The 69,188-nt window shown below is 46.5% G+C and overlaps 5 protein-coding genes across 11 annotated transcripts in view; 1 reads left to right on the top strand and 4 right to left on the bottom strand.

Annotated features, from left to right (window-relative positions):
• CCKBR (cholecystokinin B receptor) overlaps positions 1–3,981 on the bottom strand; it is a 9,701-nt gene extending 5,720 nt beyond the window's left edge. For both annotated transcript variants that reach the window (XM_047072316.1, XM_047072317.1), the window contains exon 1: positions 3,831–3,981. In XM_047072316.1, coding sequence (XP_046928272.1) covers positions 3,831–3,981 — 151 coding nt within the window. The remainder of the gene's footprint in view (positions 1–3,830) is intronic.
• Positions 3,982–18,332: 14,351 nt separating this feature from the next.
• On the bottom strand, positions 18,333–23,204 carry CNGA4 (cyclic nucleotide gated channel subunit alpha 4). Its single transcript, XM_047070208.1, has 6 exons — positions 23,143–23,204; positions 22,907–23,008; positions 22,598–22,704; positions 21,631–22,276; positions 20,506–20,855; positions 18,333–18,793 (listed from the first exon to the last, which is right to left on the bottom strand). The coding sequence occupies exons 1-6, from the start codon at positions 23,202–23,204 to the stop codon at positions 18,333–18,335; spliced, it is 1,728 nt and encodes a 575-aa protein (XP_046926164.1).
• Positions 23,205–28,080: 4,876 nt separating this feature from the next.
• On the top strand, positions 28,081–58,483 carry FHIP1B (FHF complex subunit HOOK interacting protein 1B). 5 transcript variants are annotated; one of them, XM_047070991.1, is made up of 13 exons: positions 28,081–28,156; positions 38,350–38,678; positions 38,806–39,444; positions 39,813–39,971; positions 40,160–40,246; positions 40,437–40,604; positions 44,138–44,217; positions 44,482–44,687; positions 45,070–45,849; positions 48,313–48,491; positions 48,649–48,811; positions 51,241–51,429; positions 57,822–58,483. In XM_047070991.1, exons 2-13 carry the CDS (start codon positions 38,541–38,543, stop codon positions 57,896–57,898), a joined length of 2,865 nt encoding a protein of 954 aa, XP_046926947.1. In that variant the 5' UTR covers positions 28,081–28,156; positions 38,350–38,540; the 3' UTR covers positions 57,899–58,483. The 5 variants fall into 5 exon arrangements, with proteins under 5 accessions (XP_046926947.1, XP_046926946.1, XP_046926949.1 ...); XM_047070990.1 differs by lacking the exon at positions 57,822–58,483 and having other exon boundaries at positions 44,482–44,645; positions 51,241–51,763; XM_047070993.1 differs by lacking the exon at positions 57,822–58,483 and having other exon boundaries at positions 45,070–45,267; positions 51,241–51,763.
• CUNH11orf42 (chromosome unknown C11orf42 homolog) lies at positions 51,902–56,926 on the bottom strand. Of its 2 annotated transcripts, none has more exons than XM_047070994.1 (3): positions 56,828–56,926; positions 52,485–53,283; positions 51,902–52,116 (listed from the first exon to the last, which is right to left on the bottom strand). In XM_047070994.1, exons 1-3 carry the CDS (start codon positions 56,897–56,899, stop codon positions 51,902–51,904), a joined length of 1,086 nt encoding a protein of 361 aa, XP_046926950.1. In that variant the 5' UTR covers positions 56,900–56,926. The 2 variants fall into 2 exon arrangements, with proteins under 2 accessions (XP_046926950.1, XP_046926951.1); XM_047070995.1 differs by having other exon boundaries at positions 52,084–52,214.
• A 3,660-nt stretch (positions 58,484–62,143) lies between the features above and the next one.
• Positions 62,144–63,136, bottom strand: LOC124505763 (olfactory receptor 52W1). The gene has a single exon (XM_047071798.1). The coding sequence runs from the start codon at positions 63,104–63,106 to the stop codon at positions 62,144–62,146; it is 963 nt and encodes a 320-aa protein (XP_046927754.1). The 5' UTR covers positions 63,107–63,136.
• Positions 63,137–69,188: the final 6,052 nt, after the last annotated feature.

The following is a 69,188-nucleotide window of genomic DNA, read 5'->3' as shown; positions in this document are numbered from 1 at the left end:
GGGGATATCCAAATGTCAATGGGTACTCACTGAAGGAGCAGAAATAATATGGAAGGATGTACAGGTAATATCAGAGTGAACATTGGATAATAATTTAGTTTTTGAGATAATATCTAGGTGGGTGAGAGTAATACATATTTTTGTGGACAAGGTCTGAGAAGGGTTTAACTACGTGTCTGTAGATAATGCCTGACTGAGAGTGGGCAAATTTAGACTGTGCAGAGGTAATATGTCTGCAGATAACATCTCGTTTGGTAGATAACATCTTCAGAAAACGTGGATTATATTCAGAGGTCTGAACTGAATGGGGGAATATCCAAATGATGATGGTAGTAGCTGAGTAAGCAGAAAGTAATATTCAAGTATGTGTAGGCAATATTTAGGTGAGCATGGATGTGAGATGTTAACATGTTAAGATGTGAAGTGAGAGATCAATCTGAGTAAAATAACTCAGTGCCTGAGTGAACACACGTGATATCTGAGTCTTTGTGGTTAATATCTGAATGTGTGAGACTAACAACCATGATTTTATGGGTGATATCTGGAAAAGGTTAGTTAAGTGAGCATGGGTGATATCTATGTGTGGATGATAAAATGAAAGCAAGTGTGTCTGATGGGTGAGTGACATCTAAATGACTATGGGCATTGTTAAAGTAACTGTGGGTGATACCTGGTTTTCAGTGGTGGCATCTGAGTGAACATTAGCACTCTGGTCTATGTGGGTAACATATAAGAATAATGTGGGTAACATCCACATTTCTACTGGTAACACTGGAGTGAGCCTGGCTAACATGTAGTATCTGAGTGAGTGGCAAACAGTCTTTGTGGGTAACTTCTGACTGCCTGGGTAACATCCACTCTGTGTAGGTAGCAACATCCAGATAAGCAAGGCCAATTCTTGCACCTGTGCTCTAAATCACTTCATGTTCTGCTTTCTCAGGGTCCCCTGCTCTGTGGACTGTCCCTGCTCTCTGCTGAGCCTTTGACCTTCCTTTCCTCTGTCTTGGCCCATGCTGCATCAACATTTTAAAAAGACTCTTGCCTCTACTGCACACACATATACCCAAAGACAACCCCCACCACATACCATTCCTCAATCCCATGCTCTTTCTGGCACTATCCTATTTTTTCTTTGCTTCTCTCTCCCTCCCAAATTTCTGGAAAGTTTCATCTACACACCCTGGTTCACTTCTCATAACCTCCTCATGCACCCTCCCAAACCTCAACCAACTGTAGTCAGGCCTTAATACCCACAACTCCTCTTAAGGACTTCTTTGTTACTGGATCTGAAGGATGCTGTTTTGTCCTTATTCGACTTATATCAGCACCATATGACATCACTTATCCCACCCTGCTTGAAATCTTTCCCTTCCCTCTGATGGTTTCATCATGGGCTCTCCATCTTTTGCCTGGCTTTTAAATCTCAGTCTTTTTCAGGGTCCTGCCCTGGGACCTGTTTTCTTTTCATCTTGTCATCTTTGTATGATTTTAGCTATTCCTGTGGCTTCCATTACCTTCTGTAGGCAAAGACCTTTTAAGTCTGTATTCCCAGCTTGCACCCCTCCCCTAAGTTCCTGACCACCAGATTCAACAGCTTACTGGCTACCCCACCTGGGTATCTCAACAGCACTTAAACTCAGTGGGTTCCAATGTGAATTTACAGTTCTTCTCTTTCAAATTTGTTTCTGTTCCTTTGTTATCTTTCTCATGATATAGCACCAACATCCATCTAATTGTCCAAGCTAGACACCTGGATGTCATCCTTTGACCTCTTCCTCCCTCTCCATTTCTAATGAATCCCTACCAAGTTCTGTTGATTCCACTTCCAGAAGTGCCTCTCGAATCCATCCACTTCTCTCCATACCCACTGCCAAAACCTTAGTCCAAGCCCATATCATCTTTTATCAGAGAAACAGAATAGCCTTCTAAAGTGTCCACCCCATCCCCCACCCTTTCATGTCTTGTCCTCCAATCCATCTTCTACACTATAGAACTAATCCTGGCTGTACTACAGAGTCTTTCAGTAGTTCCCATCATCCTCAGGATAAAAATCTACACTCCTTAGCCAGGTCTGTGAGGCTCTTTGTAAACCCTCTAGGTTGGTGCTCATCCTGAGTGTTCATTTTTCCTCTCTTTTGATGTATGTTTCAGGCACTCAGAAACTGACACACTGAACGAAAGTACCATGGATTTTAACTTTGGGCGTTTACACATATTGTTCCTCTGCTTAGAATGCTTCTTGCCTTTCCTGCCCCTTCGCTTGTCTGGCTTTCCCTTGTCTTTTTAAATTTTTCTTCAATTACCTTCTCAGGAGGCCCACTTTGACCCCCAAGGCTAAGCTAGACTAAAGCTCCTCTTCTGTGTTCCCACAGCCTTAATCTAAGGCACATCCCACTTTGTGCTGCAATTCCCTGCTTACTTGTCTGGCTCTCCCACTAAACTGTGAACTCCATGAAATAGGAACTGTGTTCATTTTTTCTCTGGTTCAATAAATATTTGTAGAATGAAGCAATCTAAGTGAGAGTGTGTAAAAACTGGTCTGAGAAAGCATATACATTATTTTGTGGGATAAATACTCAAATTAAAATTTATTGCCATTTTCCCTTCTTGAACGTGGAATAATTTCCTTCTGCTCAGCAGTGCTCCCTCTCTTAGAATCCCCCTGCTTCCTTTTTCTGCCTACTGAACTCCAACTTCAAGACCCAGCTCCTGGGTTCCCTTGTCTATGAAGTTCTTGGATCCCATCTCCTTTGGATGCCCACAATTCAGACCCTCTCCTGGGACTTCTCAGAGGGACTGTGATTTTCCAACTGGTTTGTCTCCCTTCTGCACTTGACTATGGACCGATGAGGGTCCAGACTGGGTCTGTTTCATCCCTGTGTCCCCAGCACCTAGCTCAGTGACAACAGCAGGTGTCCAGAAGACATTTAAGGAAAGAAAAGGTGCAGGAAGGGAAAACATATATCATGAGCTGGGTTGTGGAGAAAATGCGGCTCTTGGCCCGTGGGAGGAGTGAAAGTCATTTTGGGGACTGAGTGAGTGGAAGCAGTGGGGGTGGGGGAGATGGTGGCACAAGAGATAGGAGATGAAGGGGGCAGCCAGGCTCTAGGAGGAGGAAACCTAAGGAAAGGCAGGTTGGAGAGGGTGCTTGGAGGGGACTTGGAGACAGAAAAAGAGAGGGGACAGAGCTTTGATTAGAGTTCCCCTTTGGGAGGCAGGAGGATTTGAGGAGGAATGAAATGGAGACTGGCATCTCTAGGGTGCAGCCCCCAATGTCCAGCCTAATTCCGGTTTGAGGATCTCTTTTGGGAAGGCTAGGGGTGGGGCAGAGGACACAGGAGATTATATAGCTCTAACTTCCCATTCAAGCCTTCCATAGTGCTCCCTCCCTCAACCAGCCCTCTTCTTTTTCCCAGTCTTGCCTTCTTTTCTTCCTTTCCTTCCCCGCTGTGGCTCTGTGAACTGGATTTAAAAGGAAGAGACCTGGAAGGATAGGCAAGAGGAGGTCCTCGCTTCCTGGCCGTCTGTGTCTAGGAGGGGGCTCTGTGTTGGGCAGGAGGCTGTGTTTGAGGATGACCAGTGGCTCTGGGTACGACCAGGAGACCAGGGTGTGAAGGGGCTCTGATCAGGTGGTGTGAAGCTGTGATGGAGTTTTTATGAGCCGTGGAGGGGGTGGGGGGGGCAGAAGTGTCAGGGGAGCTGTTTAGGGACTGAGGGAGTACTATGAGGGGATGGTGTAGGCGTTTGAGGAGGCAGTGGGGGCCTTTATCTCTATCAGTGTGGGGTGCAGCGAGAAGGAGCTGGTGGAGGGGGCTTAGGGAGGCACCCACCTCGTGTCCCGGCTCCGCGGATGCGAGGGGGCTCGCAGCTGAGGTTGCCCGCACCGCTGCTGTTGAGGAGGGCCCCCCCGGGGCGGCAAAGGGAAGCCCCCGGCCCGGGTCCGGACCCCTGCGCGCTCCGGTTCAGCTTTAGCAGCTCCATGGCCCCGGCCCAGCCGCTGCCTCCCCGAGCTCGGCCCGGCGGGCTCCCGCTGCGGCTCCACCTGCTCGCGCCGCGGTTCGGGCGGAGGCTCCCGCCCCGCCTGGTCCCCGCCCCCAACCTTGGCCCCTGCCCCGCCGCTCCTCCTCTGCTCGCCCCGCCTAGGCTCGCCTCCCTCCAGGCTCGTCCGCCTCGGTCCCGCCAGGTGACTCTCCGCCCCCCTCCCACGCTCAGGACTTCTGCGCTCCCCTCACCCACAGGGACAGTCCTCCAGGCTCGCCCCCTCCCTAGCCTCTCCGGTCTTCTCTTAGAGATTTCCTTCCCACCCACTCCCCTTCACCACCGTCCTGGTTCGGCAGAATTCTTGGGAGTGTGAGCGTGTGCGTCCGTGTGTGTGTGTGTGTGTGTGTGTGTGTGTGTGTGTGCTGGTGAGGGTAGCAGTACGGGTGGATGGAGGGGTGGCGGAGAGGGAGATGCTGGGTGGGGGAAGGAGGGTCAGAGGGAGCGGCCGCCGTGGGATCTAGCATCTTTCCCTGGTGGGTCAGGGGATGTGGGGGTGGCATCTAACACGGTGGCATCACCCACGGTTACTATACTATGCCTCAGTGGCCCCAGTGACCTGGACACCATCGCTACCGTAGTGCTTGCATCTCCTCTCCAAAGGGCTGGGGTCGCCCCTGCATCTGCCCGCGCACCCTTCACCTCCTACCTCAGGGCCCAACACCCAGGTTTCTACCCAAAGCTTCCAAAGAACCGTCCTCAGCGGGCAAGGATGTGGGGGCAGCATTTGTTCTCGGGGGAACCTTCACAGGCAAAAGGGCTGCCCAGAGGAAGAGTCTGACTTTGGTGTGAGGGCAGCCTGGGTAGCAGTGAGAACTGCTTAGAATAAACCAGTGAGGGGTGGGGTGATGGTGGGGTTTGGTTCTAATTCTGGCCCAGCACTGGCACAAGAGGGGAGGAGGCCCTGGCTTTCGTGGTCTCCAGGCAGCGCCCACCCTCACCGACACAATGACACTCCCTGTTTGCTCTTAGTGCAGGTGGAGCAGCCTGTGTGGGGCGTCAGGTTCCCATGGGAGGGGACCAGAAGGGGAGCAGATCACTGGGGTGCAGCCGGTGCAAAGCTTAAGGGGACATGCACAGAACTGAGGTGTGTTCGGTTCCTTGGGCAGGACTTGCCTCCACTAAGATTTCTGCCCTGCTGGCTATCCATTCTCCTCCCTTCCAAGGAAACTCCAATATGACCCTGAAATTCCACTCTGCGGCCCCCAGCAGTAGCTGTTGGAGGTGGGAGCATCAGTCAAAGACCAGATTAGACTGTGGATGAGGTCTGAGTTTACGGGGAATTCAGAGAGCCCTATGCAAGCTGTCTTTCAGAGAGGACCTGTTCCAGCTAGCACTGAGTTTACAGGGGCTGGGACATTGAAGGAGGATTTAGTCTTGAGGTGGGTGGGGATGTCGTCACCTGTCTCCCCTAACTCCCCTCCTCCTGGCACTGCCTGCCTTCCCCATCAGAGTGCCCTGGACCAGAAGAGCCTGATTTGCTGTTTGTTCAGCTCCAGCACAGGTGGCACCTCAGATAACCTGCTGGACTTTTCCCACATTGGATGGCGGTAGGGTGTGGGGGTGGGGAGCAAAGGAAATGTAGGAGAGAGAGGAGTGGAAATAGGAGTAGACGGACATTCACTTATTCAGCAAAGTATGTGCCAGCCATAGGGCTGTGTACTTGCTGTTTGATACGGTCTGTGCCCGAGTAGCTCCCACCCTCCTGGGGGAAAATGACAGGTAAGCCAATGATTACAATATATGGTTGTATATCTGCTAAGATGCAGAAATCAGAAATTTAGGAATCAGCCTGGCTGCCTTACTCCCTTATGCTCTTTTACCTGTAGTAGAGGCTGTGACAAAAAGTCCAAACTCCTCTCCAAAAATGAGGGATTTATTCTGCACTGCACTGCCAGCTGCTTTGGGAGTTGGCTGAGCTCAGGAAAGCCTGCTCAGGCAAGGTCATGTTCCCTTCCTGAGGCATCCTACATCCAGTGACTGCTCAGCACAGAGGTACAAAGGTTCAGCCTCCTCACCCCAACAGAGGACAACTCTGAGAGACATGCACAGCTCCTCGTGGGGTTGACCAAAGCCTTTGTGGGGACTGAATTGCTGCTCAGCTTCTCCCTTCACCCAGTCCTTCTTTCCTTGCTCTTGCATACGTGTAGACTCCAAGAGCACTCCTTAGTAAACATCCTCCACAGTAATCTCTGTCTTAGTCTCTGCTTCCTGGGGAACATAACTGCCTCCCTCCCATAGTCAATCAATCATGAAGTCCTGTTGATTTTAGCCACTGAGCGTTCCTTGACTCGGTCTGCTTCTATCTGCATGAACATTATGGCACTGTTTCTGCACTGCTCTTCTGGCTTCTTCAGTGGTCCACCACATTTTACAGATGCCCCCTTACCTCCATCCTCCACCTTAGAGTCAGAGTGATATGTGCGGAACACAAATCTGATTGTGCCACTCTAGTGACCTCTGCTCTGGGGATGGAGAAAGCCTTTTCACAGAGTCTCTGAAACCTGCATGGTCTGGCTCCTAGTGGCATCTGTAACTACCTCATTTTAAGTCACTGTCCTCCTTGTTCTCTCCCCTGTAGACACACTGGCCTTTCTTTAGTTCATTTTTTTGGGGGATATGTGTCCTCCGGTTACATGACTTTTGCACATGCTCTCTGCAAACTTTTCCTTCCTTATCTAATTAACTCCTGATCATCCTTCTCATCTCAGCTCAAGGCATTGGCATTTCTCAGGGATGTTTTTCTGGTTTCTCCTCCTGTGGTAGGCGGAATTACAAAATGGCACTCAGGATTCTCACTTGTGGGTAGAACCTATAAATATGACAAGATGCTACTTCCATGATTATGCTATATGACAAAAGAGATTTTGCAGATGTAGTTAATGTTACTAATCAGTTGACCTCAAGATAAAGAGATTATCCAACTGGTCCTAGCCAAATCACAAGAATTTACTCTGGTTGGCAGCAGAAGAGGAAGTCAGAGAGATTTGAAAAAAGAGAAGGACTTGACACACTATTGCTGGCTTGAAGATGGAGGGGGTCACATGGCAAGGAATGCAAGGGGCTGTGGCTGGCTTGAGGAAGGAGCTGGGATTGCTCCTCAGGAGCAGGTGCCTGAGATTGGCCTCTAGCTGAGAGCAGTCTCTGGCTGAGAGCCAGCCAGAAAATAGGGACTATAGTCCTACAACCACAAGGAACTAGATTCTGTTAATGACAAGAATGAGCTTGGAAATGGATGTTCACCCCAGAGCCTCCAGAAAAGAATTTCACTTGCTTGACATCTTGACCTCAGCCTGGTGACACCCTAAGCAGAGGACCAAGCCATACTGTACCAGACTTCTGGCCCACATGCTTGCGACCTGATAAAAAGATGTTGTTTTAAGCTTCCAAATTCATGGTAATTTGTTATAGTAGCAACAGAAAACTAACACACCTCTCAGGAAGAAAGTAGCAAATACAGACCTTGCAAGCCACCCAAGGATGAAAGGACGAATTGGAAGCACTGGAAATTTGTTAACCTTTAGAAAGATTTGGGGTAATTGTTATGGCAGCTGGTGTGGAGAGCAACTTAAGGGGTAGGACCCATTGGGAGTCTATGACAGTAACTCAGATGACAGATGATAGCATAGCGCCTTGACCTAAGTCATAGAGGCAGTGGAGAAGATGGATCCAAGAGATATTTAGGAGGCAAACAGAATCTAGAGGATGCTTCCATGTTGAGGGTGAGGGAGAAGGATGAGATTAAAATGAATAAGGTTTCTGGTAACTGGATAGGGACTGTTTGGTGATTACCTACTCTGTTCAAAGCACATTCATTACTTTTAATCCTCACAAAGAACTCTGCATTTAAGTCCGATACGATTGATTACTATTTTAGATAAAAAAAAAAAACTGTGACTCAGACAGAATTTAAGTAACTTGCCCAAAGCCACAAAACTACTAGGTGAAAAAGCTACAATTCAAAGCCAGGGATTTTGGACATCAGAATTCAGGTGCTCATACTATGATGCTTTCCAGAATGATCAGAAGTTTTACTAAGTTTCTCTGATCACCTTCTTTCTCTCATTTTACATAATATTTTTTTCAAATTTTCTTTGGACTTGTAAAATCTCTCATTTCATGTCACACACACACACACACACACACACACACACCCCACATGCACACATGCACATACACCATCATTCACTCACAATAAATAACCCGCCCTCCCACTTCATAGAGAAAATAGTAACCATCAGATAGCAACTCCCACCAGTGAATCTGTTCCCTTTTGGACATGGTAAGTTTCAGATGCTTTATTAGACATCTAAGTAGGAATTCCAGTAGGAAGTTGAATGCAAAGTTTGCATAAGAAGTAATGCAAACCATAGAATTAATGAGAGTGTGTTAAATAAGAATAAATGAGGAACCAGATCAGAAATCTGAAAAAGACCATATTTAAAGTCTGGATAGGGAAAGGCCAGCCTGCAAAAGACAGGTGGGAGGAAAACAAGGGGAGCAAGCATCATGATCGAGAAAGGGAAAACAAATAAAAGAGAAATGAGAGGGGGAGGAAGAAGGAGAGAAATTAATTAATTTTGAATGCAAGATTCCTGAGAAGGCAGGAAAGTGTGTAATCCAGAGCCCATGTGGAAGGTTCTAGGTTTTGATAAAAGTAGAGCCTCAATTGTAAGAGGAAGATAGAAGGAAATAGTTATAGATTAAAATAAGTCATGGCCAACCAGCTAACAACTATTATTTTCTAGATGCCTTGGCAGCTAAGCATGGCTTTATGACCATATTATGGACAGGGTTGTGGGTAGCAGTGATAAGTGCAGCTTCCAGATCAAGCTCTTATAGGAGAGGAGTGGACTGTTTCTTCCTCATTGTCCTTTCCTGCAAGTTGAATGTGAATGTGAGGGTAAGCCGTCTCCAGTCATGTCATGAAGGTAACACACCAGGGATGGTGGAGTGATAAGATGGTAGGAGCCTGGATATTTCATACTCCAGCTGTTTTACTACCCCAAGTTCTTTCATATGACAAAGAAACTACACTCTTAAGGCCCTACATTTTTTTCTCTTCTTGTTATAGCAACTTTTTCTGTATCTTAATTAACACAGTAGGTGCATAGATTTAATGGCAGCTGCTATCTTGTATTTTCTATTTTCTCTGTGAAGTTGGAGATCTGGTTATCAGTGAGTGGGGTGTGTGTGTGTGTGTGTGTGTGTGTATGAGTAGATAGGATTGAAATTTTAGAAGTCAGGATGGCTTAAGAAAACTGTATAAAATGGGAAAGAGGGAGGGGGCACTAGAGGCATGTAGTAAGATAACTGGGACCCACTTAGGAGTTGGTGACCATGAATTCCCAGTGGTATCAGTTTCTCCAGCAGCACTCAGATAGTCAGATGTAAGCATGGAGAATACTGATTGTTCAATTCGCCCAAAGTTGAGATTTTGCCAGTTGGGTGGGACGGAAAAACAAAGGGACAAGGGCACAATAATGGGCAGGACAATGAAGTAGGTAACACGGTCTAAAGTGAGTAATAAGTAGGCTTCAAAAGGTTGCAGCGGTCAGAAATGAGAAAGGGAAGAGAGTAGTGCAAAGAACATATCAAGGAGTGTCAAGGAGCAAAGGGGTATTGAGAGTGAAGAAGCAGCATTGGTGAGTGCAGAGGACCCCAAATCTGTGTACTGAGTTGTGAAACCAAGAGTTGTTACCCCTTTTTGCAGAGGGTGTACCATCCTCACAGACTGCTGGTTTTAGTCAACACTGGAGTTGGAGGAGTGTTCAAAGAAGCTGATGTTGGAAAAGGGGTTACGGAAGATGAAACTCCTCTGAGAAGCTTTCCTGAGTTAGGTGCCTCTCCTATGTACTTCTGTAACACCTTGTACCTCTCATTATGGTAATGTTTACAATTACATGTTAATAGTTGTCCTCTTGCTTACGTATATTCCAAAGGTCTGGCTCCTGTCATTTTCTCCAACAAGTTCTCAAAGCACTCTCCACACTACTCTCATTACTTATTTGCAGTCTTTGTGCTCAAGGAACCTTGAGTTGTTCAGAGTTTCATGGTGCAGTCCATGCTGTTCATCACGCTTGCTCATACTGTCCGAACTAAATGCAGTTGGGCGATGGGGAGGTGAGGGCCAGGAGATGGTGGCTAGAGATTGTTTCAAGAAGATGGTTTATAAGAGGAAAACAACTCCAAATAATAGTTGGAATGGAGAAGGGGGAATACTATGAGCATAGGAGGGGATGAAAATGCAATGCTAAGAGGGTGGAAGTTCGTTTCTCAAATCAGGAAATTCCATCAATGCCAGGTATTGAACCAGCATTCAGGGAGAGTGGGATTGCTCAGGACCAGGAAACGGGACTTTAGACCAGAGCAAGGAGGGAACTGCAAAGTCAGTATGGGTAACCAGAGGAAAAAGATGTTGACCCTTGTCCCAGAACAAGTCAGAGACCAAAGAGGTCAAGGAAACAAGTGCAAGATGTCCTGATATAGGGCCAGCCTCAGTTCTGAGGGAAGCTACTTTTTTGATTCAAGCCTTGACCTGCCAAGGTTGTCATGCTTTTGCTTCCCCTCTGTGTGTGGGTGTGTGCGCGCGCACGTGTGTGTGTGTGTGTGTGCGTGTGTGTGTTGTGAAGGGGAGTGCTGGCCCACCCAGCTTGACACCTATAGCTAGAATAATTTGCTTTTCCCTTGGGGAAGTCTCAATCACCTAGCTACTGCCACACTGGCTCAAGTGTGGGCACATGATCCTTCTTTCAATATTCTATATCACAATTGAGATAAGAGGAGAACGTTTAAACAACACTTCAGTAAATGTTCTGGGGAAACAACTAAAGAGAGGAGAATATAGCGTGTAATGTACAGTCAGATAGCCTACCTTATAAGTTACTGCTTATTCTAGGAATCTTTCAGGTCCACAAAATATCAGCGCTTTACCCAGGAAACCTAGTATTCACACACAGCGGTGTCAGGGTGGTGGGATAGGTTCTGGCTCCTGCACCCCTGGCGCTCTCTCTCTCTCTCTCTCTCTCACACACACACACACACACACACACACACACACACACACAGCTGGGATCCAGTGCTAGGAGAGGAACCAGTCACAGTTTAATCCTTGAGGTGCCCGCTCACCCACTGGCTCAGCCCTTCCCTCTGTGGCTCATTAGGCTGCCTTCTCTCCACATCTTTCAAGGCCTTCTCTTGTCTGCATTTCTGTGATGTGCAGATATGCTTCTGTGCTGAGCTCCTGCCCACACTCCCTGCCCACGTAGGAGGCCCTTCTCTTGGGATAATTAAACAAAGAGGGAGCAGGCTGAAAAGACAGACCGGCTGGAGCCAGAGCAGGCAGGGATGTTGGTCAGAGGAAAGAAACCAGGGAAAGGACTACCTTCCGGAGTCTGGGGCTTGTGCTAGGGAGAACAGAGCGCGCGCGCGCGCACACACACACACACACACACACACACACACACACAGGGGCTTGCTCTCACTCATGGTTACACTTGGCTTCGGACATGGGCTTTCACAGGTAGGTCAAGAGGGGCCTGGATCTCCCATGTCAGGGACTCATTTGAAAGTTAAAAAAGCCACAGGAAGGCTCACTCAGGGAATCACCAGGGAGAGGGCTTACATGAACACACCCGACTTATTAGCCTGTGGTGCCCTATGGCACCTGTTGGTGAACAGCAAGGCTGAGGACAAGCCAAGATACTGAAACTGGAAGGGCACTGCCAGACACAGAGAAAGCCCACGCGTGTTCGATGAAAAGCACAAGGATTTTTCCTGTAGGGAGGGCAGTCCTGAATCCTCCCAGCCAATCAGTAGGGCGACCCCAACAGGGCTGCCTCCGGCTCTGACTTGGCACAACTTCCTCTGTAATGGCTTTCAGCATCATCACTGCTGCGTTTTAGTCTTTGCTAAAAAATCAAGTGTTTTTACAAACCAGTTGAGACCACTATTCTGTCTGTAAGATTCCATTTCTCCCTGTCCCTAAGATTCTAGCTCTTCCAGCTTTACAAGACAATGCAATTCTGAGGCCAGGGCAGGAGGTAGAAAGAGGGGAGGAAAGGGGAACCCTGCGCCCTCTGCTGGCCAGACCTGGCATCGACAGTCCAGTCCAGAGGCCCAGGGCTGAGTAGGGCGGGACAACGTGTGCCCCACTGCCTCAAAGGCGCAATCTCGGCTACAGGGACAGGGATAACCGTCATAGCTACCATTCATTATTAAGCAGTTGCTGCTTGTCAGGCACCAGCAGCCAGTTTACAATCATTATCTCATTTACATTTTAATTCTCCAAGCATTTCTTTCAACAACGCTGAAAGTTTGTGTAGGAGGCTGAGAGTCCCTCAGCTAGCAAGTGATAGTTCAGAACTAAAATCGGACTCAAATTGGCTCCAAGCTCTTTCCTATCTGTTGTGCTTTTAGGCCAACCTAATACTTGCCCTGACTTGGGCCTTGACTCTGACCCCAGCTCTAACGTGGCTTAACCATCCTCCCCTGATCTGAGCCTCAAGCCAAACCTTAGCTTCAGCTTCAATCTAGAATCCACCCACCTTGTCTCCTGCTCCTGGCATCTAGCATTTGCACGGCATCTTTCCTTGGGTTGGATGGCCCTTCTCCCTATGAATCTGATTTCCTCCTGAGCTTGATACTTTATTTCCATCTGCCTCTTGGGCAAGCAGCCAAACTCTCAGAAAGAAAAAGATGAAGTGGGGAGGCCAAAGGAACATTGAGGAGGAGGGTACATCTCAAACCTTAGCCAGGCCAAGGTGTCCTGAGGTTAGTGATCCCAGGACAATGAGTGAGGCCCTAGGTCCTGTGGGAGGGAGAAGAGCTAAGCTGGAAGCAGCTGGGCTCTCAGCAGCAGGGCCCTTGGACAGTTCTTATAGGAGAACTACAGCTCACCCCTGTAGGAATCTCGCAGCAACTCCAAAACTCCTGCCTCCCTCTCAAGCTGTATGTGTGTGGATGGGAGAGCTGGAATTTGCAGCTCTTCTCCAGAGCACTGGGTGGTCCTTTGTCTTTGGCTGCAGCCCTGAGATCAATGCTTCAACACATTGGGCAGGCTTGCTGGTGATTCACAAACTTTGCACTACTGGCTTCTTCTCCCCTGGTTAGCCCCCCTGCCCCCAACCTCCTTACTGCTGGCAACAGTCATTCTTTTTTATATTTGTTTTTTTTTTTCAACATTTCTTTATTTTTGGGACAGAGAGAGACAGAGCATGAACGGGGGAGGGGCAGAGAGAGAGGGAGACACAGAATCGGAAACAGGCTCCAGGCTCTGAGCCATCAGCCCAGAGCCCGACACGGGGCTCGAACTCCCGGACCGCAAGATCGTGACCTGGCTGAAGTCGGACGCTTAACCGACTGCGCCACCCAGGCGCCCCAACAGTCATTCTTAAGAAAGGAAGGAGCGTGTCTGGCCTCAGCCTCAGAGGAGGCAGTCCCTTACTTATCTCCCTAAAAGAAACAGTAAGGCAGACCTAGGTTTTATTCCATGTGACTTAGGAGCCCTGTGATATTGGGCAAATTATCTAGTCTCCCAGAGCCTTGGATTCCTCATTTTGTTTATTTATTTTTAACATTTATTTATTTATTTTGAGGTAGGGAGGGGCAGAAAAAGAGGGAGAGAGAGAGAATCCCAAGCAGGCTCCAAGCTGTTAGAGCAGAGCACAACATGGGGATTGATCTCATGAATCATGAGATCACGGCCTGAGCCAAGATGAAGAGTTGGACACTTAACCAACTGAGCCACCCAGGCACCCTTTGTATTCCTTATTTTAAAATGGGGGTAATAATGACCTCTTTCTCATGTAGTTGTGAGGATTAATTGAGATAATGCACTTAACTCAGGACCTGGCATAAAATAGCTTCTCAATAAATCACATCTAATATATTTTTAATTGCTCTATGCATTTCAGTTTCCTGATCTGGAAAAATAAGCACAATAATAATTTAAGCTTCCTAATGTTATTATAAGAGATAATGCGGTAATTTATGAGATAGTAGTTGTGTGTGTGTGTGTGTTACATAACAGTATTTTTAAAAATTGGAACTTTCCTTGATTCTCTAAATCAGACAAGTCTCATGTAAGCTTTTAGCCACTTACCTTATGGAAGACTTAATTTCCCTTTATGTTTGCTGGATTTCTTTCCACTCTCTTTTCCCACAATTTAGCACCTTGCAAAAAGTTTCTGGGGGATTTATGTTGGATAGAATATGTGGGTAAGAGGAAGAAGGCCTGGGTTTAGAGGTCATGCTGGTTACATGGGTACGCACCTTGTTCAAGCCTGTGCTCCCACTAGGTGGCGCTGCTCTGAGGCTCCTGTGCTGTTTTGGGCCAGGATCATCTTTCTCCTGTTTCCAAAGGCCCAATTCATAGTGTTCCCTATTCTGGGCCCCCTGTGAAAGTGGGGTCCAGGCTGTTTTCCTCCCCAGAAACCCTGTGATAGGTAGAATTTTGGCTCCCATTACCTTGCCCTCTGGTGTTACTCCTGTGATTATGGAAAAAAAGAACTTTGTGGATGTAATTAAGATTAATAATCAGCTGACCTTAAAGTAGAGCCATTATCCTGGATTATCTAGGTGGGCCTAGTCTAACTACATGAGCTCTAAAAAGCAGAGATCTTTCTCAGCCTTGAAATAAGTGGGAAGTAAGAGATTTGAAGAATGAGAAAGATTTCACAACAACTTTGTTGGCTTGAAGATGAAGGGGCCATGTGTCAAGGAAACAAGGACATCAGTTTCACAACCAAACGGAATTGAATTCTTCAATCCACCTCAATGATCCTGGAAGCAGGTTCTTCCCCAGAAAAGAGGCCAACTTGCACAACACCTTGATTTTGGCCTTGGAAGCCCTGAATAGAGGGCCCAGTTGAGCCACAATGTGCCAGGATTTCTGACTCACAGAATTGTGATATTATAAATGGGTGCTATTGTTTTTTAAGAATTTGACTTAATTAACTTATTTTAAATGTTTTATTTATTTTTGAGAAAATAAAAGTGGAGGAGGGGCAGAGAGAGGAGGACAGAGGATCTGAAGCAAGCTCTGCGCTGACAGCTCTCTCAGCAGTGAGACTGATGTGGGACTTGAACTCACAAACTGTGAGATCATGACCTGAGCCAAAGTCAGATTCTCAACTGACTGAGCCACCCAGGTACCCCTAAATCCATGCTGTTAAGACAGCTTAAAAGCTCTTAAATTTGTGGTAACATTATTGCAGTAAAAGAAACCTAATATTCAAGAATCCCATTCCTTTTCAGTCTTGGGGAATCTCCTTTCCTCAGGCTCAGAAACTCCTGCTTCTTCAACTCTAACCCCTCACAGACAGTTGGACACGGTTCACCTAGGACCCTGGTCATCACAAACTAAAGTTAAAGCGGAGAGTTTTTAAAAATTTCTGTTTTTGACTCTGTCATTCAAAAAGTTTTAGGTCTAGGGGATACAGAGACTTAGGTTCTTTCTCATGATGGGACAAGGGATGAAATGACAAAACCCAAATGAGTATCTCAATAAAGTTTTCTGTGACCTATATAGGTACGTAATACACAGTATTAATACACAGTAATAATACACAGTAATTAGTATTTTTTTGGACCAAAAGATTCTTGTTTTTTGTTTTCATTTTGGTAATTCCAGGACCTTAAAATTGTGTTCTGTTCTGCCCATCCTGACCTAACTCTATTCAGTTTGATACCAAATTGTCAAAACAGTGTCTGTCATCCAGTGATGGAAGTCACTCCACTACTAGAGGGCCCCAGCTTATTGCTGGTATAAGACATATTCAAGATGTCTTCTGGCCTGGGGGCTCTACCATAAGGAATCCTCCTTATCCTGGAACTGCTAAGGCAGAGCTAGATGCACATCTGGCCCCAGAAGTGTTTTGTTTTTGTATCTAGGACAGAGAAGATAGCCCATAATCACCTTCCTTATGCTATAGACCAGGATTCTATGGGGATAACAAGAGCAACCTGTTCTAATAGAGCCTTCTCTCGGACAGGGGTGAACATTGTGGTGTGCCAGTGGAAAGCTTATTCTCAGCTCCCTAAAAAACCCATCAGGTACCACAAAAATGGCCCCTATAACATACCCACCCATTCTGGCAGAGATGGTAGGAAAAAGCTCTTAAGAAATTGACACACATCTTCCAACATTGGTTACTGAATATATATTTGAGTACATACTACATGCCAGGCACAGTTTTGGCCTTGAGGATATAGAGATGAATAAGAAAGACTGAGTGACAGCCCTGTGGATCTCAAATTTTGTGAGGAAGGGATCACAAATAACTACAGATTTCTAAATGGATTAATGTGCAATTGCCCTCGTAGTCCCTCCTGACAACCTTGACTCCAGCCACAGACTCAGTTCCTATGGCTATCTGAGAAAGTTTTGTTCCAATCTTTCATGTCTGAGTGCACCTATGTCACTTGCATCCACCATATACAAAAGGTTGTTTGGTTTTGAGGACAGCAACAGTTCTGAGAAATATCTCCATAACTACACATCAGCAGATGCTCCCACACATCCTTCCCTGACAGCACTGAGGGCCCTACCCTTCATCCTCTTATAGTACCTGTAATGATTGTTCTTGATATCCTGTAATTGATGATTTGGCATCCTGAAATCATGGGCCAACCTGATGACCAGAGTTGTTTACATCTCCTCTGTGGTCTCCCTTTCATGGGTTTTTGAAAATCATATTATAAGTCCTCCAACCACAAGCCCCCAAATCTGTTTTGCTTCGTGCCCAAGAAGGGATGTCCTCACCTAAAAACTTGCCACTGCTAGCAAAGTAGGAGCTTTTTGCCCATGTTTTCCCCTTGCTCCTTCTGCTTTCTCACTACCCTGGTGCTTCCCTGAGTGGCCTGGCATGGTGCAGCGTGCCCCCTCCTCTTGGGAACTATAAGTAATAAACTCTTCTTTCCATGGCAATGACCTCTATGTGTCACCACTCACATCGTATTGATAAATTAAATCCAAGGTACATTATAAAATGCCATCTAGCACAGCTTAGACCAAAGACTTGCCAGGCCTTGGAGGAGCTAAATTTGTGGCCAGGTGAATATGATTCAGACATGATATAAGATTCCTACTCAGAGACCCCACAACACTTTCTCTGCCCCAAACCTACAGGTCTCCCTCCAAGTATGCCAAAGTTACTTAAAAACTCCCCAAACACCAATCTCCGGTTGTCGCCAACCATGATGGTCCACTATGCTTAGTCTCTGTTCACCACCCTGTGTTTTGAATACCATCTAGAGAGGGAGGGCTGGATTTCTGGCAGTACCAAGGCCAGCTCCAACAACTGACAGGGTACAGCAGGGCCAGGTGAGTGGCCCTGTGAACTATTCTCCCTTTGAAATCAGTCCTGAACATGGGGTAGCCCTAGCCCCAGGCTCCAGGGCTGGGCCAGAGGAAGGAAGAAGGAACAGGGGTGTCTGCTCTGGTTTACTAAGCTAAGTCAAATCACTCAGAGCTCACAAAGTTAAGGATACATACTCTGGAATGAAATACAAATGGTCAGTGTATATATGTGAATGTATCTATGAAAGCATGTGCACACTTACAACAGTGTGATGCATAACCCTGCTTTGCCTTGGCTCAGCACTGATTCTCAATTCATCTTGTACCCCAGCGTCTTTGAGTCAAACCTACCAGCTACTACACAGCCCATGCCCTTCACCCCCATGACTCAGAATTCAGACAGAATTCATTCTGGCCCACCATTGGCTTTGCCTTTTCCTGTCACCCCCATAATGCTTAGGGAGGAGGAAAATACTTTATTGAAGTAAAACCTGCAGGCTACATTTGTGAACTTCCCATTGGGAGGCATTTAAAGGATATCTTGGAAGAAGAGGGCTCTGGGTGTGTTTATGTGTTCACAAGGGTATGCACACCTATGGAAGGCATCTGTGTGTCTGTTGGTGTGTGTCTCACTATATGTGTCTTTATGAGGTGCATGAATGGATGTATGTATGTTATGTGGGTATTAGACATATCTATGTTTGTGAGAAAGGATATGTGTTCTGAAAATGGAAACTCCAGAGAATTTTATATGGAATGCAGTCTTGGGGGGCAGTATGTGTACATTCAACTGTGTGTGTGTGTGTGTGTGTGTGTGTGCTGGTGAGTGGGGGATGAATGGATGCTATACTCTTTTACTTCTAAGTGAGCATCTATACTCCCAACTCATTCCTATCTCTGTACCTAGCAGACAGGATGGCAGAGTTTCTGCAGGCAGATTTTCCTACAACTCTGGATTCCCTTGGAGATTGGGGTCCTAGAGATAAGAATGGGGTCACTCTGGGTCTGGAGGTCTCTCCTGGGCACTCCTGCCCTCTCCACCCTGAGAGGTTCCCTCCCCAGGCTCGCCCTCATCATCAGCCTCAGCCAGTTCCTCAGGCATTGGCCACTCTCGAGTCTGCCACTCTAGCCGTTCGATGCGATAAGCAATCTTGAGTGCGCTGGACTCCAGCTCAGCCAGGAGGCGAGCAAACTTGGTCTGTAGATCATCGAGTTGCTGGTCAAGGCCTTGCAGCCGGGACTCTGTGGCTTCCTGTAGGGCAATCTCGGCTGCCTCGGCATTTACATCCAACTTGTTCATTTTGAGCAGGATCTCACGGCCCTTTTCCTCCATGACGACCTGGGCCTGTGGATACTCGCTCAGGACTTCCCTCAGGTCCTCCTTGCTCAGGCAAAACAGGTCTGAATAACCTAGACTCTTGATGTTGGCTGTGCGGCGGTTCCCAGACATGTTTCCTGTGGCCCGTGGGCAGACACATAGGAGGACAGTTAGTCGGGTGGGTGTGAGGGGGGCTTTTACTCATGAATCAGGACCCCCCATCTCCCTGCTTGTAATTTTGAGCCTCTTTTTCCGTCTCATTAATTCTGTCATCATTCAGTAATATACTGGGGACCAGGCCCTGTACTAGGTGGGTAACAAAGAACTGCCTGCAAGAATTCAGTCTGGAGGCGATAGACATTGAACCAGATAGTTACAAAATAGTATAGCTGGTGCAGTGTGGACGTATGCATCCAGTGCTGTGAGAAGACAGGCAAAGAGCCCCTAACAAGCTGGCAGACATGTTGGGGAAACCTGGAGGAAGTGATGCCTGACTGAGAAGGAGGTAAGAGGGGAAGGGCGGGGGCGTGGGGAGGCATCCCAGCAGAGGAAGGATTATGAGCAGAGGGATGGAGGTCGGAGCCAGTTAGGCGGCCACAGCAAACAGTAAGCAGTCCAGAGTGGGTGAAGTGCGGGTGCAAGCAGAGTGGAAACAGGAGGCGAGAGCAGGTGATGCCGCATGTGGTAAGCCACCGCAGGGAGTTCAGACCTTATGCTGAGGACAGTGGCAAGGTACTGAAATATTTTAAGCAGGGGAGCTGTATGATATCATTCACATTTTAGAACGATATTGCTGAGGGGTTGGGGGGAAAACAGAGTAGGCTGAAAGCTGCAAAGTCTCAGAGCTAGAAGGACTCAGAAGGGTACTTGCCAGGCACCAGGCACTACACTGATGCTGATGACTTACCCGTGGAACTCATTTAATCCTCACAAATAACTCTTTGGGTTTTTAATATCATCCCTATTGGATAGATGAGAAAACTGAGGCCTGGAAAAAGTGAAATAACTTGTCCAAAATCATGTAGACAGCAGCTGACTGCATCCAGGTTGTAGAGCTTGAAAGATCCTTGGAGGACAGATGTGAGGCCTTTGGAATAACTAGAGAGTGGGATCCCCAGGCTGAGAGCTCATGTGGCTTCAGTCAGTTGACAGTGCGGTCACCCCTTGCTGTGTTCTCCCATCTCCTGGGCCTCAGTGTCCCTACCTGTGATTAGGCATATCAATGCCTACTGTGCAGGTGGGTGGAAGGAATCAGTGAGCCCGTGTACTGTGCCTGGCCTGGCCTGGTGTTGGTGGAGTGAATGGCAATGCCTTCTTACTACCCTCCTTTCCATTTGGCTGTGAGAAAGTTCCTTCTACTGACTCCCAAGTGTGTGTACTTATTACCTCAATGGTTTTGGACAGTTTCCCAAACCTCTCTGTACTCCAATTTCCTTGCCTTTAAAATACAGATAATGGTAACTACCTGAGTTACTGTGAGAATATAATGAGTTGGTACATGTGAAGCACTTTGAACATGGCATGCAGTAAGTGTGCAATTAATATTGGCTATTATTATTATCATCTCTGTCACTTGCCACTGGTGTGTTGGTGCCTTGGGTTGACACACACTAAAGAGATCTACTTCCTCTTCCCGAGGACCCACAGTGTGCACTAACCTTGGCTTGGCTTCTTCTCAGGGAACAGACTCTCCATGTCCTGCTTCTCCCGTGAGCCCTCTAGTGACTCAGGCAAGGACCAGGTTTCCTAAATCTGCAGGCCCTGATGTACCATTTGGTCTCAGTATGGGGTTCTGCTATCCCCGCCCCCTCCCTCAGCCCTGTCCCAGAACAAACACTGAGGTACCCACCTTTGATGTTGATGATGCTGATCTCCCCAAAGTAGAGCCCTGCACCAAGCACAGCGTACTGGGTGACACCATCATCTGCCACCACGGCCAACTGACCCTCACGGATGATATACATCTCCCGGCCAATGTCCCCCTTGCGGCAGACATATTCGCCTGGTGAATAGGTCTGGGGCTGCAGCTTCAGCACCAGCTCCTCCAGCAGGCTGGCCTCACAGTTCTGGAAGATCTGCACCCGGCTCAGAGTAGACAGGTGTACAGACACAGCCACTTCGGCCCGCAACCGCTCAGGCAAATGCTGTAAGATGGCTACCTCATTGGTCATCTTCTTGTTGATCTGCAGGTGCTGGTACCTAGGGACAAGAGCAGCAGTGGTTCCTCCCCAGCCCCCAACATGCCTGCCCCTATTCCTTCCATCAGGGTTCAGCTCAGCTTCAGCCAAGAGTTCAATCACACTGAGATCTCACAGGGGTCATGGGAATACTTGACAGTTGGCTGATGAATATCTTCACTCCAAGGTCTGCTGGTCACTGATATGTTTTGACCTTTTCTCCCTCAACCAAGGCCTGGAAGCCTCCACCAGTTGACAGTGAATAAGACACCCTTTACCTCCTGTCAGGCTTTATCCCACCTACCACCATTCAGTGACACCTTGTATATCCCACTGATAGCCACTTCAATCACCAGGCCCTGTATCTAGAGGCCCTCTGATTTAGCTCCCCGACTTGCTGACATTTCCTTTTGTTCATAGTATAGCATGGATACCTATGACATAATCAACCATCTTGTTGGCCTTTCCCTGGGAGGTATCGCTCTTCTCCCTTTACCTCTTCCAGAGCCATCTGAGCCCTACCAGGCAATGGCAGTTTTTACTCCATGGTCTCCAGGTTATCCTTCCTTGTGTATGAGTTCCTCTCCCTATCAATCTCTTATCCAACCCAGCCCCCCAAGTGCAGATACAACTAATGGAAGACATGCTTTACTAAGCCCCACTCAGTGAATCCCCCAATGCATGCCATGCCCTACTTGCCCCGCCTGGACTTCTAGGCAGTAAGGACCCAGCCATTTTCCTCAGGCTCTATCCAGAACACCTGTCCCTGTCCTGGTCTGGAAGCCCAGCATCCTCACCAGTCAATAACTCGCCGCTCCAGCCGGTGGTTGACGTGCTGCTGCTTCATGTACTTCTTCACCAGTGCATGGTCTGGGTAGAAAGCCACATCTGCAGTGTTCATATTGTAGATGACAGAGCTCATGCTACCCATGATGGTGGCAAAACCCATGACGGCCAGCAGGAAGTCACCCACCATGAAGAGATACTCCTCCTCCCGTGCTGGCAGTGGTGTATCGCCCACAGTGGTCAGGATCAGGGTGGAGAAGTAAAAGCTATAGAGGTACTGGCGCCGCAGACGCTCAAAGCCAGGCTGTGCAGGATCAGGGTACACCCAGGCGTCACGCCCGAAGCCCAGGTACCGGGATAGGGCAAAGTATAGGCAGCTATTCCAATGGATAACAACAAAAATGTAAAGCATCAGTTTGGTGATGCGAAATGCATTTGGGTAAGCCGTGCGGGTCTCTGTGCGGTCAAAGGCCTCAAAGAGGCGGGGCACACGCAGAAATCGGTTCAGCCTCAGCATAGGGGTGTGCAAGCCCAGCTGCACGTAGGCCGCATCTGTGGGCATCAGGGATGCCAGGTCCAACAGGAAGCTCCAGGTGCGAACATAGCGACTTGAAATCCTACCCTTGTCCACCACCAGGATGCCCTGGTCTAAGAATCCTGGGGAGGGGGAGGGGGAGACAGGCTGGGGTCAGTCATAAGATGGGGTCAGGTATGAGGCTGAGTCAGGACACCTACCTGCTCTAGTAATAAGGGTGAGGGTGGGCAGGCCAGGGTGGGACAGGGAGACAGACATGGGGACAGGGTGAGGGAGGGCATAACCCTGCCCCAGGGTTACTGGGATGAGCATGGGGGTGTTGTGAAGCATGGAGGCATGCGAAAGTGCTATAAAGGGGTCACTTATGACTAGTCACCTTGTGACTAAGAGGCCCTCTTTTGGAAGGTAACATGGAACAAATGGTCAGTCTTGGGCTCACTGACCTGTGTGAAAGCGCACCACGATGTCCAGTAGGTATAGAAGGTCACTTGTGTAGTCCAGTACTAACCAGGCCACCAGATAACTGTGTTGCAAGTCAGGAAAGCAGGCTCTGTGTGGCAGGGACAGAAGAGATTGGCTCAGGGCATCCTCTGTGTAAGGCAATCTCCCCAAGGCACTCAGCACTCTGCCTTGGGCCCTCTCTTGGGTGCCGCCCCTCCTTCAGGCCCTGGCCAAGAGCCCGCCCCTTTCCTTGGCTGGACACTTGAGCCCTTATCTCTGTTTAAGGCCCTTCCTTTAGCCCCATGCCAAACCTGCACACGATGATGATGAGGTTATACATCACTGGGAAGACCATTGTATTCAGCCACCAGTAGTAGTAATCCCCAGATGGGTCTAGGACAGGCAACAACTTCCTGTGGGCAAGAGGAGAAGCAGTGTTTCATTTTTTTCACCATTAATGTGGACGTTGTCACTGGGGGCACCAAGAAGAATCAGGCTCCATCGAGTTAGGCGGACAGAGATGATACAGGGAAGCAGGATGTCTCACCTGGCCTTGGATGGGGCAGGGGGGCTGGACTCTGTCGTCTTCACTTTGCTGTCCTGGCTCATGCTTCCGTGGTCTGTTGCCTGGATGTGAGATATCCAGGGCTTCTACCTGTGGGTAGCTTCAGGAGGTGGGGGCTAGTGCCTCCCTGCCTGGAAGAGGCTGCCCTTGGTCTCCACTGTGACTCCTCTGTCTTTGGCTTCTGAAGCTCTTAGCAACACAACCAGGGCCAGCCACTATAGAAGGGATGGAGGCAGTGTGGCTCCATCACCCCGCCCTGTCTCCCAGGGCCTGGGCTTACACCTGCCCAACTAAACATCTCTAATGAGGTCCCAGGAGAAGGTGGGGGTGCATACTTCAGAGGTAAGGCTGGGCCTTGTTGCTCCCCCACCCCACCAAACTGAACTACATAGGGGTCCTCTAAGTCAGGAGACACGGGTGCCAGTGTAGGCTCAGTCATTCTGTTTTACCTTGTGCAAGTTCCCTGCTTAGGCCTCATTATTTATTCATTTAACAGCTATTTACTGAATGGCTCATTTGTGTCAGGTGCTGAACTAGTCTCTAGGGACAAAGAATGCTTGTCACATCAAATGTGAGCTCTGTTTTCATTATCTACACCCTTATCTACATCCACACCCACCTTACCTCATTTCCTACTGGATGAGTGTGATGGGGGGCCATCCTGTGGGGTTTTGCCCCCATTCCTTTCCTGTTATCTCTAGTACCTGATCCTATCAGCTATTCCATGTGTCTTCTAGATCCTCAACCTCCTTCAATTTATCCTTTCTATGAACATGCTTAAATCTCTCCTACACCAAAACAAACAAAAAAATCCTAAAAATTCTCCCTTAACTTAATTTCCCTTTGACTTCTATCATCTCAGTCAACAAGTCATAATCAGAATACCTGCTTTGTGCCAGGCCAATATCGTGCTCAATATTGGGGAGATAAGACGAATGAAACACATTCTCTGCTCTCCAGAAACTTGGAGTTTGGTAGGGGAAATAGTTGGGTAGATAGGCAATTACATATTCACTTGATGGTTGCTCTATTAGGTGGATATACAGATGGCTATTACACTGTAAGAAGGGTCCCAACTGAGCCTGGGTTCTGTAGGATGAATAGAAGTTAGGTCTATAGTGAAGAGAGAGTGAACAGCACTAGAGGCAAAGTGCATAGAGTGGGCAAAGGCACAGAGACTTTAAAAAGCATGGATGATTGGGGGACATCCATTGGTTTCTGTAGAGAACCTGAGTGGCTAGTGGTGAAAGAGAAGGCTGAATGGTGGACAGGGAATAGCTAGGGAAGAGCTTTGTCAGCCATTTTATAAAGCCAGGGTTTTATCTTAAGGCAATTTCTTGTTGTTGTTTTTTTTAATGTTTATTTATTTATTTTTGAGAGAGAGAGAGAGAGAGAGAGAGAGAAGTGGGGGAGAGGCAGAAAGAGAGGGAGACACAGAATCTGAACCAGGCTCCAGGCTCTGAGCTGTTAGTGCAGAGCTTGACGTGGGGCTCGAACCCATGAACTGTGAGATCATGACCTGAGCCGAAGTTGGACACTTAACCAACTGAGCCACCTAAGTGCCCCCTTGCTTTTCTGTCTATTTTTTTCTTAGTCTTTTCATAAGCCCATCTGCCTATCCTTTCTGTGTTGGTGTTTTTTAGAACTCTGACCTAGGTGTCTTACTCTCTTTCTGTGCTCCCAGCTCTCTCTGGCCAATCTTGGTTATGCACAGGATCTCCCTTCCCATCTACTGACTCCCAGAAACTCTGAGCTGCAGGCTTATCTATACCACTAACTGCTCACTGGATGTCTCCACTTGGATATCCCATAGTCACCTTTAGCCCATTGCGACTATAACTGAGCTTATGTTTTTTCTCTTATAATCCTTCTCTCTGGCCTTTCAGCTCAAACATCTAAAACTAGTATTTATTTTTATTGCTATCATTATGATTATTATATGATTTTGTGGCAGTTTTAAAAAATGGTCAAAAATTCTTTGATTCTTCCCTTGTGACTGTTTCAACCAATAGAATATAACAAGAATATAACAGAATATAACTGGATCATAAAAGGCCATACAGCTTCCTTTTCTTAATTCTGTTGGGCATGCTCCTTATCTGGAAGCCTCCTGTCAGGATATTCCTTCTTGGAACCTAGTTGCCACATTGTGAGAAGCCCAAGCCATAAGGAACGGTCATATCTCTGTACTGTGTTTGACAGTCCCAGCTGAGTTCAGCCTTTGAGTTGTCCTAGCCCAGGCATCAGATATGTGAGTGAAGAAGCCTCAGATGATTCTACCCACCAACTTCAAGTCACCCGCAGGCATTCAAGTGTCCTATATGAGGCCCCAGGAATTGTTGAATAAAGATACACCATTCTTGCTGTGTTTTGGTTGAATTCCCAGAATCTGTGAGCATAATAAAATGGTTTTTTTTATACTACTACGTTTGGGATGATTTGTTATACAGCATAGCAACCAGAACAAACATATATATAAAAGTGCACATTTCCTAAGTATACAGCTTGATGAATTTCACAAAGTGAACACACCCATGTAACCAGCACTACAAGAACCCTACTCTTCCCCCTTTCAGGCAATGCTTTTCCAAGGGTAATCACTATCCTGACTTCTAATACCATAGTTGAGTTTTGCCCGTGAATGAACTTATATAAACTAAGCATCAGTTTTTATTCCTTCTGTTTTCCTTTATATTCATCCAGTCCTCAAGCCCTGGTGCCCTACCTTCTAATGTCCACATGTCCATTTCTCTGTAACTTTACAACTTCAGTTTGATCCTTATCAGTTTAACCATGTATAACATTTTTATAGTTCTCTATTATTCAATAAAATCTAAACTCCTTAACATGGCCTCAAAATCTAATAACTGACTTCTATCCATGTCTTCAGCCTCATCTCACAATGTTTCCTCTGCATGTTCCCTAGGCTCCAGACATGCTGTACTCATTATAGTTTCCAGAGCACCTCCTGCATTGGTATGGGCTGATCTTTTGGGCTGAAACTGCCATTTCTTTTTCTTTTTAAAAAAAATCTTAACCCTTATTATTGAGCGACAGAGAGAGACAGAGCATGAGCATGGGAGGGGCAGAGAGAGGGGGAGACACAGAATCCCAAGCAGGCTTCAGGCTCTGAGCAAGCTGTCAGCACAGAGCCTGTTGCGCGGCTGGAACCCACAAACCGGGAGATCATGATCTGAGCCGAAGTCAGACGCTTAACTGATTGAGCTACCCAGGTGCCCCATTTCTTTTTCTTTTTAACTACTTTATATTTTAAACTAATTTCAGGCTTACAGAAAGTTGCAAAAAAGGTAAAAAAAAAAAATAACGTTCCCCTAAACTCCTCACCCATGTTCCCCTATTATCATATTATATAACCAGGGAATTAACATTGGTGCAATACTTTGATCTAAGCCATAGCCCTGATCTGAAGCTTTCATTTCTCTTAGTTTCTCATGCTCTTGCTTGTTTCTTCGCTCAGACGTCATTTACTCCTCAAAGGCTCCCCTAAGCCCCTTCACCCTTCTTTGCCTTCATCCTCTGTACATAAAATCATGTTAAGTGCTGCTCCTTGATGGCAACTATTACACTACATTGCAATTATCTGGCTAAAGGGCTGAAGTCTTGCAGGGCAGAGACGGATTCTAATTGATCTGGAATCCTATCTGGCATGGAGGTGCTTATTCCGTGTTCCTTGAGTAACTGAACAAGACAGTATCCAAGGGATCACGGGGCATCAGGTGCTGGGGAAGCTAGGGAGGGGGCGGTCACCAGCCCGGTACTGCCGTCCAAGCCATGTGTGCAGATGGAACAAAAATGAAGTAGGCCAAGGGCGCCTGGGTGGCTCAGTCAGTTAAGCGCCGCTGGATTTCCGCTCAAGTCATGATGTCACAGTTGGTGAGATGGAGCCCAGGGCTTTGCGCTGATGGCGCGGAGCCTGCTTGGGATTCTCTCTCTCTCTCTCTCTCTCTCTCTCTCTCTCTTTCTCTCTCTCTGCCCCTCCCTCTCACGCGCTCTCTACCTCTTTCAAAATAAATAAACATTGGGGCGCCTGGGTGGCGCAGTCGGTTAAGCGTCCGACTTCAGCCAGGTCACGATCTCACGGTCCGTGAGTTCAAGCCCCGCGTCAGGCTCTGGGCTGATGGCTCGGAGCCTGGAGCCTGTTTCCGATTCTGTGTCTCCCTCTCTCTCTGCCCCTCCCCCGTTCATGCTCTGTCTCTCTCTGTCCCAAAAATAAATAAAAAACGTTGAAAAAAAATAAAAAAAAAAAGAAAAAAAAATAGAAAAAAAAACAAAATAAATAAACATTAAAAAAATGTAATAGTCTTACTGCAGTCAGCTGTCTTTTGGGCTCAGCTTTTCCACAGGCCCTGCCCACCTACTGACTCCTCCCCTCAGGCCTACACCTTCGTGCTAGCCCCGCCCACTCCAGCCCACTCTTCCATCCTAAGCACCACCCTGGACCATTGGCCCCGCTCCTTCACGTTAGTCCCTCAGCCTCAGCTCTCTCCCAAACCCTGCCCCTTGGCCTTTCCCTGCCTCTTAAAGTTGCGTCCCTCCTTAGGTCCCGCCTTCTGCCCTTCTGGTTCGACCTTTCCTTCTCAGGCTCCGCCCCCCGCCCTGTGGGCCTCCGCCTTCCCAGGAGTCTTCTCCTATGACACGCTGGAGTCCTTCAGAGGGGCGGGGTTTACAGCACAAGGGGCGGGACCTGGAGAAGAGGTGGTACTCCTCTCTCGGAACGCCGTCGGCGACCCCGCCCCTGCGCTCGGCCGTTGCCAGGAAACAAGCCTCGACGCTCCGGCTCTGGCCGGGTCCAGCCAATGAGCTGGCACGCCACTGCCCAGCGGTGCGTCGCTGGGCGGTTACGTGTGGTGCGCGGGGGCGCGGGTTGCGTGTGGCGCGGGGCGGGGCGCGGCTGGTGCGCCTCAGGAGCGATGGCGGCGGCCTGAACTCACCTAGCACGGCTGCGGCGTTCGGGCCTGGTCAGGGTCAGGATTCTGTGAGTGAACAGCAAGTATGGGCCGCAGGGCCCGGAGATTCGCATGAGGGGCTAAGGGACTGTGGAATGACGGCACCGCATTTGGTGACTGTACCGGTTGTGAGGGCACTGGGTGAGGGGCTGGCATGTGGTGAGGGGCCGGGTGTGAGTGTCTAAGGTAGGGGAGCAGGGTACGAAGAGCCTGAGGGTGAGTGGGCAAGTGAGGAGCTGGGTTGTAAGAGGGGCTGGGGATGCTTTTCAAGAGACGAAGGGAAAGGGACTTGTGAACACAGTTTACTGAGGGGCTGAGGCACCTGTGGGCAGAGGTGAGGGCAACGCTGGGACCAGAGTAAGAGGGTACGGCCTGTGCGGGAAGGGGAGAGTAAAGGGCAAAGGCCGGAGCATGCGGGCTGCTGGGGAATGGGTGAGGGAGTTGAGGGTAGGGCATGGGGGGAAGGAATGAGGATTGTGAGGCTTGGATAAGGGTGAGGTAAGTAAGTCCTTCTTCGATGGACTGTCCTGCCTAGTGAGAGCAGTAGTTTCAGACCGAGTAGGACAGCCTGGGTGGAAGTGTTGTGCACTTGGCTTTTTGAGGACAGAAAATTGAAGGCATCATGGGCAGTAATAACTAGGATAATGAAAATAATTTTTGAGGCTTAGTTTTCAACCAGAGTAATCACTGAAACTGCCGGTTTGTCAAGTTCCTCTTTGGGACTGCAAACTTGAAGATGGTTCCTCGCATGGAGGTTTTTTGGCTATGACCGCCCATGTTTGTTTTCTCTCCACCTGCTCTGGGCGGTCTTACTCCACTGCTGCTCCTCACCTATGCTTAGCTGTGCTCTGACGGTTGTCATCTAAATTGCACTAACCACTTTGAGTTGCTAATTCTACTTTTATGAAAGTCACATGGTTTGTTACATACAACACTATGTTTAGGTTCTCAAGCAGAATGGCTTTGCTCTAAGTCACTTTCTTACAGTTGAGTTAAAAAAAAACCCTACTTTATTGAGGTAAATTGATATACAGTAAACTGCTCATGTTTAAAATGTACATGGGTTTTACCATATGTTTACATCTGTGAAACCATTACCACTTTCAAGATACAGAACATTTCTACTACACTCAGAAGTTTTGTCCTATCCCTTTGCAACTCCCATGCAACTCTCCGTGCGTGACACATTTTGGGGTTCATTTTATTAGTATCTTGCAGGTCCCTTTCTCCCTGCCAACCACATGTACATGAACATTTTTAAAGTTCTAGGGGTGCCTGGGTGGCTTAGTTGGTTAAGTGCCCAACTCTTTGATTTCGACTCAGTCACGTGTCTCATGGTTTGTGAAATTGAGCCCTGTGTGGAGCTCTGTGCTGACAGAATGGAGCCTGCTTGGGAGTCTCTCTCTCTCTCTCTCTCTCTCTCTCTCTCTCTCTCTCAAATAAATAAATACATACAAACAAAACAAACAAACATTAAAAGTTCTAGAAAACTGAGTTGGCACTCAGTTTTAATGGACAGTTTGCTTTCCTACCACTACATTTTCCTCTGTAGTCACAGTTGGCCACAGAGCCTAGATACCATCCTCAACCTCAGGGAGATTTAGGCCTTTCCTGTCTGGACAATTCTCTTGAGAATTAAGGGCAACCCAAACCCAAGTGGCCAGTCCGTTCCAGAGTCTCAGCCTCAGAACCAACTGTTCTGACCCATGGTATGTTTTCATTGCTTCTCTCCAGAGGCCAAACATTTTTATGCTAGTGTAACCCTTGACCACCTACCCTGGTGGGAAGAACACTGTAGAACTTATATGTATCACAACAGGGTTTAGAGCAGTGATTCCTAAACTCTGGGCCAAGGACAGTGCCAGTCCATGATAAAGTTTTCATCCATCCAAGGTGGAAGGAGAGAAAGATAACATATGAAACATGAGTTTTTCATAAAGATAAGTTTATTCTGAGATTATTCTATTCTTTTAGTGAAAGTGCTTTCTGACTGATGAAATAATGGTGATGGTAGATGGTGGGTTTTCAAGAAATGGTCTTATTTACCAAAATAAAAAGTAACAACCCTATTTGTAAAATTTTTTAGAAATTATTTTTATTAGTTCCTGAAATCCAGAAATTTAGAGTGATGATGGTGTGGCTGTTGTATCATGTTGAGGAACATGTGCTTATACAGTAATTCTATATAACTTCTGACATTTGAACAACATACATTCAGTTTCACATTTCACTGGGTTTACATACTTTGTGAAGTAGGCAAGGGCTGGAATTCTTATGTTATAGATGAGGAATCATATTCATAAACCAGAGGTCACATAGTATACAGTGGCAAGGCTGAACCCAAAATCTGGTCTCCTGAGAGTGACTTGGGGAAAGAAGGTTTGTAACAAAGTGAAGGTGATGTGGACTAAAAGGCACGTTAAGTATGGGAAAAGTTGTGATGACATGAGGGCATTATATTGGCAAAACCATTTTTTATCATTTGTAATTAATGTGGTTCCAAAAGAGATTAAAGACACTTTGAGGGTGACAGAGAGATGGGGCTTCTGTTTAATATTGTGGCAATGACATGGGAACAGGTATACATAATACCTGGTTCACATTGTGATGGTGACAGGACAAGTCATGTCATCAGAAGGTTCTTAGGGGACTGTACAAATTCTTGGGTGTTCCAGAGAAAGTACTGAGTTTGGTAAGCTGTACTGAACTCTGTTGAAATAGTAGTGTAGTAAGTATAATGGATTTTGACTTACATATACAGCTAGGTGGTAAATCTGAGAAGATGTAACATAAATGAGGGTGATGATACCTAGATAGAAACATGTTTGGAGTGCTTTATGTAATCATTTATTGCATATCGGCTATTCGCCAGGCCCTCTAGTAAATACTGGAAGAACAAATTCATTCATTCATGTATTAATTCCTTTATTCATTCAGAAAATACTTTTTCAGTATGTAGTCTGTCCTTGTGATGCTCACATTTATGAGATAACAAGATAGAGAAGACATGGTCCTCTGTGGTCTCAAGGAATTCTAAGTCAGGTTGAGAGAGGTAGATACATGAAAAGACAATTTCAGTTTAGAGAGAGAGTGTTAAATACAAAAGTATATCATGATGGGGTGGTTACTTCTTTATCTAGTGTGTCTCTCCCTGTATTCCAGTCATATATATTCAGTGATCTACCATATATCTCCACAGGTATCATAAAATTAACATGTCTAAAACAGAACTCACTATCTTTGCTCTGAGAGCATGCTGTTGTAGCATATTCTGTATCTCAGTCTAGGCAAGGACTTCAGTGTCATCTTCATTCTTTCTGCTCCTTTATGCCCTGTATTTAGTCAGTCACTAAAATCTTAATGTTTCCCTTTAAATTATCTCCTCTTCATCTCTGTGGCTACATCTTCACTGTTAAAGCTTTAGTTTACTTCCTCCTCATCTCTGATCTGGATTCTCACTCCCTCCCCCCAACAGTCTCCTGCCTTCAGTCTTGCTCTTTTCTAGTCTTTCCCTAGAATGATCTTTCTAAAAATACAAATGTAATCATAGAACTCCTCGCTTAAAAACTTTTGGCTCTTTGTGTTCTGTAGGACAACATCCAAATTGCTTAATATGGCATCATTTGGCCTCAACTCACCTCTCCAGCCTCATCTCCTGCCACTCTCTACTTTGTGTTCTAGCTTGAATAAAGTCTTCATAGTTCCCTAACATGTTACTTTTTTTAAGCCTTGAGATCTTTGTAATAGCTTTTTCTCTAACTAGGGACACTTTTTCTTCTCTGCCCAGTGAACTTTCCTTTTTCCTTAGGATCTAGTTGAGTCTCTTCTCTTTTTGACATCTTCTTTGTCATCATCACCTAAGAGGGGTGGAGAGAGAACCATGTGTGACATAGGGATTTACTGTTATAAAGGAGAGTCACCATAACTGAGGTTCACATTGTTGTGTAAGTCAGGTGAGATTCCCTGTAAGAAGCAGAGGTGGTATTGGGGAGAGGGGAGGGAGTGAGTTGGCACCACACATTGATAGCCCATTTGTCTTATTTATAGAGGCCGAAGGATGGACAAGCAGGGAGGATATATGTAAGCTGAGCTCTAGATTAGGCTCCTGTGAGGTACCCCCTCCTTTTGTATTCCTATGAGGTTTTAACCAGATCTTTCTACTTTCAGTATATACAGTAATAGCTCATTCGTGCCTCTAATGTCAGTAGTCAGTCATCTTGCCTGGGAAGAGCCACTGTAGGGAGAGAAAGCTCAGGACTTTACTGACCTGTTCTCGAGAGGTCATTTTGATTTCTCCCTGTCTACTGTAGGTATTGCAGGTGTATCCCTGTCCCCAGCTCCCTCCCTCTCTTGCCTCTCCCAGGGCAAAGGTTCCTCAGTAAAACTGAGCCACCTCCTTCCTACCTGTGCCTGCTATTCTGAGGTTGGTAGACACCCTTGCTGAATGTACCTTTAAGGCTTTATTTTGTGCCCTAAGATGAGTGACTGAACTTGGCTATTTGTGGGTCTAAAAGATCAGCTCTTTCTTCCCCTTTTTCCCCTGTGACTGAGCCTGATGGTAAATCTGGGAAGAGGGGTATACTTTTTTATAGACTTTGCTGTGGCAGGAAACGGCACAGTAATAGAGTGGTGATTCCATTTTCTTTGTCTCGCTTTTGAACTTTGCACAGTTAGCTGGGAATGAGAGAGTCTTAAGTAGGTGATAGGAACACCAAGCTATGGTCTCCTTTTGTATTTTTACAGTTTGTGAAGGGGGCCCGGGTTAAGTGTTAGCTTTTGGGTTCTGAGACACTGATTTCAGTATGGCTTTTCTTTTTGAGGTCTTTGAGAAGAGTTGGGGATCGGGAGGGATGAAGAAAGGTCCTGGAGGCTAGTCCCTCTTGAGTTTGTGAGCAGTGCCCTTTGTTGGTCAAGTAATAAAGCAGAAGTGGGCACCCCAGTTATATTGCAAGGTAGGAATTAGTTGTTAATCTTTGGAAATGAGTCCTAGCAGCTAAAGACAATTTAGTTTTGGACATGATCAAGCTTTACTTTGCTGACACTGGATGCTTGGCTCATCTTTTGCTTACCAGGGTATGAGTGTGAGGTGGTGGGATGCACAGGTCAGAGCAGGTTAGATCTCTCCTCTTAGAGGTGAGGTTATCTTGGTCAGATAGGATCGGGAGAGGGAATGGGGAAAGGAAAATGCCATTTACAGAGCACCTGCTTTATATGCCTGGTGTGCTACATAGGTTATCTTATTTAATTTTTTTTTTAATTTTTTTTTAATGTTTATTTATTTTTGAGACAGAGAGAGACAGAGCATGAATGGGGGAGGGTCAGAGAGAGAGGGAGACACAGAATCTGAAACAGGCTCCAGGCTCTGAGTTGTCAGCACAGAGCCCGATGCGGGGCTCGAACTCACGGACTGCGAGATCATGATCTGAGCCGAAGTCGGACACCCAACCGACTGAGCCACCCAGGCGCTCCTCTTATTTAATTTTTAAAACAGTAACAACACTTATTTCATCAGGAGTTTATGTAAACTGAGGCTTTGATGTGGGAGGTGATTTTTTTTAAGGTCACACAACTGGAAAATGGTGGACTGGGATTCAAACCTTTATTTGAGGAACACCAGAGCTCCTGCTTTACCTACTACTTTGTGTTATTCTTACTTGATGTTAGGGCCTCTATTTGTTTTCAGTCCTCAGATGAGATTATGATTGAGAAAGCATTCTGTAAGCAGTGATAGATATTCTTCTGTTATTCAAGGTCTTCAGGGGGGCAGATTGAACGCATTTGGTTTGGGAAGAATTTGATAAAGGGATTATATTTACGAGGGCATAGGCAGAGTTTAAGGAAACCAATAAGACATAATGCTAATAATAGTGAGAGAGCTAGTAGAAGGGGACATTTCTTATTAGTATTCTCAACTGTTGGCTTTGCCCCCCCAAGCCCATGCTTACTTGGTATCTTCAGTACTTGGGCAGACAGATAAGTACCTTTTCAGTGCATCCCTGCTGCTGGTAGTTACCAGTCTGTATGACTGTTTGATGGTTTATAGGAAACCACATATGAAAGACTGAGCATCTGTTCTGTGGCTCTACCACCTTCTCACCCCTTTTTCTTCTTCCCCACCCCGACTCTCCTGGGTGAGTGAGTGAGTGAGAGAAGATTAGGTGAGTGGTGGGGTGGTAGTAGATATTAGCTTCCCTTTTTCAGATTTCAGATTTACCTGAACTGGCACCCATCCTTTATTACTATTTTCCTCCTCAGAGAAAATGGTATACATACTTCTTTTTCTCAGACTAGTGCTATACCTGATTTTTCTATTATCCCCATTGTATTTATCCACAACCTGTTACTTTCTTCATACTTCTTTTCCTCACTTGACAAACAACCTTGAGGCTCTCCATAAAACCAAACCAAACCAAACAATAAAAACTCTTTTTCTTGGCTTCCCACCTCCAACCCCTCCTAGTTTTTTTAAGCTGTTGCTCTGTTTGCATCCTTCTATGTCACTGACTTTCCAGATAATTGCATTTTACATTTCTTTGGCTCTTGGTCATTCTTTAACTAGTTACTTTCCTAAGTTTATCTAAAACTAGATTGCTAAAACTGACTGTTTTCAATCTTCATTCTACTTTGTCTGTAGACTATATGTTATGGCAATCTCTAGTTTCTTGAAACTTCCTTTCCTTGATTTTTAGATTATCATTATTTCTTGGATTTTTCCTTCCATTTCTGGCTACCTTCACAGTCTTCAAAAACACCTCTTCTTTTGTTTTCCTAATTCCTGGTTTTCCACAGAATGTTACCCTTGGCTCCTTTCAGGATCTGCTGATGTCTTTGGATGATTCCATCCCTCTCTATAGCTTCATCTATCACCAATTAGTTGTTGACTTCTGGATGTATATCCTTATTCTTGATTTCACTCGAGCTCACATATAATATTTCTGTTTGCTTTCTGGACATCGTGGATATCCTATAGGTGTCTCAAAGCTTAACATATCCAAAACTGTATTCATCCTTTTTTCTAAAACACTCCTCCCTTTGTTATGTGTTCCTTGCCTGTTAAGCATTATCTTTTACTGAATCTCTTAGACTTCATATCTGAGTCTTCTCTTCTCCTCCATTCATTTGTCAGGTCTTGTTGCTTCTACTTCATGGCTAGGTTAAATGTGGAGACAGATTATCTGCATTTGCATTCTAGTCTTGCTTACTAGCTGGCTAACTTTACAGTAAATCTAACTTTTCTAGGCTTTGATTTTCTTATGTGTAAAATGGAGATACCAGTACATCTAGAGTTTTTATGGGATTTAAATGAGCTACTATATATAGTACTTAGAAAAAAGCCTGGCACATAGTAAGTGCTCAATATATGTTAGCTATAATTGGTTTTAATTCAGTGTTCAGTTCCACAAGTATTTTTGAATGCCAGGCACTGTGTTGGCACTGTGATTGCAAAGAATGAATGATAATGGTCCCTTTTGAAGGAGCTTGGTGTTATTGGCAGAGATATTACAGGTGTAAATAATTTCATTATCACATGGCACATGCAAAGATAAAGGTGAATATCAGATTTATCTTTTCTAATCCTACTCTTACTTCATCTGCCTTCTGCCTGTCTCATTCACCTTATTATACTTCTATTTGACATATTTTTAAAGGCAAATTTGATCTTGTCATTTCCTTGTCTAAAAAATCTTTTTTGTTTCCGGGGTGTCAATAGATAAAACCTAAACTCGTTAGCCTGCTATTCACTGCTAATTATAAGCTTCACCCTTATTTACCCTTCAATTCCATATTGTTTCTCTCTTCTCTAAGTAGTCTGTGATTATGCCATCCCCAAGTTGGAACTGTTTTTCAGATTTGTCATGTTCTTTCATAGTGCCATATTTTTGTACATACTGGTTTTTTTTTAATTAAAAAAAATTTTATTACTGCTTACTTATTTTTGAGAGAGACTGAGTGAGAGCAGCAGAGGAGCAGAGAGAGAGGGAGATACAGAAGCAGACTCTAGGCTCTGAGCTGTCAGCACAGAGCCCGACATGGGGCTTGAATCCACGAACCGTGAGATCATGACCTGAACTGAAGTCAGACCCTTAACTGACTGAGCCACCCAGGCACTTCTCTACATACTGTTTTTAGTATGAAGGTCTTTTCCTCTGCTCTCTTTGTTGCCAGTATTTCAGTTGCTAAAGATTTAAGTCAGAAGTCATCTCTTTTCTGGAATCCCCATTATAGTCTTTCATGTAGAATTACTTGCTTTCATATCCCTGTGATACTTTTGTAAATACCTCTGTTTATAATATTCATTAGAGGTATTGTTTATGCTCCCCTCCAACTGTTTTTATCTGTCTTTGTATTTGCATTGATTATTTAGCAGAGTGCTCAGTACATTATCAGTACGGATGTACAGTGAGTGAACCCTGCCTGCTGTTTAGGGCTGGCCCTGCCCTTTATAAAACTGTCTCCTATTTTACAGAAGGCTTCCTTAAGTATAGTTGCTACCTTCCTTTGGTTGTGAGTTGGTGGTAACTGTAAGAGAGAGTATCTGGGTGGAAGGGGATGGTGGTAACATAACCCGAGGGCTGAGTGTGGGGCTATTTCCAGGTCTCTGGGTTCCTTCAGCCCTTGTTGAGCTTAAAGAGGAAGGACAACTGAACCACGCCTTTCCTCTGAAGTTTTTGTACTTGTGAGAGATAATACTGCTGAGGCGGTGAGGGGTGTGATGGAGAAGGAACTGTGAGCCATGGTCTAGGCCAACAGCTATTTTGGTACTTTTTCCCTTTCCCTAGTGAGGGTGTCATGTCATGGCCCCAGGAGTGAGTGTTGGCTATATCTGACAGGAGTGGGGTATCTGTGTGTATATGGGAATGTGTCCCTGTGCTCTTCGCTGGAATGAAAATTGTTCCACTCTTTCGGTTGGCTCTGGATTTCTCCCCCTTAAGAGTGTTCAGCTAGTTAAGGGTCTCTTGGGTTATTTCCTACTGGGTGGGATTCTAGGGAGGGACTGTGATAGGTAGAAAAATATTTCTTCCTCAGTAGTCTCGGAGGGCTGGAGTCAGATCAAGATTGGGTTCCTTCTTTCCTTCCTTCCTTCCTTCCTTCCTTCCTTCCTTCCTTCCTTCCTTCCTTCTTTCCTGATTTTATTTTTAAGTAATCTCTATACCCAGTGTGGGGCTTGAACTCACAATCCTGAGACCAAGAGTTGCATACTCTACCAACTGAGCCAGCCAGGCACCCCAAGACTGGGTTTCTTGTTCCTTCATTCATTCGTTTATTCATTCATTCACTTAAGCATCCACACATTGAGCAAATATTTACTGAGTCCCTAGGTATTGCTCTAGGTACTGGGGATACAATAGTAAACAAAACAGACAAACCTTGCCTTCAGTGAGCTTACATTCTGGTGGAGAAGCTAGACAAATAAATAAGCGAGTAAATATTTTTTGATAGTGAAAACTGCTAAGAAGGAAGATTAGGAAGCTAGAGAGTGAAGGTGGGAAGATGTACTACTTAAATAGAATTAAGTAAGGCCTCTCTGAGGAGACAGCATTCGAAAAAAATGGAGTGATGTGAACAATGTGAAGATCAGGGAAGAGCACTCCAAGCCCAGAGAATAGAGAGTATTCTAGAAGGCCTGCGTGAGTAAAGTATGAGTGAGGAGGAGGATGGTAGGAAGTTAATACAGATTAGATCATAGAGTACCCAGAGGCCACGGTAAGGGATTTGGATTATTACTAGTGTGATGGGAAGTCATTGGAGGGTATTCAAGAGAGGAGAGATGTAACATAAGTTAGGTTTTAAAAATATCACTCTGGTTACTTTGTGTAGAATAGACTGTCAGGGGAGGGGGAAACAAGACTGGAAGCATGGACACCAGATTGGAAGCTATTGCAATAGTAAGACATGCTTTGAGGGTATAGGTGATAGGGTTTGCTGATAAACTGGACATTGGAATTAAGGAAAAGGAGAAATAAGGATGATGTTCAAGTTTTTGGCCTGAGCATGTAGGTGAATATTGGTATCAGTACTTGAGATGGAGAAAGCTGGAGGAGTGATAGGTTTGGTGGTAGGAATGAGTTCTGTTTTAAACACGTTATATTTAAGGTACTGTGTGTTTGCATATGTGCATGGAATTTTCAGTGGATTGGTGGCTCTGAGTTCTTCCTGTTGGGGAGTGGAGAGAGGCAAACTCCTCTGTTGATTTCTTCCTTTCTCTCTGTCTTTGAATTAGATTTGCAGGTCTGGACTGGGCCGTGACCTCTGGGCTCGCTATTCCAGCCTGGTGTATCTTCTGGATCCATGGCCAGCTACTGGCTCCTGCAGACCGGATGAAGCAGACTAGAGACACAAGTGGAGAAAGCTGCCAGCTGGCAAATTCTCAGAGTGTGGCCCTCTGGCTACTGGCCCTGCCCAGCCTGCCTCATGGAGAGGATGAACTGGTTGAGCAGATTGGCCTCCCGGGGCCCTGGGCACCGTGTACCTCAGGGGTCCAGTCTGCAGGCCCCTGTCATGGCTGACCCTGAGACCTGCCTCATGGTCTTCAAGAATCACTGGTCCCAGGTAGGAGATTCTATACCAAATGGCCTAATCCACTGGCTCCCCGAGTTTTCCTAACCTTCTGTTCACTCTCACCATCCCATTTAGTCATCATATCATCTTAGATTCCTTCTATCTTCTGTTTCTCCAGGTAGTGCGAATCCTGGAGCGGCAAGGCCCTCGGGCAGCTTCTGGGGGTGCAGATGATCTCAGTGCTGTACGCAACCACACTTACCAGATGTTGACACTGCTGGTAGAAGATCGTGTGGTTCCCTCAGCCCCCACGACCCCTGGGCCCTTGCTGGAGTTCGCTTTGCGTGAGGACCTGCTAACCCGTGTGTTGGTTTGGCAGCTTCAATGGGATGAGCTTGGGGATGGGGTTGAGGAACGGCGGGCTGAGCAACTGAAGCTGTTTGAGATGCTAGTGAGTGAAGCTCGCCAGCCACTGTTGCGACATGGTCCAGTTCGTGAGGCTCTGCTGACCTTGCTGGATGCCTGTGGCCGTCCTGTGCCCAGTAGCCCAGCACTGGATGAAGGCCTGGTGCTACTTCTCAGCCAGCTGTGTGTGTGTCTGGCCCGGGAACCTTCATTGCTCGAGTTCTTCCTGCAGCCACCTCCTGAGCCTGGAGCTGCCCCCCGCCTTCTCCTCTTTTCTCGCCTTGTTCCCTTCGTCCATCGGGAGGGCACGCTGGGCCAGCAGGCCCGTGATGCCCTACTCCTGCTCATGGCTCTGTCGGCCGGGAGTCCCACTGTGGGCCGCTACATTGCAGATCACTCTTACTTCTGCCCGGTCAGCACCTCCTGGGATGGGGGGTAGGGTATGGTGTATAGACACTAGACAGCACCTTGCTATCCAGAAGATGTGGAGGGGCTATGTACTGGGTACTTTTCCTTTAGGTGGTAGCCCCCTGGGTTTGAAAACAGTGCCTGGAGTTGGGGTGGGGATGAAACATGGGCTTAGGTGGACAGCATAGATACTAAGACTCTTCATGGACCAGTGTTCCCAGGTGATGTCCTGGCACATTGGATAACTAAATATCTGCTTGAGGAATAGTTCTTTCCCCTAGTCCCATCAAAACTCTGGGTTAATAGCTCCCCTGGTTCCCTTTTATGTATTGTCTGAGCTTTTGGTAACCTGTCCTTGGGGATGGCCCCCAGGTGCTGGCCACAGGGCTGAGTGCCCTGTACTCCTCACTGCCCCGCAAGATTGAGGTTCCAGGGGATGATTGGCACTGCCTGCGACGGGAGGATTGGCTGGGAGTGCCAGCCCTTGCGCTCTTCATGAGTTCCCTAGAATTCTGCAATGCAGTCATTCAGGTGGGATTGCACCTTCCCAGGAGGACTGGTTCTTGGTCATTCTGGGCAAATGGGGTGGGAAGGGGGCACATTCCCTGGAGTTCTGCTGTTCTGCCATCTTGGGGGTGGGTGCCTGCTTGTACCATTCTATTCCCTTCCAGACAGTGGTCACCTCACATTCTTCCTCCTTCTCTGTTGTACCCCTACAGGTGGCTCACCCTTTGGTGCAGAAGCAGCTAGTTGATTATATCCATAATGGGTTCTTGGTGCCTGTCATGGGCCCTGCCCTGCATAAGGTGAGAGTTATGGGTGGCAAGGCTGAGGGGTGGTGACCCCAGTGCCAGGACCAATGTGGGAAGTAGTGGGCTGGGTACTCTTCCCCTTTTCCCTATCTTCTCCTGGTTCCTCCTTAGAGCTCGGGGAAAATAACTTAGTACATGTGCAGGGAAGCCCTAAATTTCCAAACTTTCCCTCCCCTTCGTCCAGACCTCTGTGGAGGAGATGATCGCCAGTACCGCCTATCTGGAGCTTTTCCTACGGAGTATCTCAGAGCCTGCTTTGCTCCGTACCTTCCTGCGATTCCTGCTGTTACACCGGCATGACACCCACACCATCCTTGACACCCTCGTTGCCCGTATTGGCAGCAACTCCCGGGTATGGCCCCTACCTCTGTCCTGGCTTACCTGGGTGAGCCATCTTCTCTCTCTGAACTTTGTTCTGGGAGGGTGTGCCTGCCCTTCTTTGGCCTTTGTCTCCAGCAGTCACTTCAAAGTTAGGTGGCATTTACTTTCCAGTATTAAACTTTTGACCACTTTGGGAGTAGCTCCCTTGCTTTTGTAATATATGAATCTAGAACACATTACTTTTTCTGGATAACTGGCTCCTCATCATGACTAGGGGTTTTGCCATTGTGCTGTACTTGCGATGTAGCATTGGCCTGGGGTTCTCTTCAGCTGTGTATTGTACTGTGGCCTGCTGTGGGTGACTGAGATCACTTCCCCAGGTTTTGTGTTTGCTTTGATAGGTGATCCAGCTGCTACTGGTATGCTTAGCTTTTTTCCCCTTTGGATTTGCCACATTTGAAGTGATGTAACTTGGGGCACCCATCTCCCCACCTACCTACTTAAACATTCCTTCCTCCTGAACATTTTTACTGAATGTTTTACTTACTGTTTTCTCCTACTAAGGATAAGTGGTAAACAAGGTAGGCATAGTTGCTGGTGTCATGGAGCTTCCTTACTTTATACAAACCCATTAATAAAATAATTGAAAGTTGTGGTCACTGTTACGAAAAAACCAAACAGCTGTTTAGAAGATAATAAGGTGGTCAGAAACCTTTCTGAGGAGGTGACATTGAGCTAAGACCTAAAGGTCATGAGGGAGTTCACCTATTGAAGAACAAGTGGAAGAAGAGTCTGAGCAGAGGGTGCAGCATGCACAGTACATGAGATGGGGATGAGTGAGTGTATTTGAGGAAATAAAAGACCAGTAAGACTGGAGGTGTAGTGAGCAAGGGGGAGAAGGGAATGAGGTGAAAGTAGAGAGGTAGGTAAGATTCAGTCATGCATGACCTTGTAGACCATGGTAAGCAGTTTGGATTTTAATCAGTAGAAATATGTATGAAAGAGGAGTAAGTAGTTTCCAATAATAAAGACCCAGAGTCTTTCTAGGGGAATAAAGCATTCATTTAGTCATGAACTTTATGCCACTTATTTAGCTCTGGAACCATTTTTTTGTTTCCTTCTTATAACAAATTGAAGTTCCCTAGGTCCTTGTATTTAAAATAGAAGTTCTCAGATTACTAAAGGTTCTGGAAAACTGTTGAAAATCATTCAGATACATTGAGATACCTGGTAGTAGGCCTCTTGGTAGGTGAGGTTTTGGGATAGCTGTTTTGTGTAGGTGAGGTTTTTGAATACTAAGGGTATGGATGAAGTATTCTACACTGACTTTGATTAGACCAGTGTTTCTGAACCAGGTGCACACTTCAGAATTTGAAAATGGCAACAGCTACAACAGTTTCTAGGCTCCCTGCCTTAGATTTCTTGGATTATAATATACAGGGCATGTGTATTTTTACAATATTCCAAAAAGTACTTATGATACATGCCTGGGTTAATTAGGAATTATTGTCTAAAATCAATAGGAAATAGATGTCAAAGCTTTAATTTTACAAAGATACCAATTTCGCATTATGCTAAAGTTAGACCATGGTCTTTTATCTATTCAGCCTGATGGAATGTCCTCTTCGTGTTTTGAGACAGTTAATTTCCTTCTTGAGGTTGATTTTTTTTTTTTTTTTCCTATGTTGGGCTATCTCCATGTTCCTTTTGTCTTAATCTTATCCTCACTTCTTTGACTCTCTCTCATTGTCTTTAGTCTTCAGCATTTAATTTTATTAGTCTTGCATTTGGTCCTCTCGTCTCAGGAGCCTTCATGTTTTTGGGGTATTTCTTCTTGTTTCCTGCTTCTTGGAGGACAAGATTGTTTCTGATTTCAGGATGCCGGGGCTTTCCTTTCTACTGTTTGGCCTTTTTTAGTCTTGATTCTGCTGCCCTGACTTTGAACTTCTTTAAGCTTTTCTTTTGTGGCTTCAAGTGAATCATGCTGGCTAGTCAGTCTCTGTGCCTGTTTTAGTTTCTCATTGCTGTCATAACAAATCACCACAAACATAGTGGCTTAAAACACACAAATTTATTATCTTACAGTTCTGTAGGTCATACGTCTGACACAGATCTCACTAGGCTAAAATCAAAATGTTTTCAGGGCTGTGTTCCTTTCTGGAGTCTCTAGGAGTGGATCTGTTTCCTTGCTCAGTAGGGTTGCTGGTAGAATTTATTTCATTGCAGTTCCAGGACTGAGATTCCCATTTTCTTGCTGACTGTCAGCTGAGGACCATTCCCAGATTCTAGAGGCCAACCAAATTCCTTGGTTTGTAGCCCCCTTCTTTCATCCTCAGAGCCATCAATGGTGGATCAAGTCCCTCTCAAGCTTCAGATATCTTTTTGACCCAGCTGGTGAAGGTCCTGTGCTTTTAAGGACTCAAGTGATTTGATTGTGCCTTCCTGGATAATCCATGCTACTTTCCCCACCTCAAATTTCATAACCATAATCATATCTGCAAAGTACCTTTTGTCATGTAGGGTAAAATACTTACAGGTTATGGGGATTAGGACCTGGACATCTTTGGGGGACCATTTTTCTACCTACCTCACAACCTTTCAGTGAGTGTGAATGTTTTCATTGCTAGTTAAAATGGTTATTTAGGGTAAATCTGAACATCCTTGCAAATATCCAAATATGTGAACTGATATCTCATCTCTTTCCCACTGCAGTTGGCTTTTAATCTTCCCACATTTATTTAGTAAATGATGAGCATCTAGACTGTGCAGTGTGCCCTGGCCTAAGACCCAATAGTCATCTTCAGGGAGCTCTAGGTATACTTGCCATAAGAGAAAGTGCTGTGGGGATTCAAAGGAGTGAGGGAGTGCTTACTTGTGTCTGTTGTCTTCCACTCTCTTCGCCTAGCCAGAGAAGAACCACCCTTATTTTCTAAAACAAATGGTTTCCTCTATTCTGGACCCACCTATTTTTTCCTTTTCCTGTCAGCTGTGCTTGAGCTTTTCTTTCTTCTACCTTCTTAGAGATACATCAGTGTTGAAGAGGTGACTCAGACTCCATGTTCACAGCCCCGCCCACTTCCCAGCTGGGATTCTTCCAGGTTCCCTCTGGTTTCTTGTTGGTAGGCATTTAGTTACTGTGCACCCGCAGTCTCCGCTGACAGGCATTCACTTAGTTATCATATTGTTGTTGTCTCCTGTTAGTCATTCACTCAGTCCCAGTATTTCCTAGGGTCTTTCTTCATGGGTATTCATTCCATTAAGTACTACTGGAATCTCTGCTGACAGGGGTATGTAACCAGAGAGTCTGCTGACATGTGTATGGTCTGTAGAAATATAGAATGTGACACATGGTTCATTCCTATCTGTGAATAGTGAGGTCTTGCCTACAAAGATCATGTGATCATTTATTTAATATGCAAATGATCATTATGTGCCAGGCCCTATGCACATGCTACTCTAGGAGTGGTTGGTTGGGCCTGGGGCTGGGGGGTTCCCATTTGGTAAACATCTTGGTGGGTAGAGAGCTCTTATGGTGACTCCCTCCCTCCTCCCCCACCCCCCCAGCTCTGCATGGTCTCTCTGAGTCTCTTCAGGACCCTACTGAACCTCAGCTGTGAGGATGTCCTGCTGCAGCTGGTTCTCAGGTACCTGTGGGGGCAGGGCTGAGGGATGGCTGATCCTGAACTCTCAAGGCCTTGTGCATTGCTGGGGCGATGGGTTGTATTGGGGTTGCTCATGTGGAGCATGGCTTAGCCATGTAGTTCCATTGGCCTGGCTTAGCCATGTGTTTCTATTGGCCTGATGTTCTTGGAGCCTGTCTTGGCCATGTAGTTCCATTGGCCTGATGTTCTCCCAAGCCCTGTCCTTCCTTTCTGATCTATCCTGTGCTCCTTTTTCTGCTTTCCCAGGTATCTTGTCCCGTGTAACCATGTGATGCTGAGCCAGAAGCCAGCTGTACGTGATGTGGACCTATATGGACGAGCTGCAGACAAGTTTCTCTCCCTTATCCCACGCTGTTGTCGGCATCGTGCCCCTAGCCCACCCCGTCCAGAGCATGCCTCATGGGCACGAGGTGGGCCTAGCAGAGAGGCAGGGAGAAGGGAGGACACAACGGGTATGGCCTGGTTCTGGGGAGCCTAGCAAGAAGGTGGGGTTTGGGTGCGGGGAGGGAGATGGCCATGAGTGGCATTTTCATCTTTGGGGAGGTTGATGCCTTAAATCCACCAAAGAAATTTAGCTTCTGAGCAAAGCTGTTCCTCTTCTTCATTCCAGTCATGTATTGTTTCTGTTTTCCATTGTTTCTTTGGTATTGGGGGTGGTGAGAGGGGGTGGTGGATGCAGAAAAGCTTAATTTGGAGGGTGGAGAATCAGCTGCCTAAATAGGTCACATTTCTTTGCTGCTTCACTGCCTTCTCTCTTAGTCTCCCTAGGTGCCTTATTCCTCCTCCTGGCCCTCTGTCTCTTTGATTCCTTTTATGTTTTTTTTCCCTCTGTAGGCCCTGGAAGCCCAAGTGTTGACTCCTCTTCTGTGGTGACAGTGCCCCGGCCCTCCACACCGTCTCGTCTGGCCCTCTTCCTGCGACAGCAGAGTCTGGGTGGCTCAGAATCCCCAGCTCCAGCCCCTCGCTCACCAGGGCTTGCTGCATCCCCAGCCTCCAGCCCTGGCCGACGGCCCAGCCCTGTGGAGGAGCCTGGTGAGCTGGAAGACAATTACCTGGAGTATCTGCGTGAGGCGCGCCGTGGTGTGGACCGGTGTGTCCGAGCCTGCCGTACCTGGTCTGCCCCCTATGATGGCGAGCGGCCCCCTCCTGAGCCTAGTCCTGTTGGCTCCCGGACTAAGAAACGCAGCCTACTGCCTGAGGAGGACAGGGACAATGTAGGGGAAGGGGAGGAGGAAGAGCTGGGGAGTGGAGGGCTTTCTGGGGGTACAGGGGAGGGCCCTGGCCACCTGCCCCCTCCCCAGCTCAATGGGGTGCCAGGACCATGGCCTGAGGGGGCCAAGAAGGTTCGTCGGGTGCCTCAGGAGGGGGCTGGGGAACTGCCAGAGAGCACCTCCGAGGGCATGGCAGGACTAGAGGGCTTTGGGCAGGAGCTCCGGGAACTGGAGGTGGCATTAAGCAATGGGGGGGCTGGCTCAGAACCCCCGCTAGAGCCTCCACTACCTCTTGAGGAGGAGGAGGCCTATGAGAGCTTCACCTGTCCCCCTGAGCCCCCCGGCCCCTTCCTCAGCAGCCCATTGCGGACGCTCAACCAGCTGCCAAGCCAGCCCTTCACTGGTAAGCTACTTAGCCTAGGCCTTCCCCTTTGCGTACTCTTTGCATGTATTCAACATGTTTGTGCTGATTTCTGAGACTTCTTTTCCATGTCATTTCCATGTACTTGCCTAGCTCCTCATCCATTTTGCTTGGATCCCTTCCAGATACATGTCATACTTGGGTCTCTGTGTCTGTCTATATGTCTTCTTCCATGCTTGTGCTGGTTTGAGTATTAATTTATGTCTGAGCCTTGTATGTTCTATGTGCATGTTCCTCCTCTTCCCTAGTCTGGCCATTTCCTGAGATTGTGATCAGGATGTGTTTGGTGTTTCCTGGTAAATCACAGCAATATATCTGAACAATACATATGGAGGACATATGTGGTGTTCTGTATGTGAGGCATCTGTAAGCCATGCTGTTCCATGCTGTTCCCACCCGTATATTTGTCTGGGTGTTGGGTCTCCTATCAACTTTTCTGTGACCTAGGATCATCTCTTCTGGCGTTCTTCCCCCTACTCTGCCCTGGCCTCCTTTCTTCTCCTAGTCTCTTTAGAGAAGGACTCAATTTCAGGTTTTTGCTGTTTTCTGTCCTTGTACCTTGTTGGTTGCTATAATTACCCAGTAAGACTTTCTTACAGACTCATCATTAGTAGTAAGGACTGAAGCAGATAGAGTGAAATGCCTCTTTGAGGGCAAATGAGAAAAGTGTAGCTCTGATCTCCCCAACTGAGCTCTTTTGGTCTTTCTAAAGACCCTGGAGTTAGACCTGACCTGAGTGACTGGGCTAACTCCTCTTTGTTTTTATTTGAGATCCAGCTTTACCATCCCAGCTCTTATCTGGTTCTTATCCTTACTCCCCACCTCACTCTAGGGGGAAAACAAACAAACAAAATACACCACCTCTGAGAAGCAGTGTCTAGACACACCTTGAGTTAGTGTCCCTTCATATCATTGACGCGTGTAAACCACTTACTGTGATGCTGGTACCTTGGGAGAACTCAGCACGTGGTAGCTTTTTACTAGGATTGTCATCTTTTGGCTGCAAGGCAGATATAAGTTGACCAAGGTATATGCCCATCTTCTGGTTGTTTGTAGTCAAGTTATTGTGCCTTGAGCAGTACATGTCCTAACTGGGCCTGGGATATGCTGCCATCCTGCTTGCATAGCATCAAGGCTTCTGCTCTAGAGTCACGACAACTCCGTCTTGCAGACTACAGAAAATGTGTTTCCGTTTATTTAAGCTTTGCTTCTTCCTGCTCAGTACCATTAGAAGGTGGTATGCAGGTTTTACCACATTCTTGAAACATTAATTGAAGCTGTGTCCCTTTTCTTCTTTGTAAACTCTTCTGAGCTTTTTGAATTTTCTCATGTAAGAAAGTCCCAGGAAATGAGAGAAACAGAAGGACAGAGTTATGGGGTGTCTTAGGACCCTGTTAAGCTAGAGTTGTATGGAGCTAAGGCCAGTCACGTGCATTTGGAGTGGAGAATGTTCTAGGATCTTTTTTGGAATTCATTGCCTCTTTCCCTTTGTTGCTCTCCTGTCTCAGTTCATGGTGCAGTTCTTAGGTTTAATCCCTTTCCCTTACAGATCACTGGTCAGATAGACTGATGGCTCTAGAGTCCTCCTGCTGGTGATCTGGCTCAGTTGAGGCCACTTCTCCCAGTAGATCATTCTAATCCCTTCTGTTATCCTCTCACCCAGCAAAGAGTCTGTTCTGAGTCAGTTTTCTCTGGCTCTGAACTGAACTTTTTTCTATAAATTCTCTTCTACCTTCTTGGTTCCCAGTTCCTGAACAGAGCTGATTTCTTCTTTGGGGCTCCCAGAGATTTCTCCCCTATCTTTTAAGTTGGCCTTCGTAGTTACCTTTGTCTTTGTTACAGTTCATTCTTGCTTTCTTTCTGATCCAGGTGTAGTGTTATCCTCTGTCTTGTGTGTAACCTGATTCTTCTTTTGGTCCTAATCACTTTCTTGCTTGTTCTTTCTTCTGTTATGTCTCTTGGGTGAAACTTTTTGAAATACTGAGAGACATTATGTAGTGTATAGTTATTACTGAAAACTTATAATTTGCTACATCTTGGGCTAACTGCTTTATAGGAATATTTCTTTGATCTTTTTAATAACCCTGTGAGGTGGGTATATTTTATTTTGTTAAGTAGGACACTATGCTTAGAGAATTTTGATTCATCCAGCAGCTTAACTAGTAGAGGATAAAGCTGGAATTTGAAACCAGGTCTGTCTGACTCCAGAGCCTATGATCTGGCTCTTCATCCTGAGTGTAAAGCTGGCGTGTGGACTTTTGGGTCCACATGGTATCTACCATTTCATCTCTTCCAGAGTAGGTGATCACAGGATACTTAAATATAACCCAGACACTGACATACAAATGATTTTCATCTAGTGGCGGGGGGTCTCTCGGTTTTGGGAGGAATGCGTGTGATGTGCATTGTGTTCAGGCCTTGTATCCTTGTGCCCAACCTCCCCAGGCCCCTTCATGGCTGTGCTCTTTGCCAAACTCGAGAACATGCTGCAGAACTCCGTCTATGTCAACTTCCTGCTGACGGGGCTGGTGGCCCAGCTGGCCTGTCACCCCCAGCCCCTGCTCCGCTCTTTCCTGCTCAACACCAACATGGTCTTCCAGCCCAGTGTCAAGTCCCTGCTGCAGGTGTGCGATGCATGCATGCATGGGTGCGTCCAGGCTCCATGGTGGGCCAGGCCCGCAGCTGGAGTGACCCTGGGGGGGCTGGGAACAGGCCCAGTGGGATTAGAAAGGACCGTCAGTGTAGAGCCACACAGAAATGTCATGAAGTTGTGCTTCATAGGTGCTGGGTTCTGTGAAGAATAAAATTGAGAGCTTTGCGGCCTCCCAGGAGGACTTCCCAGCACTGCTATCCAAAGCCAAGAAGTACCTCATTGCCCGTGGCAAGTTGGACTGGGCCGAGGGCCCTGCAGCAGGACCTACCCCCCGCCGCTCCGATCCCCTAGGTGAGGCCTACCCCACCACTCCAGTCCTCTTCCTACCTTCCCTAGATAGCTAATTAGCCCAAGGTTAATTGAACTCTTATTAAGGGTGAAACCTTGTGCCATGAACTGAGGAGTTGTAGAAAATTGAGTCTTGATGTTTGTCCTGTGGCTTCTGGTCACAGGATAAAATACAGTTGTGTCCTCTAAGAGCCAAATCAGCAGCACTAGCAAAAACTGCTGAAGTAGTAAGACAGGCAAGGGGACAGAGTAGTCTCTAGGTTGAGGTATTGTTACAGCTTGGGAACAGGAATGGCATTTGACATGGTTCTTGAGATAGATAAGACTTGGGTAGCCAAAGGAGTGGGATGGCTTTTTTCTTTTGTCCAGGCAACAGCACGAACTATTTTGTTGGAACAGGGGATTTGGAAGGTGGTGAAACAGTTGGCAATAAGGCTGGAAAGATGTGGCCAGAGTTCAGATTAGGTTCTCAGATTAGGAGTTGGACTGGGTAGAAGTTGTGGTCTTTTGGGCAGTGAGAACCCACTGGAGGTTCTTAGATATGAGAGTGGAGAGATAAGCATATTAGTTCATGTGCTAAGTGAATTGGAGCCAGGAGAAAATAGAGTCAGGAGGCTTCTGCTGAAATGCATCTGTGACCTGCAAGGCTTGAATTAGAATAGTGGGAACAAGAAGGAAGAATTTGATAATGTGGAAATGAAAAGGAAGTCTTGGCAGAGTTTGGTGAATGGTTGTGAGGCACAAGGAGGAAGGAAGAGTTAAATGTGACCATGCAGTTTTAAATCTAGATCTTCCATCTGCAAGTGTCTGAGCATTTGCTGTATGTACTAGCCATTGTCTTTGGTACAGGCTACTCAGGGAGGTATAAGATGAGACCTCTGCTTTTAAAGAGCTGACAGTCAGTCTGGAGAGTGACTAGAGAAATGTCATAACTGGGAAAGCAAGGTCCCAAAGGTGGTGGAATAGTGGGATCCATTACACCAGGAAAGGATTAACTTTGGGCAGGAAAAGATTTTTTTTCCTCCTTTTGAGGCAAATGAGGATAGATCAAAGGAGGAAGTGATATGTACCCATGGAGTTGTGAGGTGTGGAGGGAAAAGTCAGGAAATTGAAGTCCTTTATTTGCTAATCAAAGTAGGAAGGAAAATAATATGCTAAGAGCAAGAGAGCAGGGGTGAGATGGAGGTATGAGAGATGTGGGTTGGGAAGACAGTACCAGAACGGTTATTATAGTTCCTTAGCATGATTTCCTCATGTGAAGATGTCTTATTTCCATAGTGCTAGTATTGTGTTCACTGTAGAATAAATAAGAGTCTAAGCCCTTGAGCTCACAGATTACTGTATGAGATAGAAGACCTATATATAAACTAGAAACAAGTTATTACAGTACAGTATGATAAAGGCAGTGAAATGGGAAGTCAGTGGAGGGCAAATCAGAGGTTTTTCAGAGGGGTGGGGATAATAAGATTAGGCCAAGGATGATGAAAACAGTGGGGAGAGCAAAATTAAGACCTAGAAGGCTACAAAAGCAAGAAAGAAGCCTGGAGGGTTCCAGGAAGAGCAGATCTGTGTGGGCACAAAAGCAGGAGTGGGTGTAAAGAGTTTGGAGAAGGGGTTAGAGGGGGCATGTGAGCCTGGTGGTGAAGGGTTCTGAATGCCATATTTAGTTGGCCTGTACAGCGTACCTCTGTAGCCAGTATTAGAGATAGAGAGTGGGAACTGTAACATGATTTAGAGACTAGATCCCTAGAGTCTAGGCCCTAGAGATGGGACAAAGATCCAGAGACAGGAATCTAGGAAGAAAATTAGGAGAGACAGCAGTGTTTTAAATGGTTCCTTTGAGTCTAAAGTGAGGTGAAGTTTGTCTGGCCATGTGAAGTTGCCTAAATTGACATGAGGTGGGAGTAGGCTTTGGTGGATCTAGGAGAGAGACTGGTGGTTGGCGAAGTGATGGCACAGGAGATCAGATTCTGGAGGGATAGTGGAGTATGATGGAAGTGGTAAAGCTCCTGGACTGTGATTGGATATACGCTCTGTAGGTGTTGAAGGAGTAGAGGCTGTGGGTCCTGTGTTATAGATAGTTCAGGAGCATAAGGTAAGCCTGTGTTATGGACTGAGGAGAAATAGCTTAGTGATGGTAGAATAGCGATTGGAAAAGGAGGAGCAGTTAGAGAGTCCCTCAGGGTGAGAGGGCATGGAGAAGGGGTCTTGGTTGGGAATGAAGCAGTTGTGTTGACTGACCGAGAAGACTAAGGGTGATGGTTGGCTTGGTGGGGAGGCTGGATGGAGGGAAAAATGCTGGGCAGGCAGCATTTTGGTTTTAGAGTCCTAGTCCAGATTACTGTGAACCCAGGGAGGGGGGCATCTCTCAGACCGAGAGAGCATGCCTTACCCCAGCACCTTCACGATCCCTGATACCCATTTATTCCCAGTGAAGAGCCGGAGGCCATCCTTGGGGGAGTTGCTCCTGCGGCATGCACACAGTCCAACCAGGGCCCGGCAGGCGGCACAGTTGGTTCTTCAGCCTGGGAGAGACGGCGCAGGACTTGGCCTAGGTGGGGGCTCCCCTGGGGCTTCAACTCCGGTTCTACCCCCTCGGGGTGGGGCCCCTGAGCGCCAAGGTGAGGCTCTGCGAGTCAAGAATGCTGTCTACTGTGCAGTCATTTTCCCTGAATTTCTCAAGGAGTTGGCTGCCATTTCCCAGGCCCATGCTGTCACCTCGCCTTTCTTGTTGGATACTTCAGAGGAGGGATCTGGTCCTCCTGTCTCAGGCTTCGGGCCCCTCAATCCTTAACTTTCTTCCATGGACAATCAGGGCCTCCAGTGGCCTGGGCTGGGGCCGGGGTATAGGCTCCTTTTTATGTTTGGAGGCAGTGGTAAGAGGACTTTTTAATTTATTTCTGATGAATGTTTTATGGAGAACTTGTTGCAATATGTATAAAAGGGAAATCTCTATTCTCTGCTCATTCTTCTTTCCTACCCTTTTTCTCTGGGGCTGGGGCCCCAGGAAGGTTGTACATAAATAGGAGGTCAGGGGTATTTTCTCTCTCATGAGGACATTGGTTTTAAGGTTTTAAGGTGCTTCTTACACCGTTAAAGGGTGAGGGGGTCATGGAGCCTAGGGGAAAAAAGTAGGGACTCTTCTCCAGCCCCAAGACGGAAGAAGCAGCATAGGCCCAGGATGGTTTGGGGGAGCAGCAGCTGATGTTTATTGGGGACCAGTATCCCTATGCCAGATCTTGGGGGCCTTGCCCCCTGAATCTCTCGCCTCAGCTTCATTCGTCGCTGTCGAACTCTGAGGACAGACCCTGCAGCAGGGGCAGGGACATGGAGTGCCGGTCGGGGTCCCCGGGGCCCCCACCCTGGACTCCTGGTGCAGGGCTGCGGGGGCTGAAGAGCCAGTTCTCTGCCAGGGTTGGGGATAGTCACAGCTTGACTCATGCCCTGGTCTTTCTGCCTTCCTGGTCCCTCCCTCTGGCCCTCTGTGCTGTGCCCACCCCCTCACCAGGACCATGCTTCCATCTCACCACCCCTGGCTCCCTCCATCCCCTTCACCAGGATCTGGTGTGGTGTTAGGGGTGCCCCACACATTCCTGGGGCACACATTCCTATATTCCCCATGCCCTCTCCCTCCACCAGATCCCATCCGTCTCAACTTCATATCCCCTAGCAGTACCTGACAGCATCTGGGGCCCCCTGCGGAAGGGGTTTCGGCCCTTGTAGGAGAATCTGGTGGGTCTGCCTTCTGGCCTTTCCTGAGGAGGTGGTGTAGGTGGGTCTGGGGCAGGTGGGGGCACATCAGTAGCTTCAGGGGTGTCGGTAGGGGTTGACATGGGGGCCAGAGGTGGCATGATCCCAAGGTTGGGTCTGACCCAGTTGGCCCCATGGGGCAGTGGATCTTTGGTCAGAGGCTTCTGTGGTCCCAGCACTCCTTTGGGCTGCAGTGAAAACTTGAGGCAGGAGAAGGCAACAGGCAGGGACCGTTGTAACCGGAGCAGCTGGGGCTCTTGGGCTGTAGGCAACAGCCCCAGCTGCAGCCAGGAACAGGAGAAGACCTGGTAGATGACATAGATGCTGTGGGTGCTTCGGAGCCAGGGAAGATTTTGCTGTAGGCTCACCTGAGCTGGTGGCAGCAGCAGAAAGGCCACCTTTTTGCGCAGACCACCCATGTGCAGGCGGATCCTGCAGGGCTGCCCATCCAATAGTCGCATTTCTTCATAGGCTATCTCTTCCCGGCCGTTTGGTGAGTATTCCCGAGTGCAGTGGGCAAAGGCACCCTTAGATCCTACCTGCTCCAGGAGGTTTGGTAGTGGCCCTACTGGTTGTAGTGCCCGCCGACCCTGCCGACTTGGTAAAGCCAGGCGTGTGTGGGCTGGTCGGGACTGCTTCACTAGCACACCCAGTAGGTCATAGCAGGCTGCATCCGACAGGAAAGGTACTGCCACTACATTGGGCCCAAAGCGCTCCTCGATAACCTGCAGATGGCCAGTTTATAGGTCAGGGACTGAGTTAGGGTCAGGAGTTACCTGGTAGCCTACTCTAGATTGACCCTCCTGCTGTTCCCTGTGCAATTACATCTCTACAATGTGCTCAGACGGCTTCCTGCTTATTTCCTAGTTCTCTCCTGTAGCAAAACCTTGAATATACTATGTGCCAGACCCTGCTGGATATTGGGAATACATAAAAGCATGAGATTTTGACCTTATCCTATTATAGCCCGGTCTGATGGAGGAGACAAATATGTACACAGTAGTCGGCTAAGTAAGATAATAGAGAACATGGGTGTGGAGGAGACGGGTAGTGATTTAACAGCTTTTTTCTTTGATAGAAGAGGATCAGAGAAAGTTTCTAGGTGGTAATACATGAGCTTTGAAGGAATCAGCTAGGTAGGAGGATGGTCAATCCAGGGAGAGGATACAACCAGTTTAAAAACCAGAATTTATAAACTAGGTGGGGCACATTCAGGAACACGTAATTTCCTTGCACTTAAACATAGGGTATGAAGAGGGACAAACACACAGCAACTAGACTGAAAGATCTTGTTTGTATGCAATGTGACAGGAATTTGGTCCTGAGGGCAATGGAAAACCACTTGAAGGGCTCTGGGCAAGAGGGGCAAGATCAGAAAGGCTCTTTAGAAAGTTAATTTTGAGTAGGAAGACAAAATAAGGGGAGAGAAAGATCAGTTAAGAGTATTGTAATACTGCAAGCAAAACATGGTGAGGCCTTCAACTAAAATAATGGGGGAAGATATTTAGGTTATGGAATTAGTAGAACTTGATCACTTTAAGGAATGTGAGAAAAGGAATCCTGAAGGATAAGTTATTAGATGATTGATTGGGTGGGTGATGTCATTCACCACAAATGGGTACACAGAAATAGGTTGGAATGACCGTTCTTAAACATTTTCTGTCCTAACTGCAGGAGAGAGTTCCTTTAGGGATTTGAGGCCTCATCTTTGAAATGCTGGTTCTTCTAGTACGCTTTCAGGGATTCTAGTTCCTCTAGGTTTTGTCCTTCTTGTCTTGGCCTTTTTTGGTTTGGTTAACCCAGTTCTGGAAAGTTTAACTTCATGACTGACTGGGAAATCTTGTACGATCCTTTCTAGTATTTGTACTTTGATGTGATCTCAACTCATCAAAGATACTGCTAGCTCAGACTTCTGGCTCTGTGGTCTGCTAGCCAGTACATAAAATTCCTTGTTTGGATTCCTTTCCTGTTTGAGACCCGTTCTGTTTTCAGAATAGCATTTTTGCTATGTTTTACTGCCCTTCCTCAGCTCCCAATTCCTACATGCCTGTCCCCTGGCCTTGCCCAGTTTGCCAGCCTTCTGGTAGAGTTCATCAATGATCCCTTATGGTCAATCTGCTTTTTGCTACATAGAACTGTTTTTGGAAGTGCTGCCCCATAGCATAAGAGGAGGGAGGGTCGCTAACTGATCAAGTTGTGTCTGCACTATGGACAAGCTGAAGTAGCTTGAAGAGTACTGTCTTTTGTCGCCTGGCCAGGGAAATACATGGTGCTTTTTCTTTTTTTTCTTTTTTTTCCATTTGAAATACTAGTGTTTATCATGGTGCTTTTTCTTAATCTGCATGGAAGAATTTCCCATAATTCCTCTTCTTTGCTTCATTGGGACATGAAATACTTTATTTTTGGTGGGGGCATCAGGCTGAAGAACAGTTCTCTGAGAAGCTCTGAGAAGGGCCAGTTGGGTTACCAGGGGTGAGAGCAGAGCATTGGTGGGTTGGCATTTTTGTTTAGAATATTCTTCCCCATGACAAAGAAAGCATAGTGACCAAATATAACTTCAGAATCCTACCCTAGCTGCTCCTTTGGTCCCTAGGATCCTATACAAATAAGACAAATAGGAGTGTCTCCAGGAGGTACCTCTTTAGTGGGATTTTGACATTTAAAATACCTGTTCTTATGGTCCAAGTTTCTGATCAGGTGAATCCCTGATTTAGCTGGAGGGTTTTTCCCAGAATAGACATGAATTTGCCATGGTGGGGAGGTTTATAGGCTCTTTTTCTTACCCTTGAGGCCCCCAGTGGTTATCCTAAAATAGGGAAAATAGGGCACTCAGTTCTATGCCAGGGGGACTGTTCTTTGTAGAGTCACCATGTGAGACCACTACCTGTTCCTACTGCACCTTTACTTCTGGGTAAAAGTTCTGTGGAACATAGAAGCCTGCAAATTTAGATTTCCCAGGGGCAGCCTGGGAAAGTGAGGTTGGAAAACTTTCTTCCTGGGTATACCTCAGCTGGTATGAATTCTGAATGAGGAGACTTCAAGCCATATTTTGGTTAACTGTATGTTCTACAAAGTGCCCAATAAACTATCAGTTCTGGAGAGAGGAAACCAGGTTACTTAGAGGTGTCCTGCTCCTTGAATTTGCCACATACCACCAGTGATTTATTGTGTATCTACTTTGCCTTTCCTGACAATTTTCCATTTAAATAGGGAATTTTTCTGATGCTCAGAGATGTAGCTGTCTGCTGGTTGATGACCGCATTTACTTTCATCGTAATGAAATGCTTGATCTTGTCCAGGACCAACCTGCTGAAGCTAGGTACTCTGATATTTGTGAGGGCCTTGGCTCTCCTGTTTCTGCTTCCCTGGGAAGCTGACCTTTGTGGTGGGCTCCATTTCTAATGGGAGCTATATCTATTAAGGCTGTTTGAGTCTAGTAGGCACTACTTTAAGATGGTTGTTTTAAACTTGATAGAAGGGCTGCCTTCTATGAGTGCTTTAAATTCACTGTCCTTCAGATTATGTAACCAGAACCTGATCCCTAAATTCTCCAAATTCAGAAATTGTGGCCATCTAGATTTGGCAGGGGTACTTGCAACTCAGAGCTGACATCTGCCTGCTCCTGAAAATCTCCATATTTGGCTCAAAACCCAAATTTCTCATTTTGTGGATGTTAAGGTGGAGGGGGTATCTGTGAAGAAGTCCAAGCTTTTTTAGAAAGCTTACAAGGCCCTTCATGATCAGCCTCTGTACCTCTTTGACCTCATTTTCACCACTACTCATGTGAACTCTGCTCTACAGACTATTTGAGTTCACAAATATGCAATTTTTTTAAATCCTCTCCTGGCTTTTGCATATGCTGTACTTTTAATTATACACTGTTCACTCGCTCACCCACCCACCCACCTGCTCACTAACTCATTTAGGTGTTTATTAAACATTCCTCTTTCCTCTATGTGAGAATAATTCCCACTTGCCTAGCTAGAACGTCACTCTCTCCAGGAAGCCTTCCTGACCTCATAAGTCCTACCCTGACTTAGCACTTGTCTCTGTTCTCAGAAATTCTTACTGCCTTTGAAGGAACTTCTTGCTGTTTTTTGCAATTGTGATTAAATTGGACAGTGTGTACAAAGCACTTAGTACAGTGTCCAGCGTGTAAGTAAGCACTGAATAAATATTATTATCTTCAAGCTACCCACCACTTCCTACTCATAAGTTGCTCAGACCCATCTAGGTCACACTTTGTTCCTTTCTCTTTAGCTCTCTTACTTTATCCTTGATGAGGGTCCAGGTGGCATCAGCTTCATCCAGTGTCAGCAGGTGGGGGGTACCAACCAACATGGTGGGGTATGGGAGAGGTTAGGCAGGGCAGTGGCTGCTGCAGGAACCCCAAGCTGCCCAGAGAGGTGAGGCCCCAGGCCTTAGGCTTTGACCTACTATAGCATGAGGTCATAGAGGTCCTACTAGATAATGGGGCTTTGGGTGAGGGGAGGGCAGTCACTTTCCTAGCCTCACTATATGCACAGCATGAGTCCATACCCTTGAGTCACTTATCCATTCTCCTCCTTAGGGGAGGAAAATGCAGGGGTGCTTGAGTGCATTTGTGTGTGTGTGTGTGTGTGTGTGTGTGTGTGTGTGTGTAGTTCTTGGTCTGAGTTCTTAAAGGAAGCAGAATCAGGCTTCCCCCTTCAGCAGCCTTATTGAATCAATTTGCTGTGCTGCCTTATTAGCTGCAGGTGACTTCTTCATGAGGTTGGATAGGGGTCCTGAAGGACACACTGGAAGTATAGATCAGGACTTAGACTGAGAACCAAGCAGTAGTTCTTAACTTTGGTCATACTTTGGAATTACCTAGGAGCTTTAAAAACTATAGATGCCTGGATCCTACCCCCTGAGATTCTAATTTAATTGGTCTGGAGTGTGCCTGGGCATCAGGATTTCTAAAAGCTCCTCAGGCAATTCTGATGTACAGCCTAGGTTGAAACCCATTATTAATGAGTGGGTTACAATTGCAATGAATACCAGGTGTATGTGTAGGAGGGTGTCATGCTGAGTGGTGACAATGTGGAGGATAAGAATCTAATTGGGACAGTGTTGCCTTAGTAACTGGAGAGGACTTTCAGGAAGCCAGAATTACCCAGGTAAATTTGAGGAAATTTTTCTTCATGCACCACTCCATGTCCTAGGGAGATCTGTGTCTGTTTGGCACTTAACCTACTGCAGCCCTAATCTATGTGTGATTTCCCCTTGTGTCTCTGTCCAGAGATCTCAACCTGGTGTTTGCTGGAGAAGAAGAGTGTTTTTTCCTCAGAGAAGAACCACTCTGGAGAGCCTTTCTAGTAGCTACTCTCTGACTCTGCCTCTTATCTGTCTAAAGAGTCTTCTCTTGAGTCCCTTTTGAGAGTCTCCTGCATGCCTAGGAAGACCACTTCTGTATGGGGAGCATCCTTTCCTATGCTGGCCCAGCATGTAGAGCTGTCCCATAAAGTCGGTCATCGTCTGAGCTGGCTGAGGTATGAATATGAGGCACAGGGAATGGTCCTACATGATGTTACTGGCCTCAGGGTAGGTTAGAGCTAAGGGTATATATGGGTGCTCGGTCTTTAAACAAAGGTTTGGCTCTGGGCATGGGACTGCGCTCCAGGAGAGGAATTAATATCAAATATCCCATGTTAGAAGCTATGCCAAACACTCTGAACCTGTTATGTTGGTTAATCCTTTTAGTAACGTCTTGAAGTAGGTACTATTATTTCCTCATTTTACAAGTGAATTAAAAGGCTCAGAGAGGTTAAGTAAATTAGTGCAAGGGATACACTGAGTTAATGGAGGATCTGGGATTCAAGCCTAAGTCAGCCTGATTCCAGCTTTTTTTTTTTTTTTTTTTATGTTTATTTATTTTTGAGACAGAGAGAGACAGAGCATGAACGGGGGAGGGTCAGAGAGAGGGAGACACAGAATCTGAAACAGGCTCCAGGCTCTGAGCCGTCAGCACAGAGCCTGACGCGGGGCTCGAACTCACGGACCGTGAGATCATGACCTGAGCTGAAGTCGGACGCTCAACCGACAGAGCCACCCAGGCGCCCCTGATTCCAGCTTTTAAGTTAAAATTTAAATGGTAGTCCCTTTTTGGTGAAGGGAGAAACTGCTGTGTTCCTTCTGCTCTCGAGTGTGTGGTGGGAGGGCGCCTGCTCAGTGGATGTTCAAAGTGGTGTAGTGAAAAGGAAGTGGGCAAGGTGAGAGAAATGCTTCAGAGACCAAACCAGAAACCCCAGGCTCCTTGTCAGGACAAGCACAACCAGATCTCTTCCTCTAGTGCCCTCTTAGCCCTATGCCAGGAGGGATTATCTGGTATAGCATAGTTGGCACCTCTGTTCCCTCCAGAAGGGAATCCTGAGTGAGGTAGACAGCAGTGGGGAGAGAGACATACACTAGGACAAGGCACACAGATGTGGGGCAATACAGACAGTGCAGGGAGGCAGAGATGCAGAGGTCCAGAGACAGGAGTTACTGATAAACACGGGTATCCAGATCCTGATGGGGTTCCAGAATGAGAAGGGTGTGGAGGGTAGGGATAGGGATGATGGGCTGTTGGTGAAATGTGATGAGAATCTCAGATTCTCATCAGGGGGGCTCAGAGGGGAAATTGGGTACAGATGAACTCTCAGCCAGAAGCCCATATCTTCTGTTTTGCTGATGATCATGATTCTTCAGGCTCCCTGCATTCCACACTTTCCTACCCTGACATTAAGTGAGACTGTATTTCCCTTTGGCTCAGAGTCTGAGACTGACAGTTACTGAAGGAAAATAGATGACAACTGAGTGCTGGATGGAGTTGATGAGCCTCAGGACTGGGCTGTTCGGGCCATAGCCTGCTCATGGGGTTGCCTCCAGTGTGGCACATTCGGGGGTTTCCCTGGACACAGATCATCTGCAACGTATCTGAGTGGCGACTGGACCGGACAGCATGAGAAGAGAGGGGCTGGTTATTTAGGGAACATGAGGTTCTCTGCAAGAGGCTTCAGGGCAGTATAGAATCGTGTTGATAGTGAAGACTTCCAAGGGATAAAGAGCCCTAACTTCTCTCAGGCTATAGGGATAAGTGTACAAGTCCCAAATCCCTTATTTGAAACCTCCAGGGACAGATGTGTTTTGGACTTCAGAATTTTTGAGATTTTAGAAAGGGATATAGTGCCTTTATTGTATATAAAGGAGTACTCCACTGAGGTTTAGGACAGTGCCCTATAATCAAACACATCAATATTTCTGCAGCTAAATGTATGAATATTCACACCAAGTGAAATACATAAATACTATAAATACCATCGTGATGTTTCAGGTCAGGTTTTTGGCCAAAGTTATGAAAAAAACATTGTTTCTTCAAAGATTTTTTTATTTTGGAATTGTGGATAAGGGATTATGCGTTTAGAATTACTCTCAGGTTTTGTGAGGAGTAGGGGATTGCTGGTAGTCTTCTGAACACATCACATGGTAGGTATGTGTGTGCTCTCCATCCAGACAAAATACTAATGTCCAAGGGTGTGGATTTTTGGCTTGAAGAAAGTTCTTGCAATGAACAATGCACAACCTTGGACTCAGCTGCGCTGGGAAGCTGTGCACAACCAGGGAATGAAGGTGCCTTAGACAAGAGGTTTCCTGTGGTGGGAAGGTGACAGAATTCATTGCTTGTGAACATTGGCTGCATAGGATTTCCCTTTTTCGTGTACCAGAGGGGAGAGGCAAAAAATGTGTGCGTGTGTATGTGTGACACAAGACTGTCACACGTACATTTCTTTATAATAATGTTGTAATAAATATCTTACTGCATACATCTTTGTTCACATCTCTAATTATTTTGTCAGGATAGATTTATCAAAGAGGAATCCCTAAGAGAAGGATATGGACATCTTAATGACTCAGTTCCAATTAGGATTAGAATTTTGTCATAATTATCCACAAAATCATTGCCTGAGGAATTTTTTTAACTCAGAACTTCATGAAAAAGATTAGTCTTGGGAATGACTGAGGCCACAAAGGAAAACTGTCAATCTTCTCAATGTGACAACACCTCTGAAAATCACGCAGAGCTTCTGGGCTTTCTCTTTAGCTCCTTGTTAGTGAGGACCTGGTGAGACCCCATGTGGCCCTGAGAAGATGTCACCTGCCTTTTCAGATTTGCAGCCGCCTGTTCTGTGTGCTTTCCCGTGGTACTTGGTCCAGCTGTTTGTGCTGAGTGGTTAGCATTGCACTTGGCTTCAGGTCCTCATGGCTGACTCCAATACCTGCAGTTATGATAGTTTTCCCAAAGAGCTTGGGTCTGCCTGTGCAGCCTGCAGCTTTCCATGACCTTCTAAAAGTGAATTCCTGCTTTTTGTCTGAAATTATATTCATTCTGGGCTCCATGCTGGTGTGAAAGATCTTTTGCACAATGTCCCTTCCATTGTAATCTTAGCTGAAGGTCAATCCCCTGTTACACCATGTGTAATATCTCTATTCTCTGGTAGCCACAGCAGTGTGAAATATTCCTATACCAACATCCTGTGCTTCTAGTGATGTTGGCCAGTCCAAATGGGGGTGCTGATGTAGATTTTATTTGGGAATTCAACATTCTTGGCTGAGGATGCAGAGAAGAGCAAATTGGTAAGAGACCATAGTGACTAGACCTCAGGCAAGCAGGTAAAGTGGCTACAATGATTTCCTGGGATATCAGAATTTCTTTAAAAAAATTTTTTTTAAGTGTTTATTTTTGAGAGAGCATGAGTGGGGGGTGGGGTACAGAGAGAGATGGAGGCACAGAACCTGATGTGGGCCTCAAACCCACAAACTGTAGGATCAAGACCTGAGCTGAAGTCTGATGCTTAACCAACTGAGCTACCCAGGTGCCCCTCAAAATCTTTAAGTTGGACCTCTGACTCCTAAGGGAGAGTTCTAGCCATTAATTCTTGAGATATTGACAGGAGAGTGGAGGTAGGGGAAATAGACCCTAACCCATGAAACCAAGGGGATTCTCTGAACTAGGAATGGCCAATTTTGGGACTCCTATCTGGACACATTATCCAGATTCTCAGAATGTGGGGAATAAGCCTGTAACTTCTTCCCTAAGGACAGAATCTGGTTCCAGGAATGAAGAGGGCTTTGAACCCAGAAAACTACCCAAGCACTTTCCTCCAGAGGCAGCTTCACTCTTCCCAGGTCCCCAGGTCTAGAATCAATAGAGGAGCTTTTATGTGGAGACATGGGCAGACTTAGGTTAAAATAATGGAAGGGGTGGGAAAGGAAGTTTTCTTTAAGTTAAATCTTGTGTACTATAAGCCATGGTAATTCCTGATTTTATTTTCCTGCATGGTAACATGTAGCCCCCTGCCTCCTGCCTCCCAAGCAAGATATGTGGATAGACCAAAGTCTGCAGATGCTAGTGATATGTGTTGTAGAGGCTTCACAGCAAATAATTTATTGAGTGATTATCACAGTCATATGTAGACAGTGGGACAAAGAAGACATAATCCACACCTCCAGGCCCTGGACTCTTCTGAATATTCCTTCACCTCCACCACCAGGCTCCATTGTTTTGTTTTTTTTTTTTGCCCATTAGAACTGGCTTTTTCTGAATGTGAAGATTTCCAGGAGTCGGTCCCTGATTTGCTTGGTGCGGACCCCATAGATGAGTGGGTTGAGGGCAGGTGGCAGCAGCAAATAGATATTAGAGAGAAGGATGTGTACGGGCTTTGGGACAGTGTGACGACCAAAGCGATGTGTGAGGTAGGAGAAGAGACCAGGTACATAGAAGGCCAGAATGACACATATGTGGGAACTACATGTGCCAAAGGCCTTAGCACGGGCCTCCTGGGTAGGCAGCCGCAGCACAGCATGAGCAATGAGCCCATAAGAGCCAGTGATGCCCAGGATATCTATACCAGACACAGCCAGTGAAAGCGCCAGCCCATACAAATTGTTGGCCCGTGTGTTGCCCACCACCAGTTCTACCACCGCCATGTGTGCACAGTAGGCATGGTCTATGGTCTTGGCTTGGAAGTGCTCAAATCGCGCCACCAGCAGAGGGAAAGGCACAACAATAGCCACAGCTTTCAGTGCCAGTGCCAGGACTGCATAGCCTACACGGGCTTTGGTGACTAGGAGAAAGTAGTGCAGTGGACGCCCTACTGCCACGGCACGATCACAGGCCATGGCCAGCAGTACACCAGATTCTACAGCAGTCAGTGCATGAACAAAGAACATCTGGACCAGGCAGGCACTGTATGGCACAGGCCGGGGCCCAAGCCACAGCACAGCAAGCAACCCTGGGGCTATAGATGTAGCTAAGCCCAGGTCTGTGGCTGCCAGTGCGGCCAGGAGTAGAAACATGGGCTGTTGCAGTGTGGAATCTATCTGCACCAATGTCAGCAGTGCTCCATTGCCCAGCAGGGCCAACAGATACATGGGCCCGAAGACCAGTGTCAGCCAAGCCTGGGCAGGCCCTAGCCCTGGAATGCCAGTCAGTATGAAGAAGGTTGGGCGTGGGAAGGTGGAGTTGGAATGTGGACCTTCTGCCATCCTGTGGAGGGGGCAAAGCTTTAGGGTTCATGGGGGCATGACTCCTGAAAGGGGAAGGATAAAGGGAGAGATTTTGGGGGGGTATCACAGTGGCAGAGACCCATCCATGGAGTATGTGTAGGGGTAGTGCAGGGTTGGGGGACCACAGGGTTATACCTTTGGTTGGGGGTTTTGACAGATAATCAAGGTCACTACACTAGCTTGGATGGGAGAATCCTTTGTGCCTGAAAGCCCATGAGTGTCAGGGGGAGACCAGGGGAGACACTGGTCATGAGGAAGGAGGGCCTCACTGCTGCAGTGGCTGGTACAGTTGGAGGTCAGCTGAGAGCTGTGGCTGACATGAAATATTTTCTTCCTTAGGATCCAAAGTAGAGTCCATCTCAGTCTCTGTATGATGGGGAGAAAGCCAGAGCTGGTTGGGTATCAGGCCCCAGGCTGCACTGTCCTTGACTGTATATGCTTAGGCAGAGTTTCTGGGCCTCAGTTTCCTCAGCTCTACAAGGGGGTGGGCACAGTAGTTGCAGTGTTTTCCATCTTTAACATTCTGGGCATCAGCCCTGGAGAATAAAGTAAAGAGAAAAGGAGAAATAGGAGGGTGAGGAAGATGGGACTGAGTGGAAATGGAAGCCTGATGTGACCAGAGAAAATCTGGTGGGTTTTGGGGGGTGCTTACATTATTTTTAACTTGATACTTAAGTAGTAAACTTGAACACCAGCTGGAGGTTTGAAGTTGGGCCTAGGAAGGAACAGAGAAAGAGAGAAATGGCAGCAAAAAAAAAGGAACTTCTCTGACTCCCTACCTTTCTCATGATCCAGAAGGGGGTCCCGCTAAAGTCTTATTTCTGGGGTGCCAGAGGGAGTGGAGGTGACAGAGGGGGAGGAAATGGCACTCAACCCAGAGTAGCAGCCATACGTGGAAGAAGCATCTCTGACGTTGGAGGAGGCAGGGTGAGTAGAACTGATTCCACGCAGACTCTAGCTTACTGAAGATTAATAAACATGGAATGGATAAATGAATGAGGAGGAAAACACCAGCAGAAGACTTGACTGGAGAAAGATCCTGTGCACTGGGTGTTGGCAGCTTCTCTTCACCTTGACCAGTGCCTTTGGGGCCCTTTATGAAGCTGTTCCACTGGCTTCCCTCAGGGCCCTTATCCCTCCCACCTGTGCCACATTAACTCTTCCCTGTGCTGCCTCCTTGCTCTGTGCTGACAGGTAACTTCAGGAAGTAGAGCAAGGAGGCAGAGATGGGGGCAGCAAGGAAAGAAACAGACTCCCTGAAGTCTGGAGAGAAGACCTTGCTATATTCTTGAATAGCATGCGTCCCCCTCTGTTGTAATTACTTCTCTCTCTCTCCCACTAGGCTGAGTTACAGGCAATGCTTCTTATTAGCCAGTATCTCCACTGCTCATCACAGTACCTGGCATGTCGTTGTCCATGAATATATATTTATTGCTTTTATTTGTGTGACAGTACTGCTGGCCCAAACAGCATTTGTTTGCTGACCAACATGGGCTCCTACAGTTTCAGGAGCCTTAGGTATCTACGGAGATGAGAAAGAAAGACATACCATCAACCCCGAGTCCACTGGGTATGATTCTACTCTAACGAGGCAGAGCCTAAAAATCACCACGCTATACAAAATAATGCAGGAAAAAACAGGACTTGCGGGAAAGGTGGCAGTAGGGCACAACATTCCAAAACATCGCCAGTGACACATTTAAAAAAAGGATAGGACCCTAATCAAAATGGTGGCACCGTTCTACATATGTTAGCTGGTTAGAAAGCACATAAACACACCAGTAACTATGACACATTACCTTGAAAAAGACAAGGAGTTTTCCTTGTGGAAACATTAGAAGCAGCTTGTGAATAACTGAGAAACGGTAGAAGGGGAGACTACGGGAGTCCCCCTTATCTGTGGTTTCGCTGCTGCAGTTTCAATTGATTGCCCGCTGCCATCAACTGCGGTCTGGAAGCAGATGATTCTCTTTCTGACGAATCGTCAGAAGGTCATCTGTAACCTAACGCCACGTCACAATGCTGCGTCATTCCCCTCACTTTGTCCTCACGCATTTTATCCTCTCACGCATCATCACAGGAAGAAGGGTGAGTACAACACAGTAAGATATTTTGAGAGAGACCACATTCACATAACTTTTATTACAGTATATTGTTATAACTATTAGTTATTTTGGCTAGTCTCTTGCTATGCCTAATTTATAAATTACACTTTGGCATAGGTAATGCATGTATAGGAAAACACGGTACAAGGCATACCTTGTTTTATTGTGCTCCGCTTGATTGCGCTTCACAGAGCATGGTTTTTACAAATTGAAGGTCTGTGGCAACCCTGCTTCTAGGAAGTCTATCGCCATTTTTCCAACAGCACTTGTTCACTTTGTGTCCTTGTCACGTTTTGGTAAATTTTGCAGCATTTCAAACTTTTTCATTATTTAAAAAACTTTTTTTTAATGTTTATTTTTTATTTTTGAAAGGGGGGGGCAGAGAGAGAGAGAGAGAGAGACAGAATCCAAAGCAGGCTCCAGGCTCCTTCGCTGTTAGCACAGAGCCCAAGGCGGGGCTTGAGCCCATGAACTGCAAGATCATGACCTGAGCTGAAGTCAGACACTTAACTGACTGAGCCACCCCGGGCACCCTGCAAACCTTTTCATTATTATTATATTTGTTATGTTGATCTGTGGTCAGTGATTACAACTCACTGAAAGCTCGGATAATGGTTAGCACTTTTTAGCAATAAAGTTTTAAAATTAACGTACTCTGCATTTTTTTTTTTTTAGACCTAATGCTATTGTACACTTACTAGGCTACAATACTGTGTAAACATAACTTTTATATGCACTGGGAAACAAAAATTCATTTGACTCTATTGCTATATTTGCATTAACTGTGGTGGTCTGGAACTGAATCGGCAGTATCTCTGAGGTATGCCTGTGTATATAGTTTGGTACTATCCATATTTTCAGACATCCACTGGGGATGTTGGAACGTATAACCTGCACATAGCAGGGGACTACTGAATCCGAAATTGGGTGGAATGTTCTAACACCAGATGTGGATGAGTGTGGTTCATAACCTGAGCCGTGATAGGTGTTTTAGGTGTGTGGATGTTGGATTTTCCTTTGCTGCTATGTTCAACAGTTTTGAATGCAGTTTTGTGCATTCACCTAGTTTCTGGCAGAGGGAATCATACAGTAAACAAATATGAAATTCACTCAGTTCCAACTTAGTTGCCTAATGTAGCAATTGGTTGGAACAAATTTGCTCTTCAAAACCAGCTTTTTTTTTTTTAATTTTTTTTAACATTTATTTATTTTTGAGACAGAGAGAGACAGAGCATGAACGGGGGAGGGGCAGAGAGAGAGGGAGACACAGAATCGGAAGCGGGCTCCGGGCTCTGAGCCATCAGCACAGAGCCTGACGCGGGGCTTGAACTCACGGACCGTGAGATCATGACCTGAGCTGAAGTCAGACACTTAACCGACTGAGCCACCCAGGCGCCCCATTCAAAACCAGCTTTATAGCAGATCTGATTGAATCTCTTTTGTGCCTGGCCCTGTACCATATGGTGAGGATACGATGGCAATAACATGGCACTGCTGCCCTCAAGGAGCTCACTGTCTAGTGGACTCAGTGACACAAACTGTTGTTGGAGGGCTACTTTAGTAATTGCATTCATTGAGGTTAGTATCAGATATGGTGGGAGCACAGGGAAAGGAGCCTTTCCCTCTTCTCTGAATTATAGTAATGGCTGCAGTTTCCTATGTGCAGGCACTGCTCTAAGTCCTATTCCTACAACATGTATTTGCAATGGGGTACAAAGATTCCTCCATTTTACCGACAAAGAACTAAGGCACAAAGATAAGTAACTTACCCAAGGGCGCACAGTTAGTAAATAGCAGTTAGATACCAACTGGGTCTGACCCTAGCATTCTTGCTCTTAGCCACTGCTTTAAACATTTCTGCTGAGATTTAGCACATGAATAAGAGTTTTCTAGGATATTTGGGGCAAAAAGATCTGTTCCTGGGAGGGGAAGTTCAGGTTGTCCTAGGATTTCTGAGGGAGGAGAGGAGCACTTGGAAGGTAGGGACAGTGGGTGGAGAGCCGAGAAGGAGACAACTGGGAGAAAAAAAGCCCTTGAATGCCATTATATCCAATGGCCTCAAGAGACTAATGGGACTTTTGGCTGACATATTCTTGTCCTGGACATAACTGTACGAAAGATTGTTCATAAGATAAATCACAGATTCTTTAAACCCAACAAAATTGAAATCATTAAGTTACTGCAAATCTGCTATATTCTGTGTTGCCCACTGTCTATTAATCCAGGCTGTATTGGGGAATATCATTGACTTTATCTGTGGAAAAGTTCCTTTTTTGGTTTCCCAGGCCCCAGTCCAACATTACAGAAGCTCTCTGAACAGATTGGGGGATCACCTAGCTGGTCTTTCCCTCTGACATTGGCCATTGGAGGAGGGTATCTGACAGTACACCTGTGACCTTGTGGGGCTCTATGTCAGAGCCTGCTCCCCAGGGGTGGATGCCAGCCCTGTAGAGGGGGTGAAGGTAGAGAGGAGGAGGAGGAGGGCTCATTGGCTAGGAATCAGAGGGCTCTGGGAATTGACCCTGAATTTCTCACTTCTTTGACAAATGCAGCTACTACCACCATCTGCTGTAGAATAGTGTTTCCAGAGATCAGCTTGTGTCGTATGAGTCTGCTCCAATTTTCTGCTTACAGTGACCAGTGAACAACAACATATAACAGTAGATTATCCATTTGTACGTAGATTACAGATCAGAAAATCTTGGGTCCTAGTGGTGCCACTCAACACTGAATCCTCTTCTAGAAACCTATTAAGACAAACTCTTAATTGGTCAAGTATCAATTCCCAGGCGAGTATGAGAGCCTTCTGTGACCAGTAGCGCCCCCAATAGCCCAGGCGTTTCACTTCCCCTCAGTTTCTGGTGGGGTAGAGAGACTCTATAAGCCCCAGGTAAGATCAGGTGGCACTCCATATCCTATGGAGATGTGGATGACATGGAACCACCATACCACTCAGTTTTCTAGGTCTTCTAGCTTCACTTCCCTCCCCCATCTGAGGCTCCCCAGTCCTTCCATGAGAACATCTTTAGTATTCCATAAAGCTCTGGGGGTACTGGGAGTCCCCAATACCAAGGACAGTGGATATTCTGGCACCAATGTTACAAATTTGTGAGAGGAATTATTCTCCCTATCATAATAGGATCTAGTAGAAGTCAGTTTCTGGTAGGGGTATGGAATAGGTCAGATCTAATTTTTATCAATTCTCCTATAGTATTGTCTGCTGTCCTTATCCATTTTCCCTTCCTCTGCAGTGGGGTCAGTCCTTTGGATTGACTCTGTCTTTGACTATAGATAGTACTGACTCTACTATTCTCTTGCATACTGAGGTCACAGTTCCTGTCTTTGTCTCCCAGACAACACTGTAAGACAGAAAAATTGGGTTGTGGTGTTGAAACCTCCCTCTTAACTTGTCCAATCATTCTTTCCCTTCAATGTGAGGCATGGAAGAGGCATTTTCTAAGTCTCTCTGATCAATAATTGGCTAAGGAGACCAGTGCTGTGTTGGTCTTCCAAAGACTTTTCTTACAGAAGACGAGTAGTTCTCTCTAAAGGCTCTCTAGCATTTAGAAGGGGATTTCTGAACTATGTTTACTGGGCCCACCTTTTGAGAAATTAATTCCCTGAAGTTCTTTTCTGAGGTAATAGGTAGCACCTTCATCTTTTCCACCATTACCTCCCTTCCTGTAAGCTCACATTGCATGGCTGAAACTCTTACAACCAGGAAAGTACTAATGTCATTCACAGAATCCAGCAAACATTATTACGAACTCATTACGTGTCAAACGTAGTATTATGAATGGGGAAACAGCCTCTCTTATCATAACATTCACACAGCCACTGAGGCCCGCTTCCTTAAAGAGCTTGTGTATCTGCCTCCTTTCATCCCCACTGGAGTATGTCCCATTGTACACCCCACAACCTTAGAATATTGCAGCAGCCTCATAACTTGTTTTTAA

This window comes from Lynx rufus, unplaced genomic scaffold (genome assembly GCF_022079265.1).
Source record: "Lynx rufus isolate CCGP_SWC_20201006 ecotype Redwood Valley unplaced genomic scaffold, mLynRuf1.p SCAF_9, whole genome shotgun sequence".
NCBI lineage: Eukaryota > Metazoa > Chordata > Mammalia > Carnivora > Felidae > Lynx > Lynx rufus.
This window is presented reverse-complemented; position numbering and strand designations above follow the sequence as displayed.

Excerpts from the sequence above, each read along its gene's own strand:
- CNGA4 (XM_047070208.1), bottom strand. The coding sequence starts at position 23,204 with ATGAGCCAGGACAGCAAAGTGAAGACGACAGAGTCCAGCCCCCCTGCC. Across the intron at positions 23,009-23,142 it reads CCTGCCCCATCCAAGGCCAG|GAAGTTGTTGCCTGTCCTAG; the intron begins GTGAGACATCCT and ends TCTTGCCCACAG. Across the intron at positions 22,277-22,597 it reads CGTGGTGCGCTTTCACACAG|GATTCTTAGACCAGGGCATC; the intron begins GTCAGTGAGCCC and ends CCCCCTCCCCAG.
- FHIP1B (XM_047070989.1), top strand. The coding sequence starts at position 38,541 with ATGGAGAGGATGAACTGGTTGAGCAGATTGGCCTCCCGGGGCCCTGGG. Across the intron at positions 44,688-45,069 it reads GAGAAGGGAGGACACAACGG|GCCCTGGAAGCCCAAGTGTT; the intron begins GTATGGCCTGGT and ends TTCCCTCTGTAG. Across the intron at positions 48,492-48,648 it reads GTGTCAAGTCCCTGCTGCAG|GTGCTGGGTTCTGTGAAGAA; the intron begins GTGTGCGATGCA and ends TGTGCTTCATAG.
- CUNH11orf42 (XM_047070994.1), bottom strand. The coding sequence starts at position 56,899 with ATGTTGGTTGGTACCCCCCACCTGCTGACACTGGATGAAGCTGATGCC. Across the intron at positions 53,284-56,827 it reads GGACCCTCATCAAGGATAAA|GTTATCGAGGAGCGCTTTGG; the intron begins GTAAGAGAGCTA and ends GGCCATCTGCAG. Across the intron at positions 52,117-52,484 it reads GGGGCCCCAGATGCTGTCAG|GGTCTGTCCTCAGAGTTCGA; the intron begins GTACTGCTAGGG and ends CCCCTGCTGCAG.
- LOC124505763 (XM_047071798.1), bottom strand. The coding sequence starts at position 63,106 with ATGGCAGAAGGTCCACATTCCAACTCCACCTTCCCACGCCCAACCTTC.